This window comes from Bufo gargarizans, chromosome 6 (genome assembly GCF_014858855.1).
Source record: "Bufo gargarizans isolate SCDJY-AF-19 chromosome 6, ASM1485885v1, whole genome shotgun sequence".
Taxonomy (NCBI): Eukaryota; Metazoa; Chordata; class Amphibia; order Anura; family Bufonidae; genus Bufo; species Bufo gargarizans.
In genome coordinates this window covers 218,056,208-218,128,296 of record NC_058085.1, presented here as the reverse complement: position 1 = coordinate 218,128,296, position 72,089 = coordinate 218,056,208, and the positions used below count along the sequence as shown (strand labels likewise).

General features: G+C 44.5%; 1 protein-coding gene across 1 annotated transcript; it reads left to right on the top strand.

Moving 5' to 3' along the window:
* Positions 1-14,033: 14,033 nt before the first annotated feature.
* On the top strand, positions 14,034-52,265 carry LOC122942088. Its single transcript, XM_044299582.1, has 4 exons — positions 14,034-14,220; positions 45,804-45,920; positions 51,489-51,697; positions 51,810-52,265. Exons 1-4 carry the CDS (start codon positions 14,034-14,036, stop codon positions 52,263-52,265), a joined length of 969 nt encoding a protein of 322 aa, XP_044155517.1.
* The last annotated feature ends 19,824 nt before the right edge of the window (positions 52,266-72,089 follow it).

Sequence of the window (72,089 nt, the reverse complement as noted above, 5' to 3'; positions counted from 1 at the left end):
TAGCCACTAGCCAGTGGGGGCAATACAGTATGTGTAGGCCTGACGCCCACGGGCTTGCAAAAGTGATTAGATCATAGAAAAATTTTAAATATAATTTTTATTTTCTGCAAAGTATTTGAGTGAATGACACCCTGTAACGGTATGAGTGCAGGCCTAGCCACTAGCCAGTGAACACAATACAGTATGCGTTGGCCTGACACAAACGGGCTTGCAAATGTGATTAAATCACAGAAAAATTTTCAATCAAATGTTTTTTTTCCTGCAAGGTATTTGGGTGAATGACACCCTGTAACGGTATGAGTGGAGGCCTAGCCACTAGCCAGTGGTCACAGTGCTTGTTGGCCTGACACACACGGGCTTGCAAATGTGATTAGATCACAGAAAATTTTAAAATATAATTCTTTTTTTCCTGCAATATATTTGAGTGAATGACATCCTGTAACGGTATGAGTGCAGGCCTAGCCACTAGCCAGTGGGCACAATACAGTGTGTGTTGGCCTGACACACACGGGCTTGCAAATGTGATTAGATCACAGAAAAAATTAAAATATAATATTTTTTCCCTGCAAGATATTTGAGTGAGTAACACCCTGTAACGGTATGAGTGCAGGCCTAGCCACTATCCAGTGGGCACAATACAGTATGTGTGGGCCTGACGCACACGGGCTTGCAAATGTGATTAAATCACAGACAAATTTTAAATATATATATTTTTTTCCTGCTAGATATTTGAGTGAATGACACCCTGTAACGGTATGAGTGCAGGCCTAGCCACTATCCAGTGGGCACAATACAGTATGTGTGGGCCTGACGCGCACGGGGTTGCAAATATGATTAGATCACAGAAAAATGTAAAAAAAAAAAATTTCCTGCAAGGTATTTGAGTGAATGACACGCTGTAACAGTTTGAGTACAGGCCTAGTCACTAGCCAGTGGGCACAATACAGTATGTGTGGTCCTGACGCACACGGGCTTGCAAATGTGATTAGATCACAGAAAATTTTAAAATATAATGTTCTTTTTTTCTGCAAGGTATTTGAGTGAATGACACCCTGTAACGGTATGAGTACAGGCCTCGCCACTAGCCAGTGGGCACAATACAGTCTGTGTGGGCCTTCCTGCTTGCATCACTTCCTGTTAGCTGACCAGTGTGACATCATCCCAGGTCCTGGAAGGTGAGAGCTGCAGGAAAGGCATGGAGGCAGGGCCTGGAGGCCAACGGTGTTTGCCGGGCGAGCGCTGCCCTTTCCCCAGGGGGTGGCGTTCTCTCACGGTATGGACACCCGCGCTGCCGCCGTCCACCGTTCTATATCGGGCGGCCGCAACAGTGGCACGGCGATGGAAGCAGTTGATCTGACACAGGATACGCCTGCACCTGTGGTGTATGAAGTGGAGGTGGAAATTGAAGGCACAGAGAGACCATGCAGTCCTGAGACATTGGACACAGCGTCAGAAGGTATGCACCGATCAGAGGTAGTGTCGCAGCCAGGAGGAGGTAAGCGACATGGGACCTTTGTGAACATTTTGCAATCCAGCGCCCCAGAGAGGAGCGCAGTGGGAAGGATTGGCCCGGAGACCCGACTCTCGGGAAAGACCCGGGGAAATATTAAAAAAGGCAGGAGCTTGGACTCGACCCTGGACCAGGCCGGCGTCCATGTGGTTAAGCCCTGTAATGCAAAAATGTCCACTGCTGAACAAGTGGTGGGCAAGGTTAAAAAAGGTTTTGCTGCTGAACAAGCAGCGCGGAGGGTGGCTGGCCCTAAAGTGTTAATGGACAAAGAGATGGGAAAGATGCCAGTAAAAGAGTCTAGAAATGTGATTTCCAGGGTCAGTGGAGCAAGTATATCTCGCCCTGGAGAGTCTGGTTTGTCTCACCTAGGTGGGGCTGGTATGGATGTGACCAAGGTGATCCGCAACTGGGGTGTGCAAGGCCCCACAGGTACTGCAGACATTTTTGCTTCAAGAGAGTTTTTTTATTTAAAGCTATATGATGAAATTAAAAAAGACTTGAGAAAAGTTAAATTGGAACAAAAAAATATGAAGCTACAGGAGGGCTTATTGCCTAAGCGTAAAAAAACTTTTCTCTCCTCTAAGCTGGATAAGCTAGAGGAGGAGATAATGACACTGGAAGAAAGGAAACTGGCCATAGAAAAAAATGGCGGTCCATTTATGGAAAAATTCCAAAATGATAAACGGTTTAAAAACATGTCAGATGCTGAGTCTGGCTCTCCTGGTCCGTCAGGGCTGCGGCAGGACTCTTTGCCAGCAGGGCAGGGGGAACCCTCTTGGAGTCAGGGAGCAGCCTCCGGGGATGAAGGTGAGTCTGGTGGTTTGATATTGCAGAGCATCAGGCAGCTGGAATCCCTGGTAGGTAGGCTCTATTTTGGAGATGAGGAGATACCTGAAGAGGAGAAAGTAAAGGAAAAAAAAAATAGAACCAAAGTTGTGGAGAGAGAGGTGTTGGTGTATGGCCCTTCAAACACTTCAAAATCCGCTGCTGAGCCCAGCCTAGCTCCTGATGTGGAGCTAGGTTGTACAGAGCGGGAGATTATGGCTGCAGACAAGGTAAAGGCGGACAAGGTCGTGAAAAGGGCGGACAAGGTGGCTCCTTCTGCGGTAGAGGGGGTGGTGGTGCCTGCAAAGGTCAGGAGAGCCAAGTGGGGAGAACCCGGCCAGTCTAGGGGGAGTGAGTGGTGGTTCCCGGGGTAAAAGTGATAAGCATGTGGTGAAAAGTGGAGTGAACGAGGTAAAAAGAGATATGAAAGGTAGTATGAAAGTAGGGGAGAATGGAGTCAGTAATGCAGGACCAAGTGTGGATGCAAGTGGGAATACAAAAGTAAGTGAAAATATGGAAGTGAGTGGAAATGATGTAAGTGGGAATGTTGTAGGCGGTGAAAATGTGGATATGGAAGAATATGATGAAAGGATTTTGACTGCTGAGGATATGCAGAAATTGAGAAAAGAGGAGGAAAGGGTGGGAAAGGGAAAAAAATGCTAAACGTACGTTTTCAAATATCGTTCAGCAGGGAACAAGGGACTCTTTGCCCACAGGATCTGGCAAGAGTAGCTTGCAACGGCGCCTCTTGGGGGCCTTGAAAGAGGGTGCTGAGACCTCCATACAAGTAGAGGGTGAATCGGTTGAACTGTCCTTCTGGATGGAGAGACACGGGCTGAGAACCTTCCGAGAGCAAAAGGGGGGTGAGACCGTCTGGACTCACCCCACACCCGGGGGGGATCGTAGGAATGTGGCCCGTTTGTTTTGGAAAGGTAAGGAAGCAACACCTTCCAGGAAGACTGTTGTGGAGCTTTTCCTGCAGATGGGGTTTGAGGCGAAAGACATCTATGCCCTCATCCATCCCTACGGGACCAAGTTCTTTGATGTTAGCTTTGTCCGACCAGAGGGGCTTGAGCTCTTCTGGTCCAGATATGAGCTGATAAGGAGCACCCCGGAGTGGCAGGATTTTGCCGTCCAGGCTATCACCCCCCAGAACAAGGTGAAGTAAGGGACTGTGTTAACTTGTAATGAGTCTCTTTCTAGTGTAGACATAGCGACCTGGCTGAGTCGCTATGGTGAAGTGGGCTACCCAGCCAAGGTCCTGGATGAGCACAGTATTTGGTCAGGGGCCTGGACCTTTAACGTGATGTTGAGGGCCCAGGGAAATTCTGTTACCCATATCCCCTCCTTGGCCTTCATAGGGAGGGATCGGATAATGTTTTTTTACCAGGGGCAGCCAAAGGTCTGCCACAGGTGCGGCAACCCCACACACTTCAGTGCACAATGTAAGACCCAGAGGTGTGTGAGGTGTGGAGGGAGTGACCATCTTGCCGCAACCTGTCGGAAGATCAGGTGTAACCTGTGTGGAGACCTGGGTCACCCGTTTAGTCGCTGTCCGCTTGCCTTTGCCAACCAGGCTCAGGGACAGGCTCAGAACCATGCAGATACTAGCCGCATGGCTGGGCCTGCAGTTGGTGAAGAGTCTGCTGCCAGGACTGGGCATGCTGGTGAGGGGACAAGTGCCGGGGATCCCAGCACTGGAGGAAGCATAAAGGATTCCGATAAGGTAAAAAAAATTATGGCAGCTAGGGCCAGGCGGAAGGAACAACGCCGGAAACAGAGGGACCCTAGTTGAGAATCCGGCCAATAGTGGCCAAGATTACAGTGATGATGATGGGAATCACGGAGTTCATAACGAAGAGGCCAACCTCTCTGCTGTCTCTGTCTCCTCAGGTGGGGATAGTGTGGATGAGGAGGACAGTGAATGGTTGATGAGGAGGAGGAACAAGCAGGGTAAGAAGAGAAACAGCAAGAGAGAGGGCAGGAAGGCCTCTCTTGAGTGGGATCCGTCCATCCCACTCTCCCTTGACCAGATACCAAGGAGGGTTTCGGCTGGTGCCCCTCTTGTGGAGGTCTCCAAACGGTATGGTGTCCTACCTCCGAGGCTGGGATGCAGTGCCGGAGGGTGAGAAGGCCTCCTTGCGGGTTGCCGGGCCCTGCCCTTCAGAGGGGAAACCTTCTGGAGGGGGGGCCAAGTCAGATCCTGTGGGCAAAGAGAAATGTGATATGGATGTCTCCAAATGCCTGAAGGCAGAAAGAAAGTGAGGAGTCAGATGCTTATGTTGGTGAGGGTGGCGGTGGGGTTAAGAAGAAAGCTATCTAGTTCAATCACTTATGATGGCGGAACTCACCCTGTTGACGCTAGCAAGCATTAACGTTGCTAGCATTAAGTCAGACGTGGCTCGTTATGTGGCCTTTGATTTTTTCAGCCATTTTGATGCTGATATTTTATTTTTGCAAGAGACTTGGTTGACTTCCACGAAGTTGATGGAGAAAGCAAAGAGAAAGTGGAGGCATGGTCCATCTTTCTGGTCTCTTGCGGCCGAACCACGTATCGGGGTAGCGGTACTTTTTAAAACCGCGGGAAGGGTGGAAGGCAGGAAAGTAATTGAACTAGAAATGGGACGGTGCCTGATCCTGGATGTGCTCATTAACATCTATGGTCCACAAACTGTGTGGGATCGTAAATGTCTCCTCATGAGGATTAAACCTTACCTTTTTTCCAGCCGTCAGGTGATCTTTGGTGGAGACTTCAACAATGTGACAAGAGTCTGTGATAGGGGAGGCTCCAAAGTCAGGCTGGATACTGATGGCGTCGTATTGAGACAAATCACAGTGGAATTTATAGGGTTACGAAAATTTTCAATATAGACATCACAGAGAAAAATGACTTTTCATATAAAACATAACTTTTACTGTTGTTAGTTAAAATAATACCCCTTCTTAGTATATATATATTAGGCTACGTCAAATAATTAGACAAGGCCTTACTTGGACGTATCAGGATAATGTAGTCCGATGTATAGAAAAATTTGCGGCAACTTACAGTTAGATGACTGTGGACCTGGCCAAACGGTAGAAAGAGAGGTGGTGGATAAGGGGAAGGGAACAATATCCCTAATACAACCCTCAATGCACCCCTGCCTACAGGTGGAGCACCCGCCCCGAAAGGGGCGACCCCACCTCTCGGTGGCTAAACCCTCACTGTTGCCTATTGATACCCTGCCTAAACGGATCAATGATGTTCGTCCCTTCTTTGGCAATATGTCCCGACGCGTTTCCCCAGACGCAGTCAAGGCTGGTTCATCAGGGGACTCAGGATAGTTGGTAAATTCTTGCAGGTTTCAATAGATAGATGCCCAACTGATAATAGTGGGCAAAGCTCTGATAGTTGCATAGCAGACCTCCTGGTGTAGTAAGGTGCATAGGTATTGCTCGATAGGTGATTCAAATACCTGGTTTTGGCGCCTAGATTTAAGCCCCGCCTCCTGGATAACCCTATTAGTGCCTGGGATTGAAAAAACTCCACTTCCTGTCTTTGGAACGCACACAGCACTAGGTGGAACGCACATGTGCCTCCGAAACCGGAAGTGAGCCGGCATTCACTCACAACATCATATCCTGCCTGTGAATCGCATGCAGGGAGGTGGGAGGAGATAGGATCGGCAGCTAGATGCTGTCACTATGATTGAAAAAGGGGGGAGGGGAGTAATAGTAAATATATAGTTCTTGGGCCACATGTTGATGAACTGTGCATCTTAAAACAATCATCCCATAAGTATATATAAAAAGGGAGTTTATAGAGAGGCTGGATACAAACTGTAATAACATAAAATTATGTCAAAGGAACAGGCCCCCCATAATGATATATATAGCTGGACCAATTTCGGTCCGATATAAGGCTGATTTACATTTATAAAGGATAACCATAGCGCTGGCTACTGCATGAATAAAGTGAAGGAGACTAAATAAAACACCCAAAGGAAATCTGCTCATTTAGTCCCATTGGAAACACTGTTTTAAGGCGGTATATCCACTGGGCTTCCTTACGGAGAATCCTATTATCCCAGTCGCCACCCCTTGGTGACTGCCGTATAACTTCAATGACCTGGAATTTGAGTGTACTCACATCGCCATCATGTACCTCAAGCACATGACGTGCGATCGGTTTGTCTCTACGGTTCCTGACGTCACCTAGGTGTTCCCCAACTCGTCTCCTAAGTTCACGTTTGGTTTTTCCCACGTAACTCAGAGGGCAACTACAAGTACACAGGTAGACCACCCCTTGGGTGCGACAGTTAGCGAAGTCCCGTATAGTATATGTTATTCCGGTGGTAACACTAGTGAACACCTTTGATTTTAAAATAAATGGGCAGCAAACACAGTTTCCGCCACACTTGGTTTGGGATTAAGCCATGTGGTGGTTCCTGTTGGTCTTTGGTAGTGACTGTGTACCAATCTGTCCTTTAGGGAGCGTCCACGTCTATATGTGATCGCTGGTCTGGGGGGGAGCACATCCTTAATATCTAGATCGGTCAGGAGAACATCCCAAAATCTACTTAAGATACCCCTAACTTTCTGATTTTGGTGATCAAAAGTACCGATAATTCTGATGGTGTTATCTCCTTTTTTAACATTCTGGGTCTTGTTCACTAATAGGGCTTGGCGGTCTGTTTTACTGAAATGTAAAAACGCATCCCTCAAAACTAGATTGGGATATCCCCGTTGTTGGAATCTCTTGCACATGTCTGCTGCTTGGTGATGGAACGATTCATATGTGGAACAATTTCGTCTGACTCTGAGGTACTGTCCTTTTGGGATACCGCGTCTAAGGCTCTCAGGGTGATAACTGTCCCACCGCAAAAGGCTATTGGTGGCCGACGGTTTCCTATAAGTTTCAGTATGCAGTTCACCCTGACGCTTAGTAATGCGTATATCCAATAAGGCAATGCTTTCTCTGTCGCTCTCAGAGGTGAACCTGAGACCTATATTATTGGTGTTGAGGTGAGTAACTAAATCGGAGAAAGAATCACTAGTGCCATCCCATATGATAAACACGTCGTCAATGTATCTCCCCCAGAATACGATATTCTGGGTCCATTGACGACATGGTTCATTAAACACGATGGTGTCCTCCGACCAGCCCAGGAATAGGTTGGCATAACTGGGCGCACATGGGCTACCCATTGCCGTACCCCTGAGCTGGTGGAGGAAACGCGTCCCAAATACAAAATAGTTGTGCGTCAGTATGAATTCCAGTGACTGGATAACAAAATCAGAGTGAGGCTTATACTGAGTTCCTCTTGTACTGAGGAAGTACTCGACGGCTGTAATCCCCCAGTTGTGCGGGATACTGGTGTGCAAAGCCTCCACATCTATGGACGCCAACAGAACCCTATCATCTACTTGTATGTTGTCAATCTTAAGCAGAAGGTCTGTTGTGTCTCTAATATACGAAGGTAGTGCTGATACAAAGGGACGCAGGATGTTATCAACATATGTGCTGAGACTATGGGTAATCGATCCTACCCCGGATACAATGGGGCGGCCCTTAAGGGGAGGGTATCCCTTATGAATTTTGGGAAGTGAGTAAAAAGTGGGAATCTGGGGGTGTAAAGGTACCAAGTATTTCATCTCATCCTTGGAAATCAGACCCTTGTCAAGGGCCTCTATAAGGATAGACTCCAGGTGGTCAGAGAACTCAGCTGTAGGGTTTGATAGCAGGATGGAATAACATGTTCTGTCATCTAGTACTTTGAGGCACATATCGTAATAGGTAGGATGGTCCATGATTACGATATTTCCCCCCTTATCAGATGGCTTACACACAATGTTCTTGTCTGATTCTAGATTTTTTAGAGCATCCATCTGATCTTTACATAAGTTTATGGGCCCTTTTGTGTTGGCTTCCTTCAATTTCTCAAGTTGGTCTATCACTAGTCTATTGAACAGGTCGATCGTTGCAGTCTCTTGTGGTGGAGGCATTCTAGTGCTTTTGGGTCTGAGATGTGTAAAAGGACCTAGACTCGGGGTATATTCATTTTCAATCAGGAGCGAGCTAAGTGTACGAACTCCCTTAAGATCTTCCAGGGATATACCTAATTTGATACATTCCTCCTTGTCATGGTTTTTGAAAAATTTGTGCCACTTTAATTTACGCACGAAGAGGCTAAGGTCCTTGACCCAGTCAAAGGAACAAAATCTGGTTGTAGGAACGAATGACAGACCCCTTGTTAGAAGTTTCACCTCTTGGTCAGTCAGCGGTCTCTCCGTCAGATTAATCACCTGGTTGGGGATGTGAGTACACTCAAATTCCAGTTCATTGAAGTTATACGGCAGTCACCAAGGGGTGGCGACTGGGATAATAGGATTCTCCGTAAGGAAGCCCAGTGGATATACCGCCTTAAAACAGTGTTTCCAATGGGACTAAATGAGCAGATTTCCTTTGGGTGTTTTATTTAGTCTCCTTCACTTTATTCATGCAGTAGCCAGGGCTATGGTTATCCTTTATAAATGCAAATCAGCCTTATATCGGACCAAAATTGGTCCAGCTATATATATCATTATGGGGGGCCTGTTCCTTTGACATAATTTTATGTTATTACAGTTTGTATCCAGCCTCTCTATAAACTCCCTTTTTATATATACATATGGAATGATTGTTTTAAGATGCACAGTTCATCAACATGTGGCCCAAGAACTTCAGGACCTGACTAGAGGGACGGCCATACTGGACTTAGTATTAACCAATAGGCCGGACAGAACAACAGACGTGCAGGTTGGGGGACACCTGGGAAATAGTGACCACAAAGTAATAACCTTCCAATTATCATTCAAAAGAGCGTTTCTACAGGGAGGAACAAAAATACCAAACTTCAAAAAAGCTAAATTTAGCCAACTAATAAAAATACAGCCACAAAATGGGATATCTTTAAAAACATCCTAAAATCTCATTGTGAGAGGTACATACCGTATGGTAATAAAAGGTTAAGGAATAAAAAGAAACCAATGTGGATAAATAGAACTGTAACGAAAGCAATAAATGACAAAAAGAAAGCATATCATTCACTGAAACAGGAGGGGAGCACGGAAGCACTGAAAAACTATAAGTAAAAAAATAGAACATGTAAAAAACAAATAAAAGCGGCCAAACTAGAGACCGAGAGATTAATTGCCAAAGAGAGTAAAACTAACCCTAAAATGTTCTTCAATTATATAAATGTTAAAAAGTATAAATCTGAAGGTGTCGGCCCTTTAAAGAGTAATGAGGGGGAAGTCGCAGAGAGCGATGAGGAGAAAGCAAAGCTGTAAAATATTTTTTTCTCCAATGTATTCACTGAGGAAAATAAATTGTCAGATGACATGCAGAATACAAAAATAAATTCCCCATTAAAAGTGTCCTGTCTGACCCAGGAAGAAGAACATCAGCGACTTAAAAAGATTAAAATAGACAAATCGCCAGGACCGGATGACATACACCTTCGTATCCTAAAGGAATTAAGTAATGTCATAGCCAGACCCTTATTTCTGATATTTGCAGACTCTATACTGACAGGGAATGTCCCACAGGATTGGCACATGGCATATGTGGTGCCAATATTCAAAAAGGGGCCAAAAACAGACCCTGGAAACTATAGGCCGGTAAGTTTAACATCTGTTGTGGGTAAACTGTTTGAAGGTTTTCTGAGAGATGCTATATTAGAGCATCTCAACAGAAATAAGCAAATAACGCCATATCAGCATGGCTTCGTGAGGGATCGGTCATGTCAGACTAATTTAATCAGTTTCTATGAGGAGGTAAGTTCTAGACTTGACAGAACTGGGAGAAAACATCTGTATGTGGGTAAGTAACTGGCTCAGTGATAGAAAACAGAGGGTGGTTATTAACGGTACGCACTCAGATTGGGTCACTGTCACTAGTGGGGTACCTCAGGGGTCAGTATTGGGCCCTATTCTCTTCAATATATTTATTAATGATCTTGTAGAAGGCTTGCATAGTAAAGTATCAATTTTCGCAGATGACACTAAACTGTGTAAAGTAATTTACACTGCTGAGGACAGTATACTACTACAGAGGGATCTGGATAGACTGGAGGCTTGGGCAGATAAGTGGCAGATGGGGTTTAACACTGATAAATGTAAAGTTATGCACATGGGAAGGAAAAATGCAAGTCAACCGTACATACTAAATGGTAAAACACTCAGTAACACTGACATGGAAAAGGATCTAGGAATTTTAATAAACAGCAAACTAAGCTGCAAAAACCAGTGTTAGGCAGCTGCTGCCAAGGCCAACAAGATAATGGGTTGCATCAGAAGGGGCATAGATTCCCGTGATAAGAACATAGTCCTACCACTTTACAAATCGCTAGTCAGACCACACATGGAGTACTGTGTAAACAAGGCAGACATAGCAGAGCTGGAGAAGGTCCAGAGGAGGGCAACTAAAGTAATAACTGGAATGGGGCAACTACAGTACCCTGAAAGATTATCAAAATTAGGGTTATTCACTTTAGAAAAAAGACGACTGAGGGGAGATCTAATTAATATGTATAAATATATCAGGGGTCAGTACAGAGATCTATCCCATCAGCTATTTATCCCCAGGACTGTGACTGTGACGAGGGGACATCCTCTGCGTCTGGAGGAAAGAAGGTTTGTACACAAACATAGAAAAGGATTCTTTACGGTAAGAGCAGTGAGAATATGGAACTCTCTGCCTGAGGAGGTGGTGATGGTGAGTACAATAAAGGAATTCAAGAGGGCCTTGGACGTATTTCTGGAGCTTAATAATATTACAGGCTATAGCTACTAGAGAGGGGTCTTCCTCTGGATCAACTTGCGGGATAACAGGCCGAACTGGATGGACAAATGTCTTTTTTCGGCCTTATGTACTATGTTACTATGTATATTTACTATTATTCCCCTCCCCCCTTTTTCAATCATAGTGACAGCATCTAGCTGCCGTTCCTATCTCCTCCCACCTCCCTGCATGCGGTTCACAGGCAGGATATGATGTTGTGAGTGAATGCCGGCTCACTTCCGGTTTCGGAGGCACATGTGCATTCCACCTGGTGCCGCGTGCGTTCCAAAGACAGGAAGTGGAGTTTTTTTCAATCCCAGGCACTAATAGGGTTATCCAGGAGGCGGGGGCTTAAATCTAGGTGCCAAAACCAGGTATTTGAATCACCTATCGAGCAATACCTATGCACCTTACTACACCAGGAGGTCTGCTATGCAACTATCAGAGCTTTGCCCACTATTATCAGTTGGGCATCTATCTATTGAAACCTGCAAGAATTTACCAACTATCCTGAGTCCCCTGATTAACCAGCCTTGACTACGTCTGGGGAAACGCGTCGGGACATATTGCCAAAGAAGGGACGAACATCATTGATCCGTTTAGGCAGGGTATCAATAGGCGACAGTGAGGGTTTAGCCACCGAGAGGTGGGGTCGCCCCTTTCGGGGCGGGTGCTCCGCCTGTAGGCAGGGGTACATTGAGGGTTGTATTAGGGATATTGTTCCCTTCCCCTTATCTACCACCTCTCTTTCTACCGTTTGGCCAGGTCCACAGTCATCTAACTGTAAGTTGCCGCAAATTTTTCTATACATCGGACTACATTATCCTGATACGTCCAAGTAAGGCCTTGTCTAATTATTTGACGTAGCCTAATATATATACTAAGAAGGGGTATTATTTTAACTAACAACAGTAAAAGTTATGTCGTATTGAGTAAGATAGTTGAGGAAGCTAGTCTGGTGGATGCTCATTTAGAGCATAATCCAAACCACGTGGACTTCACCTTTCATCAAGGTAGCCATATGTCTAGAATAGATAGGTTTTATTTAAAGGGGGAAGCTGTTTTTTCGGTTTTGGAGACTGAGGAAGTGGTTTTCTCTGATCACTGTTTAATTTGTTTTTCTTTGAATGTTGCAGAGACCCCCTGTATGGGCATGTAAAAAAGAATGGAGGGCCACAGCAGCGTCTCGCCAGAAAACTTCTTTATTCAGGAACACTCCTCACAACAAGGCATATAAAAAGTAGTTTGCAGCAACGTTTCGGCTAGGAGTAGCCTTTGTCCTAGCCGAAACGTTGCTGCAAACTACTTTTTATATGCCTTGTTGTGAGGAGTGTTCCTGAATAAAGAAGTTTTCTGGCGAGACGCTGCTGTGGCCCTCCATTCTTTTTTACATGCCATTGGACCGCTTTGGGTCTGCGTTCCCCTGCCCAGCTGCTGCGTATTCACCATTTCTGCTCTTCATAAGCCGTTTGTGTTGCTGCTCCTGAACCAATCTATTTTCTCCCCTGTATGGGCAGAGACTTGTGGAAGTTGAATTCATCTCTCCTGAAGATGTGACAATAAGACAATCCTTCAAGGAGTTCTTTCAGGGCCAGGAACCCTTAGTGGACCTCTGCAACAGTAGGTCAGAGTGGTGGGAGACCTAAAACAAGGACGGCAAGGTTTTTTCAAGAGCTTTCGTACCTCAGGTGCCAAGACAGAAATAATCTGTACCAGGAACTGAGGAAGAAACTTGAAAGTCTGGTCTCGACGGGAGGTAGCCGTGAGGATATCTCTCGTGTGAAGTCCTTGCTTAAGAGGTGTCAGTACGATAGGTACGCATCTTTGGTTGTCGAGAGGGATTTCGGGAAGTACCGCTCGCCCAACCCTTACGGCAACTGTAAGATGTCAGTAAAACGTAAACTAGTGACAGGCCTGATTGATAGTACAGGATCCCTGAATAGGTCCAAATCAGGGATCCTGGAGGTGGTCAGGTCTTTCTACTTTCACCTCTTGGGTAGGAAAGAACTAGATCGGGACAAGTTTTCAGCTTTCTTGGCTAAAGCGGTTCCCAAGGCAGGATTGGACCCCTCTCTTGACGTTTTGTCTGAACTAATCAGGGAAGAGGAAGTGAGACTGGTAATTGAAGGGCTTAGGCCCAAGAAATCGCCAGGTCCGGATGGCTTAACATCTGAGTGGTACAGGACTTTCAAGGAACAGTTAGTTCCTCCTTTGACTGAGGTCTTTAATGAGTGTCTTTCCTCGGGCACTTTACCAAAGTCAATGGGTAAGTCAGCCCTGATTATTCTGTCAAAGGGCAAAGATCCATCCCGTATTGAGAATTGGAGACCCATATCGCTTCTCAATACGGACAGAAAGATCCTGGCAAAAATAATTTTCAATAGATTGGTGAAGTCTGCACCGAGACTTCTTTCAGGGTCTCAGCACTGCACAGTTCCCGGTCGGAGCAATTTTAACGCCGTTCTCAGTGTCCGAGAGGCCGTGGAACGGGGCAGGGCGGGCATTTGGAAGGGGTTTCTTTTGACTTTGGATCAGGCTAAAGCTTTTGACCGGGTGAACCATGAGTACCTGTGGTCTGTCCTTTTGTAGTACGGTCTGCCGGGGAGGTTTGTGAATTGGCTAAAGGCTTTGTACAAAGGGGCTGAGAGTTTCCCGTTGGTTAATGGTTGGTCAGGACAGCCCCTCGAGGTGACCTCCGGTGTCCGTCAAGGATGTCCCTTAAGCCCCTTGCTGTACGTGTTTGCGATCGATCCCTTCATTAGAAGGGTAGATCGTGGACCGTTATCAGGGTTAGGGATGGAACTGGCGGGGGCAAGGGGGCCATCTTTGAGGATGGTAGCGTATGCGGATGATGTCACCATTTTCACCTCTTCTGGTGAGGAGGTGGGGTGGGTGATGTCGGAAGTGGACCGCTATTCAGAGGTTTCTGGGTCTCAGATCAACCTTGATAAATGCGAAGATCTAGAGCCTCAGAAAACTGTCAAAGTTCTCGGCATCAATTTTGGACAGGATGAGGACTATCATCAGAAAAATTGGGAAGGCAGACTGAAAGATGTCGGTCAGAGGGTGGACCGCTGGAAGGGTTTGTTAGCGGTTTTTCTCAGGCAGGTTATGATGGTTATATAATGAGGCATCAGACCTCCAAACCCTATGAATATTTCCCTGTGCAACGAATATCCCATTTGCTTCTGATCAGAGAGATAAGACAGCCCTGACTCAACATAGGTTGTCAATATCTGAAATCTTTATTTTCCCAGCACATAGTTTATAGGGCTTGTTGGGGGTGGGAACATAGTGTCCTTCCAGATCCAATTGTACCAATCCTCCTAGAACTCAGCAGGCCCTGGGAAACATGTGTTTGTCAATATACAGTTGAAACTTTGCTAAACAATGCTAACATCTGCTATATACAATACATGAAAGGGTTATTTTACATTGAACAGGTTTTTCTCTCCATGCTAACAAGTTAAATAGGAAATCACAGGTTCCTGTCAATGTATGTGAGGTGAGATGTTAAATAACCTTTTGGTCAGGAAGGCTGCTATTGTGTCCAGGACTGGCAGAGGGTGTGAGATATGTTAATGTGAGGTACTGCATTTCCACAAGAGATGAGGCTTGTATAATATATGTCTAATCTGTGATGTATCAAAAGTAAGATTATGAAAAATCCCTTTCAGGGTTGGTCTTTGACCCTCAGGGAAAGGGTTCACCTGTGCAAGGCTTATCTGATCCCGGTACTATTGTACTTGGGCACCGTCTGTGCCCTGCCAGGCTCTCTCTGGGAAACGGTCTACAGCCTGTTTTTCCAGATGTTATGGGGAAACAGGCTGAACCTAGTCAGGAGAGATGTCACTTACCGACCAAGGAGACTAGGTGGGTTGGATATGGTCAACCCAGTGGTATTCCTAACGAATACCTTCTTAAAAGCTAACATTACAATTCTCTGGAGGGAGAGGGCTCCTTGGTGGGTGAATTCCTGTAGGGAATGGTTTCAGCCCTTCTTCCAGGAATGGGACACAGGAGGGCGTGTGAAAGACCTACGCTCGTCAAGGCAGAGATATCTCCCGGCTTATGTTGCCCCGGTCCTGAGAATTATAAAGCGATGGGGACTCGGAGGGGAGAAATGGAGACCAAGTCGAGGTTCGACCTTGATTTTAAGGTCCTGTCTACCTTCTTCCAGCCTCCGTTGGCCTTGAGGGATTGCCCAAGTCGGGATCTAGAGGGTGGGTTGACTTTATTAAATTCGGTGAGGATCCCCTTGAAAGTTTGGGATGTGGCTTGGCATTGCTTCCATGGTAAGCTATATGTAAGGGATAATGTGAAGTGTAGAAACTCTGAGGAAAGGGTTGTCCCCCAGGAGGAGTGCGGTGCTGTGCTGGAAAGTATGGACCATTTCTTGCTTCACTGTCCTTTTAATATAGAGGTCTACAAAAGGGTGGGGACTTCCATCGGCGGGCCTAGGCTGGCTGCCCTATCCTATGCAGAGTGGGCCTATGGTGCGTTCAAAGACCTGGGTGGACGGGACTGTTGCACTTTATTCCTAGTTAGCGCAGTGGTCAGGTATCACATTTGGTGTGCAAGGTGTCTAGTGTCGACGAGTTCTAAAGTCCTCCCAGTGGAGACGGTAAATAGGAACATCATGGGTGACCTCGATAAAGTGCGCTCTCTTGAGAACGAAAGGTTGGGTGGCCCTAAAGTCTCTCTTCTGTGGAGGGGCTTTTGTTTCAGGGTACACTAACCAAGTAACTTTCAGCCCTGGTGGTGGGCTGGCATGACACTATTAGATTTTTGTTTTGTTTTTTTGATGGAGCAGGATGGTTTGGTTTACAGGCACTGAACCATATCTGAAAAGTCGGATTTTGTGTCATGTATTATATGATAAGTATATTGCATATGTATAAGTTGATTACATAGGGACTTAATGTTTTGGGGTTAGTCAGGTTGGGAGGGGGATTTGGGGGGTTATGTGTATATATATTTATATGCTTGTGTGTATAAAAAAAAAAACTAAAAAAACTGGAACTGGAGAAGCTCGGGGTTATCCTCTTGAACTTCTGTGGGAGACCGGTTTGGTGTGTTATGTGGGGACGGGTGATGGGTTATAAGTTAGATTTAGGGTTATGGATAGGTCTTGTATATATTGTATATACTGTATATATTGTTGTCTTTAATTTATTTATTTATTCTTTTAGTTTTTTCCTAGTTATCTAAATATGTTGATATGTAAATATGTAAATAGTGTATGGATGTGCATGAATGGGTACTATGAATGTAGAAGGGGGGTGAGGGGTGGGAGTCTGGCCGGGTTAAGTCCTTCATTGGGAATGGTCATTGTATTATTATTTTGTTACGATTTAAAATAAAAAGTCCTGACGCACATGGGCTTGCAAATGTGATTAGATCACAGAACAATTTTAAATATCATTTTTATTTCTGCAAGGTATTTGAGTGAATGACATCCTATAACGGTATGAGTGCAGGCCTAGCCAAGAGCCAGTGGGCACAATACAGTATATGTAGGCCTGACGCCTACGGGCTTGCAAATGTGATTAGATCATAGAAATTTTTTTTATAGAATTTTTTTTTCTGCAAGATATTTCAGTGAATGACACCCTGTAACGGTATGAGTGCAGGCCTAGCCTCTAGCCAGTGGGCACAATACAGTATGTGTGGGCCTGACACACAAGGGCTCGCAAATGTGATTATATCACAAAAACGTTTTAAATAGAATCATTTTTTTCTGCAAGGTATTTGGGTGATCGACACCCTGTAACGGTATGAGTGCAGGCCTAGCCACTAGCCAGTGGGCACAATACAGTATGTGTAGCCCTGACACATAAGGGCTTGCAAATGTAATTATATCAAAGAAAAGTTTTAAATAAAATATTTTTTTTCTACAAGGTATTTGGGAGAATGACACCCTGTAACAGTATGAGTGCAGGCCTAGCCACTAGCCAGTGGGCACAATACAGTAAGTGTGGGCCTGACACACACGGGATTGTAAATGTGATTAGATCACAGATCTTTTTTTAAATATAATTTATGTTTTCTGCAAGGTATTTGAGTGAATGACACCCTGTAACGGTATGAGTGCAGGCCTAACTACTAGCCAGTGGGCACAATACAGTACGTGTGGGCCTGACGCAGACGGGCTTGCAAATGTGATTAGATCACAGAAAAGTTTTAAATATAATTTTTTTTTCTGCAAGGTATTTCGGTGAATAACACCTTGGAACGGTATGAGTGCAGGCCTAGCCACTAGCCAATGGGCACAATACAGTATGTGTGGGCCTGACGCACACGGGCTTGCAAATGTAATTAGATCACAGAAAAAAGTTAAATATATATATTTTTTTCTGCAAGGTATTTGAGTGAATCAAACCCTGTAATGGTATGAGTGCAGGCCTAGCTACTAGCCAGTGGGCACAATACAGTATGTGTGGGCCTGACACACATGGGCTTGCAAATGTGATTATATCACAGAATCTTTTTTAATATAATTAAATTTTTCCAGCAAGATATTTGAGTGAATGACACCCTATAACGGTATGAGTGCAGGCCTAGCCACTATCCAGTGGACACAATACAGTATGTGCGGGCCTGGCGCACACGGGGTTGCAAATGTGATTAGATCACTGAAAATGTTTTAAAATTTTTTTTTTTCAGCAAGGTATTTGGGTGAATGACACCCTGTAACGGTATGAGTGTAGGCCTAGCCACTAGCCAGTGGCCACAATACAGTATGTGTTGGCCTGACTCACACGGTCTTGCAAATATGATTAGATTACAGACAAATTTTAAATATAACTTTTTTCCCCTGCAAAATATTTGAGTGAATGACACCCTGTAACGGTATGAGTGCAGGCCTAGCCACTTGCCAGTGGGCACAATACAGTATGTGCGGGCCTGGCGCACACGGGGTTGCAAATGTGATTAGATCACTGAAAATGTTTTAATTTTTTTTTCTTCTGCAAGGTATTTGGGTGAATGACACCCTGTAACGGTATGAGTGTAGGCCTAGCCACTAGCCAGTGGCCACAATACAGTATGTGTTGGCCTGACACACACGGTCTTGCAAATATGATTAGATTACAGACAAATTTTAAATATAACTTTTTTCCCCTGCAAAATATTTGAGTGAATGACACCCTGTAACGGTATGAGTGCAGGCCTAGCCACTTGCCAGTGGGCACAATACAGTATGTGCGGGCCTGGCGCACACGGGGTTGCAAATGTGATTAGATCACTGAAAATGTTTTAAATTTTTTTTTTCTGCAAGGTATTTGGGTGAATGACACCCTGTAACGGTATGAGTGTAGGCCTAGCCACTAGCCAGTGGCCACAATACAGAATATGTTGGCCTGACACACACGGTCTTGCAAATATGATTAGATTACAGACAAATTTTAAATATAACTTTTTTCCCCTGCAAAATATTTGAGTGAATGACACCCTGTAACGGTATGAGTGCAGGCCTAGCCACTTGCCAGTGGGCACAATACAGTATGTGTGGGCCTGACACAAAAGGGCTTGCAAATGTTATTATATCACAGAAAAGTTTTAAATATAATTTTTTTTTTCTGCAAGGTAATTCGGTGAATGACACCCTGTAACAATATGAGTGTAGGCCTAGCCACTAGCCAGTGGTCACAATACAGTATGTGTGGGCCTGACGCACAAGGGCTAGCAAATGTGATTAGATAATAAAAAAACTTTAAATATAATTTTTTTTCTGCAAGGTATTTGGGTGAATGACACCCTATAACGGTATGAGTGCAGGCCTAGCCCCTTGCCAGTGGGCACAATACAGTATGTGTTTGTAACGGACCGTTTCAGCAGACAAGGGGTTAAAATCCGTTTAGGCGATATGCCCCTTTCTGAGAGACAGGCATAGCTACTGCAGAACCCCAAACTCCCAAACTGGATAGAAAATAGCACTCCAAACTGGAACCTCGCGAATAGCTGTCAGCAGACGAACAGGAAAAGCGTACAGTCAGCTTACACTCCTGGCAATCAGTCTCCAACAGCATACAGGGAATTCCCCCAATAACGAGACAAGGCTCAAGTAACTGTATGAGTACAGGCCTAGCCACTAGCCAGTGGGCACAATACAGTATGTGTGGGCCTGATGCACATGGGCTTGCAAATGTGATTAGATCACAGACATTTTTTAAATATAATTCTTTTTTTTTTTTGCAAGGTATTTGAGTGAATGACACCCTGTAACAGTATGAATGCAGACCTAGCCATTAGCCAGTGTGCACAATACAGTATGTGTGGGCCTGACACACACGGGCTTGCAAATGTGATTAGATCACAGATTTTTTTTAAATATAATATATTTTTTTCCTGCAAGGTATTTGCATGAATGACACCCTGTAACAGTATGAGTGCAGCCCTAGCCACTAGCCAGTGGGCACAATACAGTATGTATGGGCCTGACACACACTGGCTTGCAAATGTGATTAGATCATAGAAAAATTTTAAATAGAATATATTTTTTTCCTGCAAGATATTTGAGTGAATGACATCCTGTAACGGTATGAGTGCAGGCCTAACCACTAGCCAGTGGGCACAATACAGTATGTGTTGGCCTGACACACAAGGGCTTGCAAATGTGATTAGATCACAAACAAATTTTAAATATAACGTTTTTTTATCTGCAAAATATTTGAGTGAATGACACCCTGTAACGGTATGAGTGCAGGCCTTGTAACTAGCCAGTGGGCACAATACAGTATGTGTGGGCCTGACGCACACAGGCTTGTAAATGTGATTATATCACAGAAAAGTTTTAAATATAATTATTTTTTTCTGCAAGGTATTTGGGTGAATGACACCCTGTAACGGTATGAGTGCAGGCCTAGCCACTAGCCAGTGGGCATAATACAGTATGTGTGGGCCTGACACACACGGCCTTGCAATTTTCAAATGTGATTATATCTGTGAAGGATACCCTTCTATGGTTGTCTGCATGTTTTCCTCTCCCTGCTTAAAGGAGACTTTTACTAACTTTTGAACCCTGGTTCTAATTCGTGCCAGGTTGGGATATGTTACATGTCTATGTGTATTGTAAAGGGTGGGACATTGTATATTTGAGTAAGTGGTGTCTGTTCTATTGTCTCCCCGTGTGCATTGGCGATGTCCTTTTGTCCTGAGAGATACTGGAATTACACCTCGGTTGTCTCCAGGACAGAGGACATTGTGTATTGTCCTGCCTGGGATAATTATGTTAACCATTGTACCATAATGATATCACAGGCAGACGGGAGGATGTTATGTAGGTTGTAACCTTTGTGTTATGAAATAATGTATATTTGTTGTGGGTGTCTCCCTTGAATGGGAGCAGGGGATAAAAGAAATTGTGCTTCCAGTAAAGTCTTGTTCCAGTATCCAGCTTTGGCTCATATGTGGAATTATTCAGCGATTTCTTATTTGGCAAATGGGGGATTCCTCAACTAATTGGAATTAAGGAATTACAAGGCGGTGAGATACAGTGATACCGTCACAATATCACAGAAAAATAGTAATATAATTTTTTTTATCTGCAAGTTATTTGAGTGAATGACACCCTGTAACGGTATGAGTGGAGGCCTAGCCAGTGGCCACAATACAGTCTGTGTGGGCCTGACACACACGTGCATGCAATTTGCAAATGTGATTATATCACAGAAAAAATGTTAATAATTTTTTTTTTATCTGCAAGGTATTTGAGTGAATGATACCCTGTAACGGTATGAGTGGAGGCCTAGCCACTAGCCAGTGGCCAATGTTGTGGCAGGCCAAGGGTCAGCCACGTGATGATTGTTGCCTCGTGTTCAGGTGAATGACGTTGACGGAGGAAAATTACAGAAGTCTGAGTATAGTTCAAAACCTTGTCAGGAACCTAAAGTGAAAGTGTCCTGCACCCTTTATTTATGCAGAGTTCAAAGGGTGTAACCCCTCAAAGTAAAACATGATTGGTTTACAGACATTTCAATAATGGCTTTTGAATCCATCTATTGATTGGTTAGTATTTTTCAAGTTTCACTTTTACAAAAATGTGTTAACTAATAAGTTTAGATTTTCAGCAAGAGAGGCATAATTTCCCAGTAGTACGTACAAATGTTATCTTATCTTAACACACACAGTTCACTTCTATAGGTTTTTTAGCTTATGCTTGTTCTTTTCAAATGTCACCACATTATATCACATATACAGAGAAAATGAAAAACATCTTATGAATTTTATATCCACTTTCAGAAAAGCTGGATAATTTTCTTAACATTTCCCTCCTTTTTTTTCAATTTTTCTGTTCACGTGGTAGACGTTTTGTTCTGAAGGCTTCATTGTATCATGTGTGTCTTGCTAACTACTAACCTGCCTGAACAAATGACCCCTTATACAGCCCGGACTTCACAGAGTATACAGATAAGCTGCATAGACCATGCGATGCAAGCATCGATTCTAGTCTGTCTAGTAGTTGTCATTCGATTAAGCATACATACATTTTATTAAAACCACATACAACACACAAACACACACTAAGTGGATGACAACAGCAACTAGGGATACATCGCAGCACAGAAGCTTCAGACTGTCATCTCCAGGGCTGTTGTGTCATCTATTTTCAAGGGAGGGAATTTCCCCTACTGCAATGAGAAATACACAACATTAGTAATTTCCAAGCAATTAGAAATATCAAAACCAGGCCTATCACTACCAATATGGGCTTCAGTAAATCAGAGATCATATTGTTGAACCAGACACCTATAGACCCCATCCAAGAGAAGCTGATCCATCCTTCTTTAGCTATGTCTCAAGCCTTTTGTTGCAATTCCTTTACCTTATTCATGTGGGCCTCTATGGGATCATGTGAATCTTCAACCCAGGCCCAGCATTCTTCTCCTATGACAGCACAAGTCCCACCCTCTATAGCTAGGAGGTAGTCTAAGGCCATCCTATTTTGGAGAGCCACTTTCCTGACTTGTGCTAGTTCCTCATTAAGGGCATGGATTGAACTTGTGGTCTCATTAATAATTCCATCCATGATATTTGCATATATTAATTTATTTGCTAACTCAATTCCCCAACCTGTCCAAGAAGGGAACCACATCCAAGCTTTATCTGCTGATGTGAATAACTCTTGTTTGTTTCTAGTTATCCCAAGAAGAGTTTCAGGGGCATCGGTAAGTGAAATGCTTGTGCGGCGTCTGATGGCAACTCTTCCTATGGTACAGTTGCACCATGCCCCCATAGGGAGCCATGAGTAGGCTCTGTTACCACAAATGTAGTATAGTCCTTGTTTCAGGACTTTGGGAATCATCCTGCCATGATGTCCCAGCCATCCCTGAAACCATATCATATTATCATACAATTTGGTCTCACAATTCTATTCGTCCTTGTCCTTCTTTTCTGGACAGGCACACCTGGGGGCACAAGAAACTTTCATAGTTGGACAGAAACACAAACTATTGCCGTTAGTATTAACTATGTCACATGAAGTCTTCCTAAATTCCATATTGAATATCAGAGTAGCATTTCTACAATCTGTTTCACCCACATATATCTGTGGTAAACTGACAAAGCGGCCCTTTATCTTAGCTATATGGTTCACATACATAGGCCCCAAACATATAGTGGACGGAGAGATTATACCAGTAATCTCTAAGTATATCCCTTGATCAGAAACAGCATTATGTGAGGTGTGTTCTACATCTATTTGAACATTATAGCTATAGTCTGTGAGATTCAAATCATTCATAAAGATTGGAACACCTATCAGAGGGATTTCCTTGTAGTTGGCGGGGATATGAGAGCATATCCAACAGTCTACTGTACTACTGTATTCAGCTGCTTGGCAGTCTGTTGATGTAGTTGCCAAATGGAATTTGTATGTTTTCCTCCTTTCACCTGCGCACAAAAACACAGAATACAAAGAAACAGGCAAGGCATTGCATGCATTGTGATGGTCTACTGATCCACGTTACTCTCACAACTGGTTGGATTTACAACTGTAGGGCTGCTTTCCTGTTCGTGACTGTCTGTCTTCAGAACCTATTTGCAGTGACTTGCATGGACCCAGACTGGTCTCCCGTTCAGCTTGACGGCGGTGGGTGTGGTCAGTTGCACCTGATATGGACCGTCAAACCTTGGCTCCAGGGTCTATCTTACATGCCTCTTCAGGACTACCCAATCTCCAGGAACCAGATAATGTGTACCTTCAAGAGAATTAGGATCTGGTATAGAAGAGAAAACACGTGAATGCACCTTTGACAGATGTTCATGCAATTCCACCAAATATGAAAATGTCAGGAGCGGCAGACTGGCTGCTTGTTTGGCTGCTTGAGCATTTCCCACAGCTAGCGGATCACTTCACATAGGCTGGCACTTTAACAATGGCTACCTCTGTGGGCAGCTCTAGCTAGAGCTGTATTCTATGGCTACCTCTATGAGGCTCTGTACTGCTTCTGAATTTTAAATTGGTTTGCCCGATGAAGTCAGAAATCCCCTAGTCATGTGCTACCCCGAAAGCATACCTGGAATCAGTGTAACAATTTTATTCTCAGTCCCTTACCCATTGTACATGCGTCAGTGAGTGCCTTCAACTCTGCCTCCTGTACAGATGCACAAGATGGGAGTGGTTTTTGTATGATTACCTTACCATCCTGGATTACCGCATACCCGGTGACAAAGTGTCCTTGTTCGTCATTCCACCTTCTGGAGCCATCTACAAAATACTCAGCATCAGGATTAGTTAATGGTGTTTCAGTAACATTTGGTAACCCTTTTGTTTCTGCAATCATCAATTCATGACAGTTATGATTTGCAACTGGATCAGACATTTCTACTACTCCCACTCCCCCCTCCTCTTCTAAATCCACTGGCATCAAAGTAGCTGGATTTAGAACAGTACATCGCTGTAAGGTAATGTGGGGACTGAGGAGTATTATCTCACATTTTGTGATTCTGGCTTGAGACAAATGTTTCAGTTTGGTGGAGTGTAGTAATTCAGCAACTGAATGTGGTGCTTGTAAGGTAAGAGGGTGTTGTAGTACCAAGTCTTCCGTCTTTAGCACCAATTCAGAGGCTGCAGCGACAGCTCTGAAACATGTGTGTAGTGCTCTGGCAATACAATCCAAACTGGCAGAATAGTATGCTATGGGCCGCATACGGTCCCCGTGTTTCTGCGTCGGTACACCTGAGGCAAATCCCCCTTGCTCATGACAATACAATGTGAAAGTTTGTTTGTAATTGGGGATGCCCAATGCTGGTGTTTTGGTGAGAGTGAGTTTTAATGCATGAAATGCACTCACAGCTCCTGGCGTGAGTTCAAAGGTCTCTCCTTTTGAGGCAGTCGTCATATAGTGGCTGCATCATCTGAGAGTCTAATAAAGGCACGCAGAGCCCTTGGAGTACTTGGCAGGGGGTGCTGCTGTATAGCAGTAACCCTCTCAGTTGTGAGGTGTTTGGTACCTGGAGAAATACAGTGACCTAGGAAAATCACAGTAGATTTACAAAGTTGCAGCTTCTCTTTGGAGGCTTTACAACCATTTTCAGCAAGGAAAATAAGCAAAGATAAAGTTTCTTCTTTACACTGTTCAGAGATGTGGCTACAAAGCAACAGATCATCAATATATTGTAAAAGAACAGTGTCCGGATAGGCCGGCTGCCAGGACTGCAACACAAAATGTAGAGCAGTGGAGAAAATATCAGGGAAATTGGCAGCCCCTTGTGGTAAAACGACCCATGCATACTGCTTGTGACGGAAAGTGAAAGCAAAATAGGGCCATCCTTTCATCTAAAGATGAAAGGGCCATCCTTTCATCTAAAGGAACAGAGAAGAAAGCATTTGCAAGATCAATGACAGAAAAAGATGTGGCATCTATGGGCACTTGGTTTAACAGTGTGTGTGGATTGGGCACTTGTGGTGTATTTATGACAGTTACAGCATTCACTGCCCTTAAATCATGTACCATACGATAGACTGGAGGCTGACCCTTCACAGTCTGTTTCTTCTTTACTGGAAATAGGGGTGTATTAAATGGGCTTTTTATAGGGATTATTAACCCTTTCCCCAACAGATCTTTCAGATCATTTGCAATAGCATCTTCCTGTGAAGAATTGAGTGGGTACTAATGCACACATGGCGGCTTAATGCCAGGTTTCAGCTGCACAACCACCAGAGTTACTGGTAGTCTGCCCACATCTGTCTTGGAAGTTGCCCACAAATGTGATGGCACTTCAGACAGCCAATCTGGGGGTGTATTCTGAGAGGTAGAGGAGGCACTAAATGTCATTAAGTACATACGTGCACACAGAGTGCACACAGAGTCTCTTCAGGCACAGGGGCTGTAATTTGGGGTTTTCCTGAAGAGAAATCCACAGATGCCCTCATGGCACTGAGTACATCAGTCCCCAGCAAATTGTATGGACTATCTGAGCTTACCAACACACGTGTGACAATAGATAAGGCATCATGAATATTAAGTTTAACAGGCTTTGTTAGTGGGAGTTTAACAGTTGTTTCCTCAACCCCTTAACAGTAGATGTAATCTGAGGAGATAAGCGCTTCAGGCAGATATTTTTCTTGCATTAGGGTATGGGCTGCTCCTGTGTCTACCAAAAATTCTATTGAATTCCCCGTGTCCTCACATGTGGAAGTGATCATTAGTTGTGGACCTGGGGTTGCGTCAAGGGGGTAGTTAACGTTGAGGGAACTCACAGGATTGCCGTCACTTCATTGAGAGGTCCGGGCAGTAGCCTGACCTCTCCGGGGACATTTGACTGAGTAATGCCCTTTTTTCCCACAATTCCACCATGTTACTTGGTCCCAGTTACGTGGAGACTGATCCCCACCTGGTACTCTTTCCTGGAACCTGCCCTTGGGTTTAAAAGGTTGGTTAGTCATTATTGGCTTTTTTTTATTTTGTAAGTCTAGCTCAGCTCCCTTTGCTATGGCCACTAGGTCAGGGAACTGGCAGGTCCGCCAATCAGGGCGAGCCTTCTGCACAGCATCCTGTATGGGTGCTTTTAATCCAGACATGAATGTATGTTTAAGTAGTCTCATGTCAATACTGTCTCCTGTCTCATACCCATAGTCAAGCCAGAGCTGTTCTAAAGCTGTGGCATAGTCATCTATAGTCTGCTTAGCGTCTTGTGTTTGCATCATAAAAGTGTCAGTCTGATTGTCCTGTTGCTCTTTTACCCAGGGTTTAAGGGCCATGATAAATTCCTGGCCTGACTTGTCTGTGGCCTTATCCACTGGGACAGTACCAGGGGCCTTTGCAATCATTTGATTCTTAAGTACTTCCCCTCCTTTAGTCTCTAGAAGACTCTCCAGATCCGCCCAAGTGGCTTTATATGCGGTCTGGATACTTTCCAATTTACGAAGGAAAGTACTGGGGACAGTACGGTGGTCTGGTAAAGTGTTACACATATCCAGCAACTCACTAGGAGTCCATGGCCTATAAACCTCATAATCATGTGTTTCCAGTTGCCCAGCTTTTACTGTGGGGAGGTTTTTATTGACTAATGGGTATAAGCCCACACGAGAGTATGGCTTGGGCCTCCCACAGGCTGAGCATCTCTCTCTTGAGAGTGGGTTCTGTTGTCCACAATTAGGACAAGTCCACCCCTCCAGGCTTTTATATGGAGGTGGTGCTATGGGAGGGAGAGATTTTTGTGGTTTATGGGGGATAATACACCGTACTTCAGAAGGGATGTTTAATTCTTTTTTTGGCAATTTAATGTCATCCCTTATTTCATACAAAGTCCCTTTGTCAGTGTCTTTTGCCTTATGGGCAGTCAAAGTCATTACCTGGGCTACATCATACCACATTGTGGCCAGGTCATATTTGTTATGGTCTTCCAACCACCCCTTAAAATTAGTGAGAAATTTCTGCCATACTGGTTCATCCAATATTCCATTCACATCTGCTCCTAATTTCTTTAGCATTTGTCTACAGTCTTTGGTTGCTTCAGTGCCCTTTGCGCATTGCATAATATCAATTGCAGAGACCCATTTCTCTGCTCCCTTCTCAGAGGAACGCTTATTCTGTGTAGCCCCCATCCCGTGGGTGGCTCCTTGTAATTCACTATCCAGGTACTCACACACCTGGTGAATTGCAACAGTGCTGTGGACACACTTCCGAGTCAGCACTATCAGTAGTGTAATGGACACACTTCCGAGGCAGTACTACTAGTGGTGCCGTGGACACAATTCCAAGGCGGCACCAATTTTCCTACTACCAGTGGTGCTGTGGGCACACTTCCGAGGCAGCACTGATCCACTGGTCTGGCAATACTACAATATAGTCTTGCCCTCGCACAGAGTAATTCACACGTCCTCTCTGGGGTTACTCGCTGGAAACCCTTTAAACCCCTCTACGTTCTTTCTATGGCACAGGAAGCAAACAAATACTGCAATCCAAATTATTATAACTGCAACCACCCAATCCAAACTAGTATCAAAATACCCACGCATGCATACACTGTACAGCACAGGAATTGGCAGCAATGCAGTAATTCTTCCTCACACAATATCAGCAGGCACTCAGTACATATGAAACCACACAGTATGACATAACATTGGAACAACCCCTGACCTCAGGCGCCTTTTCAGGTACCAACAAGGAACTGCAGGGCCCCTATCCAATGTTACTGGACAGCTTTATACACTGCCACTTCTCACAGCCTCCTCCAGTATAGGTCCGTCAACCCTTTCTCCACCAGAACCAGAGGCCTCCAGAGTCAGGGACCGGACAAGCCAGTCAGCGAGCTCTAGACTTTCAGCTTGGCTCAGGAGGAGCAGGGCCAGACCCCTCCAAGATTCAGCTTATCTCAGCCACTCACACGTTCGTACATTCATACGCCTAAAGACAGTTTTGCACACATAGGGGAAATAATAAATTCACCAGAACACGGTACAGGCAACACGTTCACACACCACACTGCAGAACAGCGAGCAGAGCTCAGGAGACAGGTAGTAACACAATGGGTTACTTACCGCGGTCTTCCTGGGTCCTGGTCTCCGTGTCGCGATCTGCAGCTAGGAGCATTGTTGTGGTGCGCGCATTCTCCAACAGAAAATGTTGTGGCAGGCCAAGGGTCAGCCACGTGATGATCGTTGCCTCGTGTTCAGGTGAATGACGTCGACGGAGGAAAATGACAGAAGTCTAAGTATAGTTCAAAACCTTGTCAGGAACCAAAAGTGAAAGTGTCCTGCACCCTTTATTTATACACAGTTTAAAGGGTTTAACCCCTCAAAGTAAAACATGATTGGTTTACAGACATTTCAATAATGGCTTTTGTATCCATCTATTGATTGGTTAGTATTTTTCAAGTTTCACTTTTGCAAAAATGTGTTAACTAATGAGTTTAGATTTTCAGCAAGAGAGGCATAATTTCCCAGTAGTCCGTACAAATGTTATCTTACATAGATACCGTCACGGGCTTGCAAATGTGATTATATCACAGAAAAATTTTAATAGAATTTTTTTTATCTGCAAGGTATTTGAGTGAATGACACCCTGTACCGGTATGAGTGGAGGCCTAGCCACTAGCCAGTGGCCACAATACAGTCTGTGTGGGCCTGACGCACACGGGCTTGCAATTTGCAAATGTGATTATATCACAGAATTTTTTTTATAGATTTTTTTTTATCTGCAAGGTATTTGAGTGAATGACACCCTGTAACGATATGAGTGGAGGCCTAGCCACTAGCCAGTGGCCAATGTTGAGGCAGGCCAAGGGTCAGCCATGTGATGATCGTTGCCTCGTGTTCAGGTGAATGACGTTGACGGAGGAAAATGACAGAAGTCTGAGTATAGTTCAAAACCTTGTCAGGAACCAAAAGTGAAAGTGTCCTGCACCCTTTATTTATACACAGTTTAAAGGGTTTAACCCCTCAAAGTAAAACATGATTGGTTTACAGACATTTCAATAATGGCTTTTGAATCCATCTATTGATTGGTTAGTATTTTTCAAGTTTCACTTTTGCAAAAATGTGTTAACTAAGCAGTTTAGATTTTCAGCAAGAGAGGCATAATTTCCCAGTAGTACGTACAAATGTTATCTTAACACACACAGTTCACTTCTATAGGTTTTTTTTAGCTTATGCTTGTTATTTTCAAATGTCACCACATTATATCACATATACAGAGAAAATGAAAAACATCTTATGAATTTTAAAGAAAACTTTCAGAAAAGCTGGATAATTTCCTTAACACCGCAATACAGTCTGTGTGGGCATGACACACACAGGCTTGCAATTTGCAAATGTGATTATATCACAGAAAAATTGTAATATAATTTTTTTTATCTGCAATGCATTTGAGTGAATGACACCCTGTAACGGTATGAGTGGAGGACTAGCCACTAGCCAGTGGGCACAATACAGTCTGTGTGGGCCTAAAACACACGGCCTTGCAATTTGCAAATGTGATTATATAACAGAAAAATTTTAATAGAATTTTTTTATCTGCAAGGTATTTGAGTGAATGACACCCTGTGACGTAAGGGTGGAGGACTAGCCACTAGCCAGTGGCCACAATACAGTCTGTGTGGGCCTGACACACACGGGCTTGCAATTTGTAAATGTGATAATATCACAGAATTTTTTTATAGAATTTTTATTATCTGCAAGGTATTTGAGTGAATGACACCCTGTAACGGTATGAGTGGAGGCCTAGTCAGTGGCCACAATACAGTCTGTGTGGGACTGACACACGGCCTTGCAATTTGCAAATGTGATTATATCACAGAATTTTTTTTATAGAATTTTTATTATCTGCAAGGTATTTGAGTGAATGACACCCTGTAAAGGTATGAGTGGCGGCCTAGCCAGTGGCCACAATACAGTCTGTGTGGGCCTGAAAAACACAGGCTTGCAATTTGCAAATGTGATTTATATCACAGAAAATGTTTTAATATAATTTTTTTTATCTGCAAGGTATTTGAGTGAATGACACTCTGTAACGGTATGAGTGGAGGCCTAGCCACTAGCCAGTGGCCACAATACAGTCTGTGTGGGCCTGACACACACGGGCTTGCAAATGTAATTATGTCACAGAAAAATATTAAATAGAAATGTTTTTATTTGCAAGGTATTTTAGTGAATGATACCATTTAACGGTATAAGTGGAGGCCTAGCCAGTGGCCACAATACAGTCTGTGTGGGCCTGACACACAAACGGGCTTGCAAATGTGATTATATCACAGAAATTTTTTAAATAGATGTTAAATATATTTTTTTAATCTGCAAGGTATTTGAGTGAATTACACCCTGTAACGGTTTGAGCGGAGGCCTAGCCAGTGGCCACAATAGTGTCTGTGTGGGCCTGACACACACGGGCTTGCAAATGTGATTATATCACAGAAACATTTTAAATATAATTTTTTTTATCTACAAGGTATTTGAGTGAATGACACCCTGTACCGGTAGGAGTGGAGGTCTAGCCACTAGTCAGTGGCCACAATACAGTCTGTGTGGGCTTGACACACACGGGCTTGTAAATGTGATTATGTCACAGAAAAATATTAAATTGAATTTTTTACCAGCCCTGAAAATGTCTTTTTGGGGTGCTGTCAGGACGCTGTCCTTACAGCAGATGAGTTTGTGGACACAGAATAATGCCCTAGCTAACGCTTTCTCTATTGAATCAGCAGCAGCAGCACTGTCCCTCCTCTCACTGTGAATGCAGTTTCCGAATTAATCTAAAATGGATGCTGTCCAGGAGATGGGAGGGTCTGGGAGGGAGGGTCTGCTGCTGATTGGCTGGAATGTGTCTGCTGACTGTGAGGTACAGGGTCAAAGTTTACTCAATGATGATGTATAGGGGGCAGACCGAACATTGCATATGTTCGCCCGCCGCGCCGAAAGCGAAGCAAGCTATGTTCGCCGGGAACTATTCGCCGGCGAATAGTTCGGGACATCATTACTGACAAATGCTGCAAAGGCCCCAGATATAGGATACTGTCAAAAGTGTGTGTTTTTTTAAACCCTGAATATTATTGAAGTATTTCAGGCATGTATTTAACACTAACAAATGCTGAAAAGGTCCCAGATGTAGGGTATTTCTAAAAATGGGTGCATTTTTATACCCAGAATATTATTGCAGTATTTCAAGCTTGTATTTCACAGTGACAAATGCTGAAAAGGCCCCAGATATAGGTTATTGCCAAAAATGGGTGCTTTTTTAAACCTAGAATATTATTCGAGTATTTCAAGCTTGTATTTCACACTGATAAATGCAGCAAAGGTCCCAGATGTAGTGTATTGCCAAAAATGTGTGTTTTTATTTAAATCCTGAATATTATTGCAGTATTTAAAGTTTGTTTTTCACACTGACAAATGCTGCAAAGGCCCCAGATGTAGGGTATTGCCAAAATAGTTGTTTTTTTTTAACCCAAAATATTATTGCAGTATTTCAAGCTTGTATTTCACACTGACAAATGTAGCAAAGGCCATAGATGTAGAGTATTGCCAAAAATGGGTGTTTTTATTTAAATCCTTAATATTATTGCAGCATTTAAAGTTTGTTTTTCACACTGACAAATGCTGCAAAGGCCCCAGATGTAGGGTATTGCCAAAAATAGTTGTTTTTTTTAACCGCCTCCGGACCGCCTAACGCAGATCCGCCGTCCGGAGGCGGCAGCGCTGCGCACAATCACGCATTGGCGCGTCATCTCGCGAGACGCGAGATGACGCGCTTAGCCGGCCCGCGCATGCGCAGTGCGGGCCGGCATTTCGTCAAGGGGGGTCGCGTCATCAGCTTGCCAGCCAATGATCGCGGCTGGCAAGCTGATGATTTTTAAAAAATCCAATCAGAAGCCATATAGCAGATCATATTAGTAAATATGATCTGTTATATGGCTGCCCTGCTCCTCTGCTGGTCCTTTTCGTCGGTTGGATCCAGCAGAGCAGCAGGCTTCACAGTGAGTACACCAAACACCACACACTAGCCCCAGATCACCCCCTGCACCCCAATTAACCCTTTGATCACCCCTTTGATCGCCTCTGTCAATCACTAGTGAAAGGAAAAAAGTGATCAGTGGAAACTGTCACTTTTTTTTTCACTGGTATTGACTGTTAGGTTTTAGGGATAGTTTAGGCCCCTTGGTTAGGTAGTTTAGGGATCAGTTAGCGCCCAGCCCACCGCACCGCAGTCCCTTATTCGCTGATTAGCGTATCGCTAATCAGCATTTGTACTTTTATAGTATCTGGAAGTGATCAAAACTGATCACAGGTCAGATCTATAATAGTATTAGTGTCACTTTAGTTCGCCCTCCACCCAAAACGCAGTGTTTGCCCGATCAGGCCTGATCGGTCGCCCACACGTGCGTTCACCCACGCCTGCTCCACCGCAGTGACAAATTATTTATTTATTTTTATCACTGCACATTCACTTTACACGCGCTGCGGCGATTAAAAAAATCAGTTTTGATATTTTTCTATCAACCGCAGCGGCCTCCGGTACTTCGCTAGCCTCCCCATTTGTAAGACAGGCTTGCTTTTTTTCTTGGGTAGTCTCAGGGAATACCCCTAAATTTAGTTGCCCAAATGTCAACAGGGGGTATTCTTCTGAAGAGGCCTACAGGCTTCTGACCCAGTCGGATGAGGAATGGGAACCCTCATCTGATCGAATCTAGCGGGTCAGAATATGAACCTGTAGAAAGCAGTGGCACTCTGACCCAAAGTTCGGACGAGGAGGCTGAGGTCCCTGATAGCACCAGGCGTACCCGGCCCCGTGTCGCTAGACCACAGGTTGCGCAGGATCCGCTTCAAGGGCAGCAGAGTGGGGCTGGCGCTGTCGGATTACGTGGTGAGGCATACACCAGCAGCGCAGCCCTCCCTGGACCTAGTACCAGCACTGCCGTACAACATGGTGAAGTGGCGAGCACCAGAAGGGCAGTTGAAGCTGGTACGGTGGCACGAGCAGTAGTTACCCCGTCGCAGCCACCGCAAAGACGGGCCCGTAGACCCCCTAGAATCCCTGAGGTGCTGGCAAACCCTGATTGGCAGTCCCCAACTTCAGCCGCACCTGTAGTTCCCCCTTTCACCGCCCAGTCTGGAGTTCGGGTTGAGACAGCTTAGATCGGTTCGGCCCTGGGATTTTTTGAGCTGTTCTTGACTGCGGAGCTCTTAGACTTAGCCGTGGCCGAAACAAATCGGTATGCCACACAATTTATAACCGCCAACCCGGGAAGCTTTTATGCCCAGCCTTTCCGGTGGAAACCAGTCCAAGTTTCCGAAATTAAAACTTTTCTGGGCCTTCTCCTCAACATGGGTCTAACTAAAAAGCATGAATTGCGGTCATATTGGTCCACGAACCCAATTCATCACATGCCCATGTTCTCTGCTGCTATGTCCAGGGCACGTTTTGAGGCCATCCTGCGTTTCCTGCACTTTAGCGACAACACGCACCTCCCGTCCCAGAGGCCACCCAGCTTTTGACCGGCTCCACAAAATTCGGCCCCTCATAGACCATTTCAACCAGAAATTTGCAGATTTGTATACCCCAGAGCAAAACATCTGCGTAGACGAGTCCCTAATACATTTTACCGGGCGCCTTGGCTTCAAACAATACATCCCAAGCAAGCGCGCCCGGTATGGGGTCAAATTGTATAAGCTCTGTGAAAGGGCCACAGGCTATACCCACAAATTTCGTGTCTATGAGGGAAAAGATCAGACCCTGGAGCCGGTCGGTTGCCCTGACTACCTGGGGAGCAGTGGGAAGACAGTCTGGGACTTGGTGTCACCCTTATTCGGCAAGGGGTACCATCTTTATGTGGACAATTTCTACACAAGTGTGGCCCTCTTTAGGCATTTGTTTCTAGAACAGATTGGCGCCTGTGGCACCGCGCGAACTAGTCGCGCGGGCTTCCCCCAACGGCTCGTTACCACCCGTCTTGCAAGGGGGCAGAGGGCTGCATTGTGTAACGAAGAACTGCTCGCGGTGAAATGGAGAGACAAGCGTGACGTTTACATGCTCTCCTCCATTCACGCAGACACGACAATACAAATTGAGCGAGCAACCCGTGTCATTGAAAAGCCCCTCTCAGTCCACGACTATAACCTTCACATGGGAGGGGTGGACTTCAATGACCAGATGTTGTCTCCGTATTTAGTTTCCCGCAGAACCAGACGCTGGTATAAGAAGGTGTCTGTATATTTGATTCAATTGGCTCTGTATAATAGTTTTGTTCTCTACAGTAAGGCTGGGAGAACACGGATCCTTCCTCAAATTTCAGGAAGAGATCATCGAGAACCTCCTGTACCCAGGAGGTTCCGTGGCCCCATCCACCAGTGTAGTTAGCCGTCTACACGAGCGACATTTCCCCAATGTCGTTGCCGGTACCTCAACCCAACCGTCACCCCGAAAAAGATGTCGTGTCTGTAGCAGGAGTGGAATAAGGCGTGACACCCGCTATTTCTGTCCTGACTGTCCTGACCACCCTGCCCTATGCTTAGGGGAGTGTTTCCGGAAGTACCACACACAGGTACACCTAGCATAGGGATCACATCTCACCAGGACAGGCACACAGGGCTATTAGGGCCCATTCACATCACAGCTGCTGCAAACGTCTCCTTTCACCTGGGACAAAGTGCATAACGCACTTCGCCACATCTTTTGGCGATTTGCGCTTTGCACATTGACCCATGGGGAAGGAGAGGTTTGTTCTATAAAGGTAAAAAAAAAAAAAAAAAACACCAGTAAGCAAAAAGGTTAATGTTTCAGTTCAAAAAGTTAAAGTTTATATGTTCTGTTCCAAAGTTAATAAAATTATTGCGTTGCGGCCTGGTTTTTTCTTTTTTTTTTTTACCTTCCAGGTGGACCAACCGATCGACTAGCTGCAGCACTGATGTGCATTCTGACAGAAGCATTGCGCTGCTGTCAGATTACACGCAAGTCGGTGTATGCGGCGCTGCAAGACGAGATTTCTCCTCTGCAGTAAAAGATACGTTTGCCAAGGCATACGAGCTGAGGAGGAGGCGGCGTTCCTATGCTTTGGCAAACACTTTGTATATAAAAAAAATAAAAAATCCCGGCAATGATTTATTCATCCACATCGATTGATGTGAATGGAGAAATCTGGTTTGCCAGGGCATACGAGCTAAGTGGGTATGGATGTTGGGCGGAGCTCCTATGTCCTGGCAGACGCCTTTCCCCTCCTTTTTTTTTTTTGGCAGAGATTTTTTCATCCACATTGATCGATGCGAATGAAGAAATCTGTGCCGTTCATTTTTTTCTTTCAGCCCAGAGGCTGAACGGAAAAAAAAATCTCATTACCTGTATGCTCAATATAAGGAGAATAGCAGAAACTCCTAATGCTGGCCATACATGTAATGATTGCGGAGACCCTCAAATGCCAGGGCAGTACAAACACCCCACAACTGACCCCATTTTGGAAAGAAGACACCCCAAGGTATTCGCTGAGGGGCATATTGAGTCCATGAAAGATTTAAATTTTTGTCCCAAGTTAGCGGAAAGTGAGACTTTGTGAGAAAAAACAAAAAAAAATCAATTTCCGCTAACTTATGCCAAAAAAAATAAATTCTATGAACTCGCCAGGCCCCTCATTGAATACCTTGGGGTGTCTTCTTTCCAAAGTGGGGTCACATGTGGGGTATTTATACTGCCCTGGCTTTTTAGGGGCCCTAAAGCGTGAGAAGAAGTCTGGGATCCAAATGTCTAAAAATGCCCTCCTAAAAGGAATTTGGGCACCTTTGCGCATCTAGGCTGCAAAAAAGTGTCACACATGTGGTATCGCCGTACTCAGGAGAAGTTGGGGAATGTGTTTTGGGGTGTCATTTTACATATACCCATGCTGGGTGAGATAAATATCTTGGTCAAATGCCAACTTTGTATAAAAAAATGGGAAAAGTTGTCTTTTGCCAAGATATTTCTCTCACCCAGCATGGGTATATGTAAAATGACACCCCAAAACACATTCCCCAACTTCTCCTGAGTACGGCGATACCAGATGTGTGACACTTTATTGCAGCCTAGGTGGGCAAAGGGGCACACATTCCAAAGAGCACCTTTCGGATTTCGCAGGCCATTTTTTACACATTTTGATTGCAAACTACTTCTCACACATATGGGCCCCTAAATTGCCAGGGCAGTATAACTACGCCACAAGTGACCCCATTTTGGAAAGAAGACACCCCAAGGTATTCCGTGAGGGGCATGGCGAGTTCCTAGAATTTTTTATTTTTTGTCGCAAGTTAGTGGAATATGAGACTTTGTAAGGAAAAAAAAATAAAAAATCATCATTTTCCGCTATTGTGACAAAAAAAATAAAAATTCTAGGAACTCGCCATGCCCCTCACGGAATACCTTGGGGTGTCTTCTTTCCAAAATGGGGTCACTTGTGGCGTAGTTATACTGCCCTGGCAATTTAGGGGCCCATATGTGTGAGAAGTAGTTTGCAATCAAAATCTGTAAAAAATGGACCTGTGAAATCCGAAAGGTGCACTTTGGAATGTGGGTCCCTTTGCCCACCTAGGCTGCAAATAAGTGTCACACATCTGGTATCGCCGTACTCAGGAGAAGTTGGGGAATGTGTTTTGGGGTGTCATTTTACATATACCCATGCTGGGTGAGAGAAATATCTTGGCAAAGACAACTTTTCCAATTTTTTTATACAAAGTTGGCATTTGACCAAGATATTTATCTCACCCAGCATGGGTATATGTAAAATGACACCCCTAAAACACATTCCCCAACTTCTCCTGAGTACGGCGATACCAGATGTGTCGACACTTTTTGCAGCCAAGGTGGGCAAAGGGGCACATATTCCAAAGAGCACCTTTCGGATTTCGCAGGCCATTTTTTACACATTTTGATTGCAAAGTACTTCTCACACATTGGGCCCCTAAATTGCCAGGGCAGTATAACTACCCCACAAGTGACCCCATTTTGGAAAGAAGACACCCCAAGGTATTCCGTGAGGGGCATGGCGAGTTCCTAGAATTTTTATTTTTTGTCACAAGTTAGCGGAAAATGATGATTTTTTATATTTTTTTCCTTACAAAGTCTCATATTCCACTAACTTGCGACAAAAAAAAAAAATATTCTAGGAACTCGCCATGCCCCTCACGGAATACCTTGGGGTGTCTTCTTTCCAAAATGGGGTCACTTGTGGCGTAGTTATACTGCCCTGGCAATTTAGGGGCCCATATGTGTGAGAAGTAGTTTGCAATCGAAAATCTGTAAAAAATGACCGGTGAAATCCGAAAGGTGCACTTTGGAATGTGGTCCCTTTGCCCACCTAGGCTGCAAAAAGTGTCACACATCTGGTATCGCCGTACTCAGGAGAAGTTGGGGAATGTGTTTTGGGGTGTCATTTTACATATACCCATGCTGGGTGAGAGAAATATCTTGGCAAAAGACAACTTTTCCCATTTTTTTTATACAAAGTTGGCATTTGACCAAGATATTTATCTCACCCAGCATGGGTATATGTAAAATGACACCCCAAAACACATTCCCCAACTTCTCCTGAGTACGGCGATACCACATGTGTGACACTTTTTTGCAGCCTAGATGCGCAAAGGTGCCCAAATTCCTTTTAGGAGGGCATTTTTAGACATTTGGATCCCAGACTTCTTCTCACGCTTTAGGGCCCCTAAAAAGCCAGGGCAGTATAAATACCCCACATGTGACCCCACTTTGGAAAGAAGACACCCCAAGGTATTCAATGAGGGGCCTGGCGAGTTCATAGAATTTATTTTTTTGGGCATAAGTTAGCGGAAATTGATTTTTTTTTTTTTTTTTTCTCACAAAGTCTCACTTTCCGCTAACTTGGGACAAAAATTTAAATCTTTCATGGACTCAATATGCCCCTCAGCGAATACCTTGGGGTGTCTTCTTTCCAAAATGGGGTCAGTTGTGGGGTGTTTGTACTGCCCTGGCATTTGAGGGTCTCCGCAATCATTACATGTATGGCCAGCATTAGGAGTTTCTGCTATTCTCCTTATATTGAGCATACAGGTAATGAGATTTTTTTTTTCCGTTCAGCCTCTGGGCTGAAAGAAAAAAATGAACGGCACAGATTTCTTCATTCGCATCGATCAATGTGGATGAAAAAATCTCTGCCAAAAAAAAAAAAGGAGGGGAAAGGCGTCTGCCAGGACATAGGAGCTCCGCCCAACATCCATACCCACTTAGCTCGTATGCCCTGGCAAACCAGATTTCTCCATTCACATCAATCGATGTGGATGAATAAATCATTGCCGGGATTTTTTATTTATTTTTTTATATACAAAGTGTTTGCCAAAGCATAGGAACGCCGCCTCCTCCTCAGCTCGTATGCCTTGGCAAACGTATCTTTTACTGCAGAGGAGAAATCTCGTCTTGCAGCGCCGCATACACCGACTTGCGTGTAATCTGACAGCAGCGCAATGCTTCTGTCAGAATGCACATCAGTGCTGCAGCTAGTCGATCGGTTGGTCCACCTGGAAGGTAAAAAAAAAAAGAAAAAACAGGCCGCAACGCAATAATTTTATTAACTTTGGAACAGAACATATAAACTTTAACTTTTTGAACTAACATTAACCTTTTTGCTTACTTTTTTTTTTTTTTTTTTACCTTTATAGAACAAACCTCTCCTTCCCCATGGGTCAATGTGCAAAGCGCAAATCGCCCAAAGATGTGGCGAAGTGCGTTATGCACTTTGTCCCAGGTGAAAGGAGACGTTTGCAGCAGCTGTATGTGAATGGGCCCTAATAGCCCTGTGTGCCTGTCCTGGTGAGATGTGATCCCTATGCTAGGTGTACCTGTGTGTGGTACTTCCGGAAACACTCCCCTAAGCATAGGGCAGGGTGGTCAGGACAGTCAGGACAGAAATAGCGGGTGTCACGCCTTATTCCACTCCTGCTACAGACACAACATCTTTTTCGGGGTGACGGTTGGGTTGAGGTACCAGGCAACGACATTGGGGAAATGTCGCTCGTGTAGACGGCTAACTACACTGGTGGATGGGGCCACGGAACCTCCTGGGTACAGGAGGTTCTCGATGATCTCTTCCTGAAATTTGAGGAAGGATCCTGTTCTCCCAGCCTTACTGTAGAGAACAAAACTATTATACAGAGCCAATTGAATCAAATATACAGACACCTTCTTATACCAGCGTCTGGTTCTGCGGGAAACTAAATACGGAGACAACATCTGGTCATTGAAGTCCACCCCTCCCATGTGAAGGTTATAGTCGTGGACTGAGAGGGGCTTTTCAATGACACGGGTTGCTCGCTCAATTTGTATTGTCGTGTCTGCGTGAATGGAGGAGAGCATGTAAATGTCACGCTTGTCTCTCCATTTCACCGCAAGCAGTTCTTCGTTACACAAGGCAGCCCTCTGCCCCCTTGCAAGACGGGTGGTAACGAGCCGTTGGGGGAAGCCCGCGCGACTAGTTCGCGCGGTGCCACAGGCGCCAATCTGTTCTAGAAACAAATGCCTAAAGAGGGCCACACTTGTGTAGAAATTGTCCACATAAAGATGGTACCCCTTGCCGAATAAGGGTGACACCAAGTCCCAGACTGTCTTCCCACTGCTCCCCAGGTAGTCAGGGCAACCGACCGGCTCCAGGGTCTGATCTTTTCCCTCATAGACACGAAATTTGTGGGTATAGCCTGTGGCCCTTTCACAGAGCTTATACAATTTGACCCCATACCGGGCGCGCTTGCTTGGGATGTATTGTTTGAAGCCAAGGCGCCCGGTAAAATGTATTAGGGACTCGTCTACGCAGATGTTTTGCTCTGGGGTATACAAATCTGCAAATTTCTGGTTGAAATGGTCTATGAGGGGCCGAATTTTGTGGAGCCGGTCAAAAGCTGGGTGGCCTCTGGGACGGGAGGTGCTGTTGTCACTAAAGTGCAGGAAACGCAGGATGGCCTCAAATCGTGTCCTGGACATAGCAGCAGAGAACATGGGCATGTGATGAATTGGGTTCGTGGACCAATATGACCGCAATTCATGCTTTTTAGTTAGACCCATGTTGAGGAGAAGGCCCAGAAAAGTTTTAATTTCGGAAACTTGGACTGGTTTCCACCGGAAAGGCTGGGCATAAAAGCTTCCCGGGTTGGCGGTTATAAATTGTGTGGCATACCGATTTGTTTCGGCCACGACTAAGTCCAAGAGCTCCGCAGTCAAGAACAGCTCAAAAAATCCCAGGGCCGAACCGATCTGAGCTGTCTCAACCCGAACTCCAGACTGGGCGGTGAAAGGGGGAACTACAGGTGCGGCTGAAGTTGGGGACTGCCAATCAGGGTTTGCCAGCACCTCAGGGATTCTAGGGGCTCTACGGGCACGTCTTTGCGGTGGCTGCGACGGGGTCACTACTGCTCGTGCCACCGTACCAGCTTCAACTGCCCTTCTGGTGCTCGCCACTTCACCAGGTTGTACGGCAGTGCTGGTACTAGGTCCAGGGAAGGGCTGCGCTGCTGGTGTATGCCTCACCACGTAATCCGACAGCACCAGCCCCACTCTGCTGCTCTTGAAGCGGATCCTGCGCAACCTGTGGTCTAGCGACACGGGGCCGGGTACGCCTGGTGCTATCAGGGACCTCAGCCTCCTCGTCCGAACTTTGGGTCAGAGAGCCACTGCTTTCTACAGGTTCATATTCTGACCCGCTAGATTCATCAGATGAGGGTTCCCATTCCTCATCCGACTGGGTCAGAAGCCTGTAGGCCTCTTCAGAAGAATACCCCCTGTTTGACATTTGGGCAACTAAATTTAGGGGTATTCCCTGAGACTACCCAAGAAAAAAAGCAAGCCTGTCTTACAAATGGGAGGCTAGCGAAGTACCGGAGGCCGCTGCGGTTGATAAAAAATATCAAAACTGATTTTTTTTATCGCCGCAGCGCGTGTAAAGTGAATGTGCAGTGATCAAAAAAATAATATTTTTTGTCACTGCGGTGGGGCGGGCGTGGGTGAACGCACGTGTGGGCGACCGATCAGGCCTGATCGGGCAAACACTGCGTTTTGGGTGGAGGGCGAACTAAAGTGACACTAATACTATTATAGATCTGACCGTGATCAGTTTTGATCACTTCCAGATACTATAAAAGTACAAATGCTGATTAGCGATACGCTAATCAGCGAATAAGGGACTGCGGTGCGGTGGGCTGGGCGCTAACTGATCCCTAAACTACCTAACCAAGGGGCCTAAACTATCCTAAAACCTAACAGTCAATACCAGTGAAAAAAAAAATGTGACAGTTTACACTGATCACTTTTTTCCTTTCACTAGTGATTGACAGGGGCGATCAAAGGGGTGATCAAAGGGTTAATTGGGGTGCAGGGGGTGATCTGGGGCTAGTGTGTGGTGTTGGTGTACTCACTGTGAAGCCTGCTCCTCTGCTGGATCCAACCGACGAAAAGGACCAGCAGAGGAGCAGGGCAGCCATATAACAGATCATATTTACTAATATGATCTGCTATATGGCTTCTGATTGGATTTTTTAAAAATCATCAGCTTGCCAGCCGCGATCATTGGCTGGCAAGCTGATGACGCGACCCCCCTTGACGAAATGCCGGCCCGCACTGCGCATGCGCGGGCCGGCTAAGCGCGTCATCTCGCGTCTCGCGAGATGACGCGCCAATGCGTGACTTGTGCGCAGCGCTGCCGCCTCCGGACCGGCGATCTGCGTTAGGCGGTCCGGAGGCGGTTAAAAAAAACAACTATTTTTGGCAATACCCTACATCTGGGGCCTTTGCAGCATTTGTTCAGTGTGAAAAAACAAACTTTAAATGCTGCAATAATATTAAGGATTTAAATAAAAACACCCATTTTTGGCAATACTCTACATCTATGGCCTTTGCTACATTTTGTCAGTGTGAAATACAAGCTTGAATACTGCAATAATATTTTGGGTTAAAAAAAAACAACTATTTTGGCAATACCCTACATCTGGGGCCTTTGCAGCATTGTCAGTGTGAAAAACAAACTTTAAATACTGCAAAATATTCAGGATTTAAATAAAAACACACATTTTTGGCAATACACTACATCTGGGACCTTTGCTGCATTTATCAGTGTGAAATACAAGCTTGAAATACTCGAATAATATTCTAGGTTTAAAAAAGCACCCATTTTTGGCAATAACCTATAGGGCCTTTTCAGCATTTGTCACTGTGAAATACAAGCTTGAAATACTGCAATAATATTCTGGGTATAAAAATGCACCCATTTTTAGAAATACCCTACATCTGGGACCTTTTCAGCATTTGTTAGTGTTAAATACATGCCTGAAATACTTCAATAATATTCAGGGTTTAAAAAAACACACACTTTTGACAGTATCCTATATCTGGGGCCTTTGCAGCATTTGTCAGTAATGATGTCCCGAACTATTCGCCGGCGAATAGTTCCCGGCGAACATAGCTTGCTTCGCTTTCGGCGCGGCGGGCGAACATATGCAATGTTCGGTCTGCCCCCTATACATCATCATTGAGTAAACTTTGACCCTGTACCTCACAGTCAGCAGACACATTCCAGCCAATCAGCAGCAGACCCTCCCTCCCAGACCCTCCCATCTCCTGGACAGCATCCATTTTAGATTAATTCGGAAACTGCATTCACAGAGAGGAGGGACAGTGGCTGCTGCTGATTCAATAGAGCGTTAGCTAGGGCATTATTCTGTGTCCACAAACTCATCTGCTGTAAGGACAGCGTCCTGACAGCACCCCAAAAAGACATTTTCAGGGCTGGTAAAAATTCAATTTAATATTTTTCTGTGACATAATCACATTTACAAGCCCGTGTGTGTCAAGCCCACACAGACTGTATTGTGGCCACTGACTAGTGGCTAGACCTCCACTCCTACCGGTACAGGGTGTCATTCACTCAAATACCTTGTAGATAAAAAAAATTATATTTAAAATGTTTCTGTGATATAATCACATTTGCAAGCCCGTGTGTGTCAGGCCCACACAGACACTATTGTGGCCACTGGCTAGGCCTCCGCTCAAACCGTTACAGGGTGTAATTCACTCAAATACCTTGCAGATTAAAAAAATATATTTAACATCTATTTAAAAAATTTCTGTGATATAATCACATTTGCAAGCCCGTTTGTGTGTCAGGCCCACACAGACTGTATTGTGGCCACTGGCTAGGCCTCCACTTATACCGTTAAATGGTATCATTCACTAAAATACCTTGCAAATAAAAACATTTCTATTTAATATTTTTCTGTGACATAATTACATTTGCAAGCCCGTGTGTGTCAGGCCCACACAGACTGTATTGTGGCCACTGGCTAGTGGCTAGGCCTCCACTTACCGTTACAGAGTGTCATTCACTCAAATACCTTGCAGATAAAAAAAATTATATTAAAACATTTTCTGTGATATAAATCACATTTGCAAATTGCAAGCCTGTGTTTTTCAGGCCCACACAGACTGTATTGTGGCCACTGGCTAGGCCGCCACTCATACCTTTACAGGGTGTCATTCACTCAAATACCTTGCAGATAAAAAAATTCTATAAAAAAATTCTGTGATATAATCACATTTGCAAATTGCAAGGCCGTGTGTCAGTCCCACACAGACTGTATTGTGGCCACTGACTAGGCCTCCACTCATACCGTTACAGGGTGTCATTCACTCAAATACCTTGCAGATAATAAAAATTCTATAAAAAAATTCTGTGATATTATCACATTTACAAATTGCAAGCCCGTGTGTGTCAGGCCCACACAGACTGTATTGTGGCCACTGGCTAGTGGCTAGGCCTCCACTTATATCGTTACAGAGTGTCATTCACTCAAATAAATAGCAAATAAAAAAATTATATTTAAAATGTCTCTGACTGTATTGTGGCCACTGGCTAGGCCTCCACTCATACCGTTACAGGGTGTCATTCACTCAAATACCTTGCAGATAATAGAAATTCTATAAAAAAGATTTCTGTGATATAATCACATTTGCAAATTGCAAGGTGTGTGTCAGGCCCATACAGACTGCATTGTGGCCTGGTAGTGGCTAGTCCTCCACTCATACCGTTACAGGGTGTCATTCACTCAAATACCTTGCAGATAAAAAATTATATTAAAAAAATTTCTGTGATATAATAATATTTGAAAATTGCAAGCCCGTGTGTGTCAGGCCCACACAGACTGTATTGTGGCCACTGGCTAGGCCTCCACTCATACCGTTACAGGGTGTCATTCACTCAACTATCTTGCAGAAAAAAAATTCTATTAAAATGTTTCTGTTATTAATCACATTTGCAAATTGCAAGGCCGTGTGTGTCAGGCCCACACAGACTGTATTGTGGCCACTGGCTAGTGGCTAGTCCTCCACCCTTACGTCACAGGGTGTCATTCACTCAAATACCTTGCAGATAAAAAATTCTATTAAAATTTTTCTGTTATATAATCACATTTGCAAATTGCAAGGCCGTGTGTTTTAGGCCCACACAGACTGTATTGTGCCCACTGGCTAGTGGCTAGTCCTCCACTCATACCGTTACAGGGTGTCATTCACTCAAATGCATTGCAGATAAAAAAATTATATTACAATTTTTCTGTGATATAATCACATTTGCAAATTGCAAGCCTGTGTGTCATGCCCACACAGACTGTATTGCGGTGTTAAGGAAATTATCCAGCTTTTCTGAAAGTTTTCTTTAAAATTCATAAGATGTTTTTCATTTTCTCTGTATATGTGATATATGTGGTGACATTTGAAAATAACAAGCATAAGCTAAAAAAAACCTATAGAAGTGAACTGTGTGTTTAAGATAACATTTGTACGTACTACTGGGAAATTATGCCTCTCTTGCTGAAAATCTAAACTGCTTAGTTAACACATTTTTGCAAAAGTGAAACTTGAAAAATACTAACCAATCAATAGATGGATTCAAAAGCCATTATTGAAATGTCTGTAAACCAATCATGTTTTACTTTGAGGGGTTAAACCCTTTAAACTGTGTATAAATAAAGGGTGCAGGACACTTTCACTTTTGGTTCCTGACAAGGTTTTGAACTATACTCAGACTTCTGTCATTTTCCTCCGTCAACGTCATTCACCTGAACACGAGGCAACGATCATCACATGGCTGACCCTTGGCCTGCCTCAACATTGGCCACTGGCTAGTGGCTAGGCCTCCACTCATCGTTACAGGGTGTCATTCACTCAAATACCTTGCAGATAAAAAAAATCTATAAAAAAAATTCTGTGATATAATCACATTTGCAAATTGCAAGCCCGTGTGCGTCAGGCCCACACAGACTGTATTGTGGCCACTGGCTAGTGGCTAGGCCTCCACTCATACCGGTACAGGGTGTCATTCACTCAAATACCTTGCAGATAAAAAAAATTCTATTAAAATTTTTCTGTGATATAATCACATTTGCAAGCCCGTGACGGTATCTATGTAAGATAACATTTGTACGGACTACTGGGAAATTATGCCTCTCTTGCTGAAAATCTAAACTCATTAGTTAACACATTTTTGCAAAAGTGAAACTTGAAAAATACTAACCAATCAATAGATGGATACAAAAGCCATTATTGAAATGTCTGTAAACCAATCATGTTTACTTTGAGGGGTTAACCCTTGAACTGTGTATAAATAAAGGGTGCAGGACACTTTCACTTTGGTCCTGACAAGGTTTTGAACTATACTCAGACTTCTGTCATTTTCCTCCGTCGACGTCATTCACCTGAACACGAGGCAACGATCATCACGTGGCTGACCTTGGCCTGCCACATTTTCTGGTGGAGAATGCGGGCACCAAACAACTCCTAGCTGCAGATCGCGACACGGAGACCAGGACCCAGGAAGACCGCGGTAAGTAACCCATTGTGTTACTACCTGTCTCCTGAGCTCTGCTCGCTGTTCTGCAGTGTGGTGTGTGAACGTGGTGCCTGTACCGTGTTCTGGTGAAATATTTCCCCTATATGTGCTAAACTGTCTTTAGGCGTATGAATGCACGAATGTGTGAGTGGCTGAGATAAGCTGAATCTTGGAGGGGTCTGCCCTGCTCCTCCTGAGCCAAGCTGAAAGTCTAGAGCTCGCTGACTGGCTTGTCCGGTCCCTGTCTCTGGAGGCCTCTGGTTCTGGTGGAGAAAGGGTTGACAGACCTATACTGGAGGAGGCTGTGAGAAGTGGCAGTGTATAAAGCTGTCCAGTAAGTTTGGATAGGGGCCCTGCAGTTCCTTGTTGGTACCTGAAAAGGCGCCTGAGGTCAGGGGTTGTTCCAATGTTATGTCATACTGTGTGGTTTCACATGTACTGAGTGCCTGCTGATATTGTGTGAGGAAGAATTACTGCATTGCTGCCAATTCCTGTGCTGTACAGTGTATACATGCGTGGGTATTATGATTCCAGTTTGGATTGGGTGGTTGCAGTTATATCATTTGGATTGCAGTATTTGTTTGCTTCCTGTGCCATAGAAAGAACGAAGAGGGGTTTAAGGGGTTTCCAGCGAGTAACCCCAGAGAGGACGTGTGAGTTACTCTGTGTGAGGGCAAGACTATATTGTAGTATTGCCAGACCAGTGGATAGTGCTCGGAAGTGTGCCCACAGCACCACTGGTAGGAAAATTGGTGCCGCCTCGGAAGTGTGTCCACGGCACCAATAGTAGTCGCCTCGGAAGTGTGTCCACGGCACTACTGATAGTGCTGCCTCGGAAGTGTGTCCACAGCACTGTTGTAATTCACCAGGTGTGTGAGTACCTGGATAGTGAATTACAAGGAGCCACCCACGGGATGGGGGCTACACAGAGTAAGCGTTCCTCTGAGAAGGGAGCAGAGAAATGGGTCTCTGCAATTGATATTATGCAATGCGCAAAGGGCACTGAAGCAACCAAAGACTGTAGACAAATGCTAAAGAAATTAGGAGCAGGTGTGAATGGAAATTGGATGAACCAGTATGGCAGAAATTTCTTACAAATTTTAAGGGGTGGTTGGAAGACCATAACAAATATGACCAGGCCACAATGTGGTATGATGTAGCCCAGGGAATGACTTTGACTGCCCATAAGGCAAAAGACACTGACAAAGGGACTATGTATGAAATATGGGATGAAATTAAATTGCCTACAAAAGAATTAAACATCCCTTCTGAAGTACGGTGTATTATCCCCCATAACCCACAAAAATCTCTCCCTCCCACAGCACCACCTCCATATAAAAGCCCGGAGGGGTGGACTTGTCCTAATTGTGGACAACAGAACCCAGACACAAGAGTGAGATGCTCAGCCTGTGGGGGGTCCAAGCCACACTCTCGTGTGGGCTTATACCCATTAGTCAATAAGACCCTCCCCACAGTGAAAGCTGGGCAACTGGAAACACATGATTATGAGGTCTATAGGCCATGGACTCCTAGTGAGTTACTGGCTATGTGTAAACTTTGCCAGACCCCCGTACTGTCCCCAGTACTTTCCTTCGTAAATTGGAAAGTATCCAGACCGCATATAAAGCCACTTGGGCGGATCTGGAGAGTCTTCTAGAGACTAAAGGAGGGGAAGTACTTAAGAATCAAATGATGGCAAAAGCCCCTGGTACTGTCCCAGTGGATAAGGCCACAGACCAGTCAGGCCAGGAATTTATCATGGCCCTTAAACCCTGGGTAAAAGAGCAACAGGACAATCAGACTGACACTTTTATGATGCAAACACAAGACGCTAAGCAGACTGTAGCTGACTATGCCACAGCTTTAGAACAGCTCTGGCTTGACTATGGGTATGAGACAGGAGACAGTAAGGACATGAGACTACTAAAACATACATTCATGTCTGGATTAAAAGCACCCATACAGGATGCGGTGAAGAAGGCTCGCCCTGATTGGCGGACCTGCCAGTTCCCTGACCTAGTGGCCATAGCAAAGGGAGCTGAGCTAGACTTACAAAATAAAAAGAAGCCAATAATGGCTAACCAACCTTTTAAACCTAAGGGCAGGTTTCACGAAAGAATACCAGGTGGGGATCAGTCTCCACGTAACTGGGACCAAGTAACATGCTGGAATTGTGGGAAAAAAGGGCATTTTCAGTCAAATGTCCCCGGAGAGGTCAGGCTACTGCCCGGACCTCTCAATGAAGTGACGGCAATCCTGTGAGTTCCCTCAACGTTAACTACCCCCTTGACGCAATCCCAGGTCCACAACTAATCATCACATCCACATGTGAGGACACAGGGAATTCAATTGATTTTGGTAGACACAGGAGCAGCCCATACCCTAATACAAGAAAAATATGTGCCTGAGGAGCTTATCTCCTCAGATTACATCTACTGTCAAGGGGTTGAGGGGACAACTGTTAAACTCCCACTAACAAAGCCTGTAAACTTAATATTCATGATGCTGCATCTATTGTCACGTGTGTTGGTAAGCTCAGATAGTCCATACAATTTGCTGGGGACTGACGTACTCAGTGCCATGAGGGCATCTGTGGATTTCTCTTCAGGAAAACCCCAAATTACAGCCCCTGTGTCTGAAGAGACTTGTGTGCACTTATGTACTTAATGACATTTAGTGCCCCCTCTGCCTCTCAGAATACACCCCCAGATTGGCTGTCTGAAGTGCCATCACATTTGTGGGCAACTTCCAAGACAGATGTGGGCAGACTACCAGTAACTCCGGTGGTTGTGCAGCTGAAACCTGGCATTAAGCCGCCATGTGTGCGTCAGTACCCATTAAATTCTTCACAGGAAGATGCCATTGCAAATGATCTGGAAGAGCTGTTGGGGAAAGGGTTAATAATCCCTATAAAAAGCCCCTTTAATACACCCCTATTTCCTGTAAAGAAGAAACAGACTGTGAAGGGTCAGCCTCCAGTCTATCGTATGGTACATGATTTAAGGGCAGTGAATGCTGTAACTGTCATAAATACACCACAAGTGCCCAATCCACACACACTGTTAAACCAAGTGCCCATAGATGCCACATCTTTTTCTGTCATTGATCTTGCAAATGCTTTCTTCTCTGTCCTTTAGATGATGTAGAATGCTGGCCCTACTTTGCTTTCACTTTTCGTCACAAGCAGTATGCATGGGTCGTTTTACCACAAGGGGCTGCCAATTCCCCTGATATTTTCTCCACTGCTTTACACTCTGTGTTGCAGTCCTGGCAGCCGGCCTATCCGGACACTGTTCTTTTACAATATATTGATGATCTGTTGCTTTGTTGCCACAGCTCTGAACAGTGTAAAGAAGAAACTTTATCTTTGCTTATTTTCCTTGCTGAAAATGGTTGTAAAGCCTCCAAGGAGAAGCTGCAACTTTGTAAATCTACTGTGATTTTCCTAGGTCACTGTATTTCTCCAGGTACCAAACACCTCACGACTGAGAGGGTTACTGCTATCCGGCAGCACCCCCTGCCAAGTACTCCAAGGGCTCTGCGTGCCTTTATTCGACTCTCAGATGATGCAGCCACTATATGATTGCCTCAAAGGAGAGACCTTTGAACTCACACCAGGAGCTGTGAGTGCATTTCATACATTAAAACTCACTCTCACCACGACACCAGCATTGGGCATCCCCAATTACAAACAAACTTTCACGTTGTATTGTCATGAGCAAGGGGGATTTGCCTCAGGTGTACTGACGCAGAAACATGGGGATCGTATGCGGCCTATAGCATACTATTCTACCAGTTTGGATTGTATTGCCAGAGCACTACCCACATGTTTCAGAGCTGTCGCTGCTGCCTCTGAATTGGTGCTAAAGACGGAAGACTTGGTACTACAACACCCTCTTACCTTACAAGCACCACATTCAGTTGCTGAATTACTACACTCCACCAAACTGAAACATTTGTCTCAAGCCAGGATCACAAAATATGAGATGACTCCTCAGTCCCCACATTACCTTACAGCGATGTACTGTTCTAAATCCAGCTACTTTGATGCCAGTGGATTTAGAAGAGGAGGGGGGAGTGGGAGTAGTAGACATGTCTGATCCAGTTGCAAATCATAACTGTCATGAATTGATGATTGCAGAAACAAAAGGGTTACCAAATGTTACTGAAACACCATTAACTAATCCTGATGCTGAGTATTTTGTAGATGGCTCCAGATGGTGGAATGACGAACAAGGACACTTTGTCACCGGGTATGCGGTAATCCAGGATGGTAAGGTAATCATACAAAAACCACTCCCATCTTGTGCGTCTGCACAGGAGGCGGAGTTGAAGGCACTCACTGACGCATGTACAATGGGTAAGGGACTGAGAATAAATTGTTACACTGATTCCAGGTATGCTTTCGGGGTAGCACATGGAAAACTAGGGGATTTCTGACTTCCTCGGGCAAACCAATTAAAAATTCAGAAGCAGTACAGAGCCTCATAGAGGCCTAGAGCTCTAGAGCTGCCCACAGAGGTAGCCATTGTTAAAGTGCCAGCCCATGTGAAGCAAGATGATCCGCTGGCTGTGGGAAATGCTCAAGCAGCCAAACAAGCAGCCGGTCTGCCGCTCCTGACATTGTTTTTTCCAACTATGCCAGATTTGTCGCTCTTGCAGGAATTACAGGCCCAGATAACGCCTCAAGACAAAAAGGTATGGATGGAGGCGGGGGCTACGAAGAGAAGAGCTCTGGCAGGTAAATGGCAGAACATGTTTGCCTCGGAGTTTGTATCCGATGATGGCCAATTTAGCACATGGCCCTACTCATTTGTCGAAAGGAGCTATGAGCGCACTAGTGTTAGAACATTGGTTTGCACCTGGAATTCAGACCCTCTTTGAAAAGTTTGTTCAGGGTTGTCTTACATGTGCCAGACATAACCCTGGGAGGTTTGTAAAGACCCCCAAGAAACACACTCCCAAACCCTTGTACCCGTTTCAAAGAGTGCAGGTGGATTACACAGCTACCCAAGGTGAGCACATATGAGTATGTCCTTGTAGCCATTGATGTATTCTCAGGCTGGCCAGAAGCTTGGCCAGTAACTACAGCTACAGCCAAAAATACTGCTAAGAAAATATTGTCAGAGGTAGTCTGCAGATATGGGATTCCAGAGGTAATAGAGTCAGACAGAGGTACCCACTTCACTGGGGAGATAATGGGACACATACTGAAGACCCTAGGGATCACACAAGCCCTGCACACTCCCTATCACCCGGAAAGCAGCGGAAAGGTGGAAAGACTTAATGGGACAATTAAATTAAAATTGCAAAAGTATTTAGACTCACACAGTTCTATGAACTGGGTAGAAGCTTTGCCAGTAGTATTATATGCCATCCGCACTACTCCTACTGGACAAGAAAAGCTTAGTCCGTTTGAAATTTTGTTTGGTTCTGCACCAAGGACAGGGTTATATTTTCCACAGCAGCTGCAAGCAGACTACTCTACCCTGACTTCATATTTGGTGGAATTGCATGAACATCTGTCAAAGGTGCATTCACGTGTTTTCTCTTCTATACCAGATCCTAATTCTCTTGAAGGTACACATTCTCTAGTTCCTGGAGATTGGGTAGTCCTGAAGAGGCATGTAAGAAAGACCCTGGAGCCAAGGTTTGACGGTCCATATCAGGTGCAACTGACCACACCCACCGCCGTCAAGCTGAACGGGAGACCAGTCTGGGTCCATGCAAGTCACTGCAAAAAGGTTCTGAAGACAGACAGTCACGAACAGGAAAGCAGCCCTACAGTTGTAAATCCAACCAGTTGTGAGAATAACGTGGATCAGTAGACCATCACAATGCATGCAATGCCTTGCCTTTTTTATATTCTGTTTTTGTGCGCAGGTGAAAGGAGGAAAACATACAAATTCCATTTGGCAACTACATCAACAGACTGCCAAGCAGCTGAATACTACTGACTGTTGGATATGCTCTCATATCCCTGCCAACTACAAGGGAATCCCTCTGATAGGTGTTCCAATCTCTATGAATGATTTGAATCTCACAGACTATAGCTATGATGTTCAAATAGATGTAGATCACACCTCACATAATGCTGTTTCTGATCAAGGGATATACTTAGAGATTACTGGTATAATCTCTCCGCCCACTATATGTTTGGGGCCTATGTTTGTGAACCATATAGCTAAGATAAAGGGCCGTTTTGTCAGTTTACCACAGATATATGTGGGGGAAACAGATTGTAGAAATGCTACTCTGATATTCAATATGGAATTTAGGAAGACTTCATGTGACATAGTTAATACTAACTGTAATAGTTGTGTTTCTGTCCAACTATGAAAGTTTCTTGTGCCCCAGGTGTGCCTGTCCAGAAAAGAAGGACAAGGACAAATGGAGACGAAATTGTATGATAATATGATATGGTTTCAGGGATGGCTGGGACATCACGGCAGGATGATTCCCAAAGTCCTGAAACAAGGACTATATACATTTGTGGTAACAGAGCCTACTCATGGCTCCCTATGGGGGCATGGGGCAACTGTACCATAGGAAGAGTGTCCCAGCCATCAGACGACGCACAAACATTTCACTTACTGATGCCCCTGAAACTCTTCTTGGGATGACTAGAAACAAACGAGAGTTATTCACATCAGCAGATAAAGCCTGGATGTGGTTCCCTTCTTGGACAGGTTGGGGAATTGAGTTAGCAAATAAATTAAATATGCAAATATCATGGATGGAATTATTAATGAGACCACAAGTTCAATCCATGCCCTTAATGAGGAACTGGCACAAGTCAGGAAAGTGGCTCTCCAAAATAGGATGGCCTTAGACTACCTCCTAGCTATAGAGGGTGGGACTTGTGCTATCATAGGAGAAGAATGCTGCACCTGGGTTGAAGATTCACATGATCCCATAGAGGCCCACATGAATAAGGTAAAGGAATTGCAACAAAAAGCTAGAGACATAGCTAAAGAAGGATGGAACCCCTTCTCTTGGATGGGGTCTATAGGTGTCTGGTTCAACAATATGATCTCTGATTTACTGAAGCCCATAGTGGTAGTGATAGGCCTGGTTTTGATACTGCTAATTGCTTGGAAATTACTAATGTTGTGTATTTCTCATTGCAGTAGGGGAAATTCCCTCCCTTGAAAATAGATGACACAACAGCCCTGGAGATGACAGTCTGAAGCTCCTGTGCTGCGATGTATCCCTAGTTGCTGTTGTCATCCACTTAGATAGTGTGTTTGTGTGTAGTATGTGGTTTTAATAAAATGTATGCTTAATCAAATGACAACTACTAGACAGGCTGGAATCGATGCTTGCATCGCATGGTCTATGCAGCTTATCTGTATACTCTGTGAAGTACGGGCTGTCTAAGGGGTCATTTGTTTAGGCAGGTTAGTAGTTAGCAAGACACACATGATACAATGAAGCCTTCAGAAGGAAAAACGTCTACCACGTGAACAGAAAAATGAAAAAAAGGAGGGAAATGTTAAGGAAATTATCCAGCTTCTACTATGGATATAAAAGTGATTTTCATTTTATCTGTATACATGTGATAATTGTGACATTTGAAAAGAAAACTAAGCTACTAAGAAGTGAACTGTGTGTGTTAAGATAAGATAACATTTGTACTACTCCTTGTAATTTGCCTCTTTTGCTTAAAATTCTAAACCCATTAGTTAACACATTTTTTGTAAAGTGAAACTTGAAAAATAACTAACCAATCAATAGATGGATTCAAAAGCCATTATTGAAATGTCTGTAAACCAATCATGTTTTACTTTGAGGGGTTACACCCTGTGAACTGTGTATAAATAAAGGGTGCAGGACACTTTCACTTTAGGTTCCTGACAAGGTTTTGAACTATACTCAGACTTCTGTAATTTTCCTCCGTCAACGTCATTCACCTGAACACGAGGCAACAATCATCACGTGGCTGACCCTTGGCCTGCCACAACATTGGCCACTGGCTAGTGGCTAGGCCTCCACTCATACCGTTACAGGGTATCATTCACTCAAATACCTTGCAGATAAAAAAAAATTATTAACATTTTTTCTGTGATATAATCACATTTGCAAATTGCATGCACGTGTGTGTCAGGCCCACACAGACTGTATTGTGGCCACTGGCTAGGCCTCCACTCATACCGTTACAGGGTGTCATTCACTCAAATAACTTGCAGATAAAAAAATTATATTACTATTTTTCTGTGATATTGTGACGGTATCACTGTATCTCACCGCCTTGTAATTCCTTAATTCCAATTAGTTGAGGAATCCCCCATTTGCCAAATAAGAAATCGCTGAATAATTCCACATATGAGCCAAAGCTGGATACTGGAACAAGACTTTACTGGAAGCACAATTTCTTTTATCCCCTGCTCCCATTCAAGGGAGACACCCACAACAATATACATTATTTCATAACACAAAGGTTACAACCTACATAACATCCTCCCGTCTGCCTGTGATATCATTATGGTACAATGGTTAACATAATTATCCCAGGCAGGACAATACACAATGTCCTCTGTCCTGGAGACAACCGAGGTGTAATTCCCAGTATCTCTCAGGACAAAAGGACATCGCCAATGCACACGGGGATGACAATTAGAACAGGACACCACTTACTCAAATATACAATGTCCCACCCTTTACAATACACATAGACATGTAACATATCCCAACCTGGCACGAATTAGAACCAGGGTTCAAAGTTAGTAAAAGTCTCCTTTAAGCAGGGAGAGGAAAACATGCAGACAACATAGAAGGGTATCCTTCACAGATATAATCACATTTGAAAATTGCAAGGGCCGTGTGTGTCAGGCCCACACATACTGTATTATGCCCACTGGCTAGTGGCTAGGCCTGCACTCATACCGTTACAGGGTGTCATTCACCCAAATACCTTGCAGAAAAAAATAATTATATTTAAAACTTTTCTGTGATATAATCACATTTACAAGCCTGTGTGCGTCAGGCCCACACATACTGTATTGTGCCCACTGGCTAGTTACAAGGCCTGCACTCATACCGTTACAGGGTGTCATTCACTCAAATATTTGCAGATAAACCAAAACGTTATATTTAAAATTTGTTTGTGATCTAATCACATTTGCAAGCCCTTGTGTGTCAGGCCAACACATACTGTATTGTGCCCACTGGCTAGTGGTTAGGCCTGCCACTCATACCGTTACAGGATGTCATTCACTCAAATATCTTGCAGGAAAAAAAATATATTCTATTTAAAATTTTTCTATGATCTAATCACATTTGCAAGCCAGTGTGTGTCAGCCCATACATACTGTATTGTGCCCACTGGCTAGTGGCTAGGCCTGCACTCATACCGTTACAGGGTGTCATTCATCCAAATACCTTGCAGGAAAAAAATATATTATATTTAAAAACAAAATCTGTGATCTAATCACATTGCAAGCCCGTGTGTGTCAGGCCCACACATACGTATTGTGGCACCACTGGCTAATGGCTAGGTCTTGCATTCATACTGTTACAGGGTGTCATTCACTCAAATACCTTGCAAAAAAAAAAAACGAATTATATTTAAAAAATGTCTGTGATCTAATCACATTTGCAAGCCATGTGCATCAGGCCCACACATACTGTATTGTGCCCACTGGCTAGTGGCTAGGCCTGTACTCATACAGTTACTTGAGCCTTGTCTCGTTATTGGGGGAATTCCCTGTATGCTGTTGGAGACTGATTGCCAGGAGTGTAAGCTGACTGTACGCTTTTCCTGTTCGTCTGCTGACAGCTATTCGCGAGGTTCCAGTTTGGAGTGCTATTTTCTATCAGTTTGGGAGTTTGGGGTTCTGCAGTAGCTATGCCTGTCTCTCAGAAAGGGGCATATCGCCTAAAACGGATTTTAACCCTTGTCTGCTGAAACGGTCCGTTACAAACACATACTGTATTGTGCCCACTGGCAAGGGGCTAGGCCTGCACTCATACCGTTATAGGGTGTCATTCACCCCAATACCTTGCAGAAAAAAAAATTATATTTAAAGTTTTTTTATTATCTAATCACATTTGCTAGCCCTTGTGCGTCAGGCCCACACATACTGTATTGTGACCACTGGCTAGGCTAGGCCTACACTCATATTGTTACAGGGTGTCATTCACCGAATTACCTTGCAGAAAAAAAAAATTATATTTAAAACTTTTCTGTGATATAATAACATTTGCAAGCCCTTTTGTGTCAGGCCCACACATACTGTATTGTGCCCACTGGCAAGTGGCTAGGCCTGCACTCATACCGTTACAGGGTGTCATTCACTCAAATATTTTGCAGGGGAAAAAAGTTATATTTAAATTTGTCTGTAATCTAATCATATTTGCAAGACCGTGTGTGTCAGGCCAACATATTCTGTATTGTGGCCACTGGCTAGTGGCTAGGCCTACACTCATACCGTTACAGGGTGTCATTCACCCAAATACCTTGCAGAAAAAAAAAATTTAAAACATTTTCAGTGATCTAATCACATTTGCAACCCCGTGTGCGCCAGGCCCGCACATACTGTATTGTGCCCACTGGCAAGTGGCTAGGCCTGCACTCATACCGTTACAGGGTGTCATTCACTCAAATATTTTGCAGGGGAAAAAAGTTATATTTAAAATTTGTCTGTATCTAATCATATTTGCAAGACCGTGTGTGTCAGGCCAACACATACTGTATTGTGGCCACTGGCTAGTGGCTTAGGCCTACACTCATACCGTTACAGGGTGTCATTCACCCAAATACCTTGCAGAAGAAAAAAAAATTAAAACATTTTCAGTGATCTAATCACATTTGCAACCCGTGTGCGGCCAGGCCCGCACATACTGTATTGTGCCCACTGGCAAGTGCTAGGCCTGCACTCATACCGTTACAGGGTGTCATTCACTCAAATATTTTGCAGGGGAAACAAGTTATATTTAAAATTTGTCTGTAATCTATCATATTTGCAAGACCGTGTGAGTCAGGCCAACACATACTGTATTGTGGCCACTGGCTAGTGCTAGGCCTACACTCATACCGTTACAGGGTGTCATTCACACAAATACCTTGCTGAAAAAAAAAATTTTGAAAACATTTTCAGTGATCTAATCACATTTGCAACCCCGTGTGCGCCAGGCCCGCACATACTGTATTGTGTCCACTGGATAGTGGCTAGGCCTGCACTCATACCGTTATAGGGTGTCATTCACCTCAAATATCTTGCTGGAAAAATTTAATTATATTAAAAAAAAGATTCTGTGATATAATCACATTTGCAAGCCCATGTGTGTCAGGCCCACACATACTGTATTGTGCCCACTGGCTAGTAGCTAGGCCTGCACTCATACCATTACAGGGGTTTGATTCACTCAAATACCTTGCAGAAAAAAATATATATATGTTAACTTTTTTCTGTGATCTAATTACATTTGCAAGCCCGTGTGCGTCAGGCCCACACATACTGTATTGTGCCCATTGGCTAGTGGCTAGGCCTGCACTCATACCGTTCCAAGGTGTTATTCACCGAAATACCTTGCAGAAAAAAAAAATTATATTTAAAACTTTTCTGTGATCTAATCACATTTGCAAGCCCGTCTGCGTCAGGCCCACACGTACTGTATTGTGCCCACTGGCTAGTAGTTAGGCCTGCACTCATACCGTTACAGGGTGTCATTCACTCAAATACCTTGCAGAAAACATAAATTATATTTAAAAAAAGATCTGTGATCTAATCACATTTACAATCCCGTGTGTGTCAGGCCCACACTTACTGTATTGTGCCCACTGGCTAGTGGCTAGGCCTGCACTCATACTGTTACAGGGTGTCATTCTCCCAAATACCTTGTAGAAAAAAAATATTTTATTTAAAACTTTTCTTTGATATAATTACATTTGCAAGCCCTTATGTGTCAGGGCTACACATACTGTATTGTGCCCACTGGCTAGTGGCTAGGCCTGCACTCATACCGTTACAGGGTGTCGATCACCCAAATACCTGCAGAAAAAAATGATTCTATTTAAAACGTTTTTGTGATATAATCACATTTGCGAGCCCTTGTGTGTCAGGCCCACACATACTGTATTGTGCCCACTGGCTAGAGGCTAGGCCTGCACTCATACCGTTACAGGGTGTCATTCACTGAAATATCTTGCAGAAAAAAAAATTCTATAAAAAAATTTTCTATGATCTAATCACATTTGCAAGCCCGTAGGCGTCAGGCCTACATATACTGTATTGTGCCCACTGGCTCTTGGCTAGGCCTGCACTCATACCGTTATAGGATGTCATTCACTCAAATACCTTGCAGAAATAAAAATGATATTTAAAAATTGTTCTGTGATCTAATCACATTTGCAAGCCCATGTGCGTCAGGACTTTTTATTTTAAATCGTAACAAAATAATAATACATGACCATTCCCAATGAAGGACTTAACCCGGCCAGACTCCCACCCCTCACCCCCCTTCTACATTCATAGTACCCATTCATGCACATCCATACACTATTTACATATTTACATATCAACATATTTAGATACTAGGAAAAAACTAAAAGAATAAATAAATAAATTAAAGACAACAATATATACAGTATATACAATATATACAAGACCTATCCATAACCCTAAATCTAACTTATAACCCATCACCCGTCCCCACATAACACACCAAACCGGTCTCCCACAGAAGTTCAAGAGGATAAACCCGAGCTTCTCCAGTTCCAGTTTTTTTAGTTTTTTTTTTTATACACACAAGCATATAAATATATATACACATAACCCCCCAAATCCCCCTCCCAACCTGACTAACCCCAAAACATTAAGTCCCTATGTAATCAACTTATACATATGCAATATACTTATCATATAATACATGACACAAAATCCGACTTTTCAGATATGGTTCAGTGCCTGTAAACCAAACCATCCTGCTCCATCAAAAAAACAAAACAAAAATCTAATAGTGTCATGCCAGCCCACCACCAGGGCTGAAAGTTACTTGGTTAGTGTACCCTGAAACAAAAGCCCCTCCACAGAAGAGAGACTTTAGGGCCACCCAACCTTTCGTTCTCAAGAGAGCGCACTTTATCGAGGTCACCCATGATGTTCCTATTTACCGTCTCCACTGGGAGGACTTTAGAACTCGTCGACACTAGACACCTTGCACACCAAATGTGATACCTGACCACTGCGCTAACTAGGAATAAAGTGCAACAGTCCCCGTCCACCCAGGTCTTTGAACGCACCATAGGCCCACTCTGCATAGGATAGGGCAGCCAGCCTAGGCCCGCCGATGGAAGTCCCCACCCTTTTGTAGACCTCTATATTAAAAGGACAGTGAAGCAAGAAATGGTCCATACTTTCCAGCACAGCACCGCACTCCTCCTGGGGGACAACCCTTTCCTCAGAGTTTCTACACTTCACATTATCCCTTACATATAGCTTACCATGGAAGCAATGCCAAGCCACATCCCAAACTTTCAAGGGGATCCTCACCGAATTTAATAAAGTCAACCCACCCTCTAGATCCCGACTTGGGCAATCCCTCAAGGCCAACGGAGGCTGGAAGAAGGTAGACAGGACCTTAAAATCAAGGTCGAACCTCGACTTGGTCTCCATTTCTCCCCTCCGAGTCCCCATCGCTTTATAATTCTCAGGACCGGGGCAACATAAGCCGGGAGATATCTCTGCCTTGACGAGCGTAGGTCTTTCACACGCCCTCCTGTGTCCCATTCCTGGAAGAAGGGCTGAAACCATTCCCTACAGGAATTCACCCACCAAGGAGCCCTCTCCCTCCAGAGAATTGTAATGTTAGCTTTTAAGAAGGTATTCGTTAGGAATACCACTGGGTTGACCATATCCAACCCACCTAGTCTCCTTGGTCGGTAAGTGACATCTCTCCTGACTAGGTTCAGCCTGTTTCCCCATAACATCTGGAAAAACAGGCTGTAGACCGTTTCCCAGAGAGAGCCTGGCAGGGCACAGACGGTGCCCAAGTACAATAGTACCGGGATCAGATAAGCCTTGCACAGGTGAACCCTTTCCCTGAGGGTCAAAGACCAACCCTGAAAGGGATTTTTCATAATCTTACTTTTGATACATCACAGATAGACATATATTATACAAGCCTCATCTCTTGTGGAAATGCAGTACCTCACATAACATATCTCACACCCTCTGCCAGTCCTGGACACAATAGCAGCCTTCCTGACCAAAAGGTTATTTAACATCTCACCTCACATACATTGACAGGAACCTGTGATTTCCTATTTAACTTGTTAGCATGGAGAGAAAAACCTGTTCAATGTAAAATAACCCTTTCATGTATTGTATATAGCAGATGTTAGCATTGTTTAGCAAAGTTTCAACTGTATATTGACAAACACATGTTTCCCAGGGCCTGCTGAGTTCTAGGAGGATTGGTACAATTGGATCTGGAAGGACACTATGTTCCCACCCCCAACAAGCCCTATAAACTATGTGCTGGGAAAATAAAGATTTCAGATATTGACAACCTATGTTGAGTCAGGGCTGTCTTATCTCTCTGATCAGAAGCAAATGGGATATTCGTTGCACAGGGAAATATTCATAGGGTTTGGAGGTCTGATGCCTCATTATATAACCATCATAACCTGCCTGAGAAAAAACCGCTAACAAACCCTTCCAGCGGTCCACCCTCTGACCGACATCTTTCAGTCTGCCTTCCCAATTTTTCTGATGATAGTCCTCATCCTGTCCAAAATTGATGCCGAGAACTTTGACAGTTTTCTGAGGCTCTAGATCTTCGCATTTATCAAGGTTGATCTGAGACCCAGAAACCTCTGAATAGCGGTCCACTTCCGACATCACCCACCCCACCTCCTCACCAGAAGAGGTGAAAATGGTGACATCATCCGCATACGCTACCATCCTCAAAGATGGCCCCCTTGCCCCCGCCAGTTCCATCCCTAACCCTGATAACGGTCCACGATCTACCCTTCTAATGAAGGGATCGATCGCAAACACGTACAGCAAGGGGCTTAAGGGACATCCTTGACGGACACCGGAGGTCACCTCGAGGGGCTGTCCTGACCAACCATTAACCAACGGGAAACTCTCAGCCCCTTTGTACAAAGCCTTTAGCCAATTCACAAACCTCCCCGGCAGACCGTACTACAAAAGGACAGACCACAGGTACTCATGGTTCACCCGGTCAAAAGCTTTAGCCTGATCCAAAGTCAAAAGAAACCCCTTCCAAATGCCCGCCCTGCCCCGTTCCACGGCCTCTCGGACACTGAGAACGGCGTTAAAATTGCTCCGACCGGGAACTGGTGCAGTGCTGAGACCCTGAAAGAAGTCTCGGTGCAGACTTCACCAATCTATTGAAAATTATTTTTGCCAGGATCTTTCTGTCCGTATTGAGAAGCGATATGGGTCTCCAATTCTCAATACGGGATGGATCTTTGCCCTTTGACAGAATAATCAGGGCTGACTTACCCATTGACTTTGGTAAAGTGCCCGAGGAAAGACACTCATTAAAGACCTCAGTCAAAGGAGGAACTAACTGTTCCTTGAAAGTCCTGTACCACTCAGATGTTAAGCCATCCGGACCTGGCGATTTCTTGGGCCTAAGCCCTTCAATTACCAGTCTCACTTCCTCTTCCCTGATTAGTTCAGACAAAACGTCAAGAGAGGGGTCCAATCCTGCCTTGGGAACCGCTTTAGCCAAGAAAGCTGAAAACTTGTCCCGATCTAGTTCTTTCCTACCCAAGAGGTGAAAGTAGAAAGACCTGACCACCTCCAGGATCCCTGATTTGGACCTATTCAGGGATCCTGTACTATCAATCAGGCCTGTCACTAGTTTACGTTTTACTGACATCTTACAGTTGCCGTAAGGGTTGGGCGAGCGGTACTTCCCGAAATCCCTCTCGACAACCAAAGATGCGTACCTATCGTACTGACACCTCTTAAGCAAGGACTTCACACGAGAGATATCCTCACGGCTACCTCCCGTCGAGACCAGACTTTCAAGTTTCTTCCTCAGTTCCTGGTACAGATTATTTCTGTCTTGGCACCTGAGGTACGAAAGCTCTTGAAAAAACCTTGCCGTCCTTGTTTAGGTCTCCCACCACTCTGACCTACTGTTGCAGAGGTCCACTAAGGGTTCCTGGCCCTGAAGAACTCCTTGAAGGATTGTCTTATTGTCACATCTTCAGGAGAGATGAATTCAACTTCCACAAGTCTCTGCCCATACAGGGGAGAAAATAGATTGGTTCAGGAGCAGCAACACAAACGGCTTATGAAGAGCAGAAATGGTGAATACGCAGCAGCTGGGCAGGGGAACGCAGACCCAAAGCGGTCCAATGGCATGTAAAAAAGAATGGAGGGCCACAGCAGCGTCTCGCCAGAAAACTTCTTTATTCAGGAACACTCCTCACAACAAGGCATATAAAAAGTAGTTTGCAGCAACGTTTCGGCTAGGACAAAGGCTACTCCTAGCCGAAACGTTGCTGCAAACTACTTTTTATATGCCTTGTTGTGAGGAGTGTTCCTGAATAAAGAAGTTTTCTGGCGAGACGCTGCTGTGGCCCTCCATTCTTTTTTACATGCCCATACAGGGGGTCTCTGCAACATTCAAAGAAAAACAAATTAAACAGTGATCAGAGAAAACCACTTCCTCAGTCTCCAAAACCGAAAAAAACAGCTTCCCCCTTTAAATAAAACCTATCTATTCTAGACATATGGCTACCTTGATGAAAGGTGAAGTCCACGTGGTTTGGATTATGCTCTAAATGAGCATCCACCAGACTAGCTTCCTCAACTATCTTACTCAATACGACATAACTTTTACTGTTGTTAGTTAAAATAATACCCCTTCTTAGTATATATATTAGGCTACGTCAAATAATTAGACAAGGCCTTACTTGGACGTATCAGGATAATGTAGTCCGATGTATAGAAAAATTTGCGGCAACTTACAGTTAGATGACTGTGGACCTGGCCAAACGGTAGAAAGAGAGGTGGTAGATAAGGGGAAGGGAACAATATCCCTAATACAACCCTCAATGTACCCCTGCCTACAGGCGGAGCACCCGCCCCGAAAGGGGCGACCCCACCTCTCGGTGGCTAAACCCTCACTGTCGCCTATTGATACCCTGCCTAAACGGATCAATGATGTTCGTCCCTTCTTTGGCAATATGTCCCGACGCGTTTCCCCAGACGTAGTCAAGGCTGGTTAATCAGGGGACTCAGGATAGTTGGTAAATTCTTGCAGGTTTCAATAGATAGATGCCCAACTGATAATAGTGGGCAAAGCTCTGATAGTTGCATAGCAGACCTCCTGGTGTAGTAAGGTGCATAGGTATTGCTCGATAGGTGATTCAAATACCTGGTTTTGGCACCTAGATTTAAGCCCCCGCCTCCTGGATAACCCTATTAGTGCCTGGGATTGAAAAAAACTCCACTTCCTGTCTTTGGAACGCACGCGGCACCAGGTGGAATGCACATGTGCCTCCGAAACCGGAAGTGAGCCGGCATTCACTCACAACATCATATCCTGCCTGTGAACCGCATGCAGGGAGGTGGGAGGAGATAGGAACGGCAGCTAGATGCTGTCACTATGATTGAAAAAGGGGGGAGGGGAATAATAGTAAATATACATAGTAACATAGTACATAAGGCCGAAAAAAGACATTTGTCCATCCAGTTCGGCCTGTTATCCCGCAAGTTGATCCAGAGGAAGACCCCTCTCTAGTAGCTATAGCCTGTAATATTATTAAGCTCCAGAAATACGTCCAAGGCCCTCTTGAATTCCTTTATTGTACTCACCATCACCACCTCCTCAGGCAGAGAGTTCCATATTCTCACTGCTCTTACCGTAAAGAATCCTTTTCTATGTTTGTGTACAAACCTTCTTTCCTCCAGACGCAGAGGATGTCCCCTCGTCACAGTCACAGTCCTGGGGATAAATAGCTGATGGGATAGATCTCTGTACTGACCCCTGATATATTTATACATATTAATTAGATCTCCCCTCAGTCGTCTTTTTTCTAAAGTGAATAACCCTAATTTTGATAATCTTTCAGGGTACTGTAGTTGCCCCATTCCAGTACACAGTACTCCATGTGTGGTCTGACTAGCGATTTGTAAAGTGGTAGGACTATGTTCTTATCACGGGAATCTATGCCCCTTCTGATGCAACCCATTATCTTGTTGGCCTTGGCAGCAGCTGCCTAACACTGGTTTTTGCAGCTTAGTTTGCTGTTTATTAAAATTCCTAGATCCTTTTCCATGTCAGTGTTACCTGAGTGTTTTACCATTTAGTATGTACGGTTGACTTGCATTTTTCCTTCCCATGTGCATAACTTTACATTTATCAGTGTTAAACCCCATCTGCCACTTATCTGCCCAAGCCTCCAGTCTATCCAGATCCCTCTGTAGTAGTATACTGTCCTCAGCAGTGTAAATTACTTTACACAGTTTAGTGTCATCTGCGAAAATTGATACTTTACTATGCAAGCCTTCTACAAGATCATTAATAAATATATTGAAGAGAATAGGGCCCAATACTGACCCCTGAGGTACCCCACTAGTGACAGTGACCCAATCTGAGTGCGTACCGTTAATAACCACCCTCTGTTTTCTATCACTGAGCCAGTTACTTACCCACATACAGATGTTTTCTCCCAGTTCTGTCAAGTCTAGAACTTACCTCCTCATAGAAACTGATTAAATTAGTCTGACATGACCGATCCCTCACGAAGCCATGCTGATATGGCGTTATTTGCTTATTTCTGTTGAGATGCTCTAATATAGCATCTCTCAGAAAACCTTCAAACAGTTTACCCACAACAGATGTTAAACTTACCGGCCTATAGTTTCCAGGGTCTGTTTTTGGCCCCTTTTTGAATATTGGCACCACATATGCCATGTGCCAATCCTGTGGGACATTCCCTGTCAGTATAGAGTCTGCAAATATCAGAAATAAGGGTCTGGCTATGACATTACTTAATTCCTTTAGGATACGAAGGTGTATGTCATCCGGTCCTGGCGATTTGTCTATTTTAATCTTTTTAAGTCGCTGATGTTCTTCTTCCTGGGTCAGACAGGACACTTTTAATGGGGAATTTATTTTTGTATTCTGCATGTCATCTGACAATTTATTTTCCTCAGTGAATACATTGGAGAAAAAAAATATTTACAGCTTTGCTTTCTCCTCATCGCTCTCTGCGACTTCCCCCTCATTACTCTTTAAAGGGCCGACACCTTCAGATTTATACTTTTTAACATTTATATAATTGAAGAACATTTTAGGGTTAGTTTTACTCTCTTTGGCAATTAATCTCTCGGTCTCTAGTTTGGCCGCTTTTATTTGTTTTTTACATGTTCTATTTTTTTACTTATAGTTTTTCAGTGCTTCCGTGCTCCCCTCCTGTTTCAGTGAATGATATGCTTTCTTTTTGTCATTTATTGCTTTCGTTACAGTTCTATTTATCCACATTGGTTTCTTTTTATTCCTTAACCTTTTATTACCATACGGTATGTACCTCTCACAATGAGATTTTAGGATGTTTTTAAAGATATCCCATTTTGTGGCTGTATTTTTATTAGTTGGCTAAATTTAGCTTTTTTGAAGTTTGGTATTTTTGTTCCTCCCTGTAGAAACGCTCTTTTGAATGATAATTGGAAGGTTATTACTTTGTGGTCACTATTTCCCAGGTGTCCCCCAACCTGCACGTCTGTTGTTCTGTCCGGCCTATTGGTTAATACTAAGTCCAGTATGGCCGTCCCTCTAGTCAGGTCCTGAAGTTCTTGGGCCACATGTTGATGAACTGTGCATCTTAAAACAATCATTCCATATGTATATATAAAAAGGGAGTTTATAGAGAGGCTGGATACAAACTGTAATAACATAAAATTATGTCAAAGGAACAGGCCCCCCATAATGATATATATAGCTGGACCAATTTTGGTCCGATATAAGGCTGATTTGCATTTATAAAGGATAACCATAGCCCTGGCTACTGCATGAATAAAGTGAAGGAGACTAAATAAAACACCCAAAGGAAATCTGCTCATTTAGTCCCATTGGAAACACTGTTTTAAGGCGGTATATCCACTGGGCTTCCTTACGGAGAATCCTATTATCCCAGTCGCCACCCCTTGGTGACTGCCGTATAACTTCAATGAACTGGAATTTGAGTGTACTCACATCCCCAACCAGGTGATTAATCTGACGGAGAGACCGCTGACTGACCAAGAGGTGAAACTTCTAACAAGGGGTCTGTCATTCGTTCCTACAACCAGATTTTGTTCCTTTGACTGGGTCAAGGACCTTAGCCTCTTCGTGCGTAAATTAAAGTGGCACAAATTTTTCAAAAACCATGACAAGGAGGAATGTATCAAATTAGGTATATCCCTGGAAGATCTTAAGGGAGTTCGTACACTTAGCTCGCTCCTGATTGAAAATGAATATACCCCGAGTCTAGGTCCTTTTACACATCTCAGACCCAAAAGCACTAGAATGCCTCCACCACAAGAGACTGCAACGATCGACCTGTTCAATAGACTAGTGATAGACCAACTTGAGAAATTGAAGGAAGCCAACACAAAAGGGCCCATAAACTTATGTAAAGATCAGATGGATGCTCTAAAAAATCTAGAATCAGACAAGAACATTGTGTGTAAGCCATCTGATAAGGGGGGAAATATCGTAATCATGGACCATCCTACCTATTACGATATGTGCCTCAAAGTACTAGATGACAGAACATGTTATTCCATCCTGCTATCAAACCCTACAGCTGAGTTCTCTGACCACCTGGAGTCTATCCTTATAGAGGCCCTTGACAAGGGTCTGATTTCCAAGGATGAGATGAAATACTTGGTACCTTTACACCCCCAGATTCCCACTTTTTACTCACTTCCCAAAATTCATAAGGGATACCCTCCCCTTAAGGGCCGCCCCATTGTATCCGGGGTAGGATCGATTACCCATAGTCTCAGCACATATGTTGATAACATCCTGCGTCCCTTTGTATCAGCACTACCTTCGTATATTAGAGACACAACAGACCTTCTGCTTAAGATTGACAACATACAAGTAGATGATAGGGTTCTGTTGGCGTCCATAGATGTGGAGGCTTTGCACACCAGTATCCCGCACAACTGGGGGATTACAGCCGTCGAGTACTTCCTCAGTACAAGAGGAACTCAGTATAAGCCTCACTCTGATTTTGTTATCCAGTCACTGGAATTCATACTGACGCACAACTATTTTGTATTTGGGACGCGTTTCCTCCACCAGCTCAGGGGTACGGCAATGGGTAGCCCATGTGCGCCCAGTTATGCCAACCTATTCCTGGGCTGGTCGGAGGACACCATCGTGTTTAATGAACCATGTCGTCAATGGACCCAGAATATCGTATTCTGGGGGAGATACATTGACGACGTGTTTATCATATGGGATGGCACTAGTGATTCTTTCTCCGATTTAGTTACTCACCTCAACACCAATAATATAGGTCTCAGGTTCACCTCTGAGAGCGACAGAGAAAGCATTGCCTTATTGGATATACGCATTACTAAGCGTCAGGGTGAACTGCATACTGAAACTTATAGGAAACCGTCGGCCACCAATAGCCTTTTGCGGTGGGACAGTTATCACCCTGAGAGCCTTAGACGCGGTATCCCAAAAGGACAGTACCTCAGAGTCAGACGAAATTGTTCCACATATGAATCGTTCCATCACCAAGCAGCAGACATGTGCAAGAGATTCCAACAACGGGGATATCCCAATCTAGTTTTGAGGGATGCGTTTTTACATTTCAGTAAAACAGACCGCCAAGCCCTATTAGTGAACAAGACCCAGAATGTTAAAAAAGGAGATAACACCATCAGAATTATCGGTACTTTTGATCACCAAAATCAGAAAGTTAGGGGTATCTTAAGTAGATTTTGGGATGTTCTCCTGACCGATCTAGATATTAAGGATGTGCTCCCCCCCAGACCAGCGATCACATATAGACGTGGACGCTCCCTAAAGGACAGATTGGTACACAGTCACTACCAAAGACCAACAGGAACCACCACATGGCTTAATCCCAAACCAAGTGTGGCGGAAAACTGTGTTTGCTGCCCATTTATTTTAAAATCAAAGGTGTTCACTAGTGTTACCACCGGAATAACATATACTATACGGGACTTCGCTAACTGTCGCACCCAAGGGGTGGTCTACCTGTGTACTTGTAGTTGCCCTCTGAGTTACGTGGGAAAAACCAAACGTGAACTTAGGAGACGAGTTGGGGAACACCTAGGTGACGTCAGGAACCGTAGAGACAAACCGATCGCACGTCATGTGCTTGAGGTACATGATGGCGATGTGAGTACACTCAAATTCCAGGTCATTGAAGTTATACGGCAGTCACCAAGGGGTGGCGACTGGGATAATAGGATTCTCCGTAAGGAAGCCCAGTGGATATACCGCCTTAAAACAGTGTTTCCAATGGGACTAAATGAGCAGATTTCCTTTGGGTGTTTTATTTAGTCTCCTTCACTTTATTCATGCAGTAGCCAGCGCTATGGTTATCCTTTATAAATGTAAATCAGCCTTATATCGGACCGAAATTGGTCCAGCTATATATATCATTATGGGGGGCCTGTTCCTTTGACATAATTTTATGTTATTACAGTTTGTATCCAGCCTCTCTATAAACTCCCTTTTTATATATACTTATGGGATGATTGTTTTAAGATGCACAGTTCATCAACATGTGGCCCAAGAACTATATATTTACTATTACTCCCCTCCCCCCTTTTTCAATCATAGTGACAGCATCTAGCTGCCGATCCTATCTCCTCCCACCTCCCTGCATGCGATTCACAGGCAGGATATGATGTTGTGAGTGAATGCCGGCTCACTTCCGGTTTCGGAGGCACATGTGCGTTCCACCTAGTGCTGTGTGCGTTCCAAAGACAGGAAGTGGAGTTTTTTCAATCCCAGGCACTAATAGGGTTATCCAGGAGGCGGGGCTTAAATCTAGGCGCCAAAACCAGGTATTTGAATCACCTATCGAGCAATACCTATGCACCTTACTACACCAGGAGGTCTGCTATGCAACTATCAGAGCTTTGCCCACTATTATCAGTTGGGCATCTATCTATTGAAACCTGCAAGAATTTACCAACTATCCTGAGTCCCCTGATGAACCAGCCTTGACTGCGTCTGGGGAAACGCGTCGGGACATATTGCCAAAGAAGGGACGAACATCATTGATCCGTTTAGGCAGGGTATCAATAGGCAACAGTGAGGGTTTAGCCACCGAGAGGTGGGGTCGCCCCTTTCGGGGCGGGTGCTCCACCTGTAGGCAGGGGTGCATTGAGGGTTGTATTAGGGATATTGTTCCCTTCCCCTTATCCACCACCTCTCTTTCTACCGTTTGGCCAGGTCCACAGTCATCTAACTGTAAGTTGCCGCAAATTTTTCTATACATCGGACTACATTATCCTGATACGTCCAAGTAAGGCCTTGTCTAATTATTTGACGTAGCCTAATATATATATACTAAGAAGGGGTATTATTTTAACTAACAACAGTAAAAGTTATGTTTTATATGAAAAGTCATTTTTCTCTGTGATGTCTATATTGAAAATTTTCGTAACCCTATAAATTCCACTGTGATTTGTCTCAATACGACGCCATCAGTATCCAGCCTGACTTTGGAGCCTCCCCTATCACAGACTCTTGTCACATTGTTGAAGTCTCCACCAAAGATCACCTGACGGCTGGAAAAAAGGTAAGGTTTAATCCTCATGAGGAGACATTTACGATCCCACACAGTTTGTGGACCATAGATGTTAATGAGCACATCCAGGATCAGGCACCGTCCCATTTCTAGTTCAATTACTTTCCTGCCTTCCACCCTTCCCGCGGTTTTAAAAAGTACCGCTACCCCGATACGTGGTTCGGCCGCAAGAGACCAGAAAGATGGACCATGCCTCCACTTTCTCTTTGCTTTCTCCATCAACTTCGTGGAAGTCAACCAAGTCTCTTGCAAAAATAAAATATCAGCATCAAAATGGCTGAAAAAATCAAAGGCCACATAACGAGCCACGTCTGACTTAATGCTAGCAACGTTAATGCTTGCTAGCGTCAACAGGGTGAGTTCCGCCATCATAAGTGATTGAACTAGATAGCTTTCTTCTTAACCCCACCGCCACCCTCACCAACATAAGCATCTGACTCCTCACTTTCTTTCTGCCTTCAGGCATTTGGAGACATCCATATCACATTTCTCTTTGCCCACAGGATCTGACTTGGCCCCCCCTCCAGAAGGTTTCCCCTCTGAAGGGCAGGGCCCGGCAACCCGCAAGGAGGCCTTCTCACCCTCCGGCACTGCATCCCAGCCTCGGAGGTAGGACACCATACCGTTTGGAGACCTCCACAAGAGGGGCACCAGCCGAAACCCTCCTTGGTATCTGGTCAAGGGAGAGTGGGATGGACGGATCCCACTCAAGAGAGGCCTTCCTGCCCTCTCTCTTGCTGTTTCTCTTCTTACCCTGCTTGTTCCTCCTCCTCATCAACCATTCACTGTCCTCCTCATCCACACTATCCCCACCTGAGGAGACAGAGACAGCAGAGAGGTTGGCCTCTTCGTTATGAACTCCGTGATTCCCATCATCATCACTGTAATCTTGGCCACTATTGGCCGGATTCTCAACTAGGGTCCCTCTGTTTCCGGCGTTGTTCCTTCCGCCTGGCCCTAGCTGCCATAATTTTTTTTACCTTATCGGAATCCTTTATGCTTCCTCCAGTGCTGGGATCCCCGGCACTTGTCCCCTCACCAGCATGCCCAGTCCTGGCAGCAGACTCTTCACCAACTGCAGGCCCAGCCATGCGGCTAGTATCTGCATGGTTCTGAGCCTGTCCCTGAGCCTGGTTGGCAAAGGCAAGCGGACAGCGACTAAACGGGTGACCCAGGTCTCCACACAGGTTACACCTGATCTTCCGACAGGTTGCGGCAAGATGGTCACTCCCTCCACACCTCACACACCTCTGGGTCTTACATTGTGCACTGAAGTGTGTGGGGTTGCCGCACCTGTGGCAGACCTTTGGCTGCCCCTGGTAAAAAAACATTATCCGATCCCTCCCTATGAAGGCCAAGGAGGGGATATGGGTAACAGAATTTCCCTGGGCCCTCAACATCACGTTAAAGGTCCAGGCCCCTGACCAAATACTGTGCTCATCCAGGACCTTGGCTGGGTAGCCCACTTCACCATAGCGACTCAGCCAGGTCGCTATGTCTACACTAGAAAGAGACTCATTACAAGTTAACACAGTCCCTTACTTCACCTTGTTCTGGGGGGTGATAGCCTGGACGGCAAAATCCTGCCACTCCGGGGTGCTCCTTATCAGCTCATATCTGGACCAGAAGAGCTCAAGCCCCTCTGGTCGGACAAAGCTAACATCAAAGAACTTGGTCCCGTAGGGATGGATGAGGGCATAGATGTCTTTCGCCTCAAACCCCATCTGCAGGAAAAGCTCCACAACAGTCTTCCTGGAAGGTGTTGCTTCCTTACCTTTCCAAAACAAACGGGCCACATTCCTACGATCCCCCCCGGGTGTGGGGTGAGTCCAGACGGTCTCACCCCCCTTTTGCTCTCGGAAGGTTCTCAGCCCGTGTCTCTCCATCCAGAAGGACAGTTCAACCGATTCACCCTCTACTTGTATGGAGGTCTCAGCACCCTCTTTCAAGGCCCCCAAGAGGCGCCGTTGCAAGCTACTCTTGCCAGATCCTGTGGGCAAAGAGTCCCTTGTTCCCTGCTGAACGATATTTGAAAACGTACGTTTAGCATTTTTTTCCCTTTCCCACCCTTTCCTCCTCTTTTCTCAATTTCTGCATATCCTCAGCAGTCAAAATCCTTTCATCATATTCTTCCATATCCACATTTTCACCGCCTACAACATTCCCACTTACATCATTTCCACTCACTTCCATATTTTCACTTACTTTTGTATTCCCACTTGCATCCACACTTGGTCCTGCATTACTGACTCCATTCTCCCCTACTTTCATACTACCTTTCATATCTCTTTTTACCTCGTTCACTCCACTTTTCACCACATGCTTATCACTTTTACCCCGGGAACCACCACTCACTCCCCCTAGACTGGCCGGGTTCTCCCCAC

Bases quoted from the DNA above. Each gene is read 5' to 3' on its own strand.
- LOC122942088 (XM_044299582.1), top strand. From the start codon at position 14,034: ATGTCGGAAGTGGACCGCTATTCAGAGGTTTCTGGGTCTCAGATCAAC. The intron at 14,221-45,803 runs GTTTGTTAGCGG...CCTGAACACGAG, and splicing joins GAGGGTGGACCGCTGGAAGG to GCAACGATCATCACGTGGCT. The intron at 51,698-51,809 runs GAAAGCAGCCCT...TTTTGTGCGCAG, and splicing joins AGACAGACAGTCACGAACAG to GTGAAAGGAGGAAAACATAC.